The sequence below is a fragment of the Peromyscus eremicus genome, chromosome 11 (genome assembly GCF_949786415.1).
Source record: "Peromyscus eremicus chromosome 11, PerEre_H2_v1, whole genome shotgun sequence".
NCBI lineage: Eukaryota > Metazoa > Chordata > Mammalia > Rodentia > Cricetidae > Peromyscus > Peromyscus eremicus.
The window spans coordinates 56,053,779-56,125,867 of NC_081427.1; positions in this window are offsets into that span (position 1 = coordinate 56,053,779).

Consider the following 72,089-nt stretch of genomic DNA (forward strand, 5'->3'; position numbering starts at 1 on the left):
CTTTCTTTCTTTTTCTTGAGACAGAGTTTCTTTGTGTAGGCCTGGCTGTCCTGGAACTCACTCTGTAGACCAGTTAGCCTTGAACTTACAGAGATCTGCCTGCCTCTGTCTCTTGAGCACTGGGATTAAAGGCGTGCACCACTACTGCCCGGCAATTCAAAGTATCTTATATATGATATTTTCCCTAATGTGCTTTTACAGATGAAAATAAAAGAAAAAAAACCAGTAAACTTAGATGTAGCAAAAGAACCAAAGACTGTTAAGCTACAATGTTGCATCTGAATCAGAAATTGGGAGGGAGAAAAGCAATGTAATAATTTAAGGCATGCTTCTGTAATGTAACTTATATATGAATAATTGCAGGTTATAAGAATGACAAAGAGAGAACTTGTGTCCAGTTGATGCCCTTGGTTGATGGACCACATTGTTTAGAGAGGTACTGAGGTCTTTAAAAGAAAAAAGGAGAAAGAGGGAGAAAAGTAGAGATCAGTGGCGGTTTGAGTAACCAGTCACATTTACTTGTATAAGTACTCAAAGTTGAGTCTCATCTAAAGCCTCAACTCATAAGCGACATTTAACAAATGTGTTCCTCTCCTTAATGCTGAAGTTAGTCTTGTTTTGGTCCACAGTTTCAGAATGCTTCTTACACCTACTTGACAATTAAGAACAGAGCCATATGCAGATCTGAAAACACTGCTCTAATTTGATATCTAAATCACTGAAAAATAAGCAATTTTCCTCTCCCAGATATTTTCTGGCATTCAAAAGCCTCTGTTCAACTCTTACTATAATCAAAGGCCCATTTCAAACTCTGACTCTTTCCTGAAGACTCCCATGATGTAGGCACCGCATCTGCTCATGAGCATGAGAGTGGGGGTCAGTCATGTTACTAACATTTATGCTGATAAATGGGGCGTATTCTGATTTACTTATAACATTAACAATACTTGGTAAGTACTATTGGTAATATAGTGTTAATAAATAACTGTATAGAGAAAAGGTACTCAAGGAACTCACCACATGTATATGATATATCTTTACATATCATGTATCTTACTATTCCCACTTCTGTTACTGACCAAATAAAAGAAATCAGTTCTATTTCTTACTCGTTATAGATTTTTCTGCTCTGACCTTTTCTTTGAATTTTGTTTTTGCTGTTATCCAAATGTATCTTTTATTTTGTCCTTGCTTCTGGGTTCTGTGTCATGCTGGGGAAGGTTTTTTAAAACTTCAGTTTTAACTAATAAAACTGTTCAGTCTAATTTTTAATAGTACTTCTTTGGTTTAACCTTTTATTTATACCTACTATTAGATTATGAAGTTGCAACTTAGATTATCATCAAGTTAACCTATTTTAAAATGTAGTATTCAGAAGCGTTTAGCAGATGTAGTCTTATGTAGTCATCAGCACAACCTTGTTTGAGAACGTTTCCATTACCTCTCAAACATTTTGTATCATTTACAATTATTATATGATTATGAATTTGGATCTATATGAAATTTGGTTAGAAGAAGTGGGGTAAAAATGTCAAAAGTATAGAGGCAAAAATAAATATATTAAATTAGAAATCTATTTTTTTTCCAAATTGACTTTCCCAGTGCCCTTATATCTCCAGTTCTTACCATAAGCAAAATCCCTGTGTCTATAAACAATAGACAGCCAAAGTTATGGTTACAATATGCAAGGTAGAATATTCTGTCCTGTAGTCGGCATTCTATTTTGTTCTGTTGACTGACTTCCCTTAATGTGTGATAATCATATTTTTATGGTCACCAAATCATTCTGATGGTCTAATCATGGAGGTACTAACCTTTGGTTATTATGCCCCTCCCTTTTCAGGCTTCTTCAGATACCTTATGCTGTGATTTGATTATAAAATGCCCCCTATCCAAGAGGTTCATAGGCTGAATTATTGGTCCTCAGCTAGTGATGTTATTTTGGAAGATTCTGGAGACTTTAGACATTGGGACATAACTGGAAGAGGTAGATCCTTGGGGGCATGCCCCCAGAGGCTATCCTTGGTCCTCAACCCCTTCCTTTCTCTTTGCTTCTTGCCTGCCTTGAGGTAGAAAGCCTCCTTCTCCATAACCTCTTGCTACCACGATATTCTGCTTGACCACAGAGCCACAAAATCATGGGCTAACTCCTCCGAAACTGTGGGCCAAAATAAGGCCTTCTCCCTTAGTTGTTTCTGCCAGGCATTTAATCACAACCACAAGAAAAATTAGCTAAAATAATACAACTTATATATCATTTTTAGATCATTTTGGTAAGCTTTCCTATTCCTCACAAAATAAAAATTTTTCAAGCACTTTCATATTGTATTGAATTGATAAATTCAATAGAGAAAATTGACTTCTTTATAAATGCAGTTTCCTACCCAGTACCAAGTATGTTTTTCTATTAAAACAATCTTCTGTTGTCTCTCACATGAATTTAAAGTTGTTTTCATTCAGGACCTGAATAGTTTTTGTGAAATTTATTTCAAGCCTTTTCTTTGTTCATTATCAAAATTACTATTTGTAAAGTGCTTGTAATTGTTAAAAATAAGTATGGTCTTTTGTGTTCAGCCACATATCGACTTTGTAATTGTTATTAATATGTACTTTTTCCAGTTGATGCTTTCAGGTTTTCAAACCACATAACAACATAATCTTTAGGTAATAGTATTAATATCTTCACTAGGCATCTTTGGCAATTCTTCACTTTTCTGGGGAGGTTTCTATTCTTTTGCCATAAACTATGAAGCTGGATTTTGATGATTATAGTAATATGTATTCCACTAAGGTTTGTTTCATTCCCCAACTCCCTGACTTTAAGTCAGAAGGAAGTATTTGGTTTCAAGCAATACCTCTTTTCTTCTCTATTTTTCAGGACTATGATTCTGTTCTGACTTTGAGGATTCATCAGTTAGTTTTTGGGGGAGAATGTGATTTCCTTCATTTTGTCCTCTGATTCACACTGTCTCTTTCTTTGTCTTTCATCTTTCCCATTTCTGAGTTTTTTTCCAAGGCTGCATCACAGATCACTGACTTGGGTTTCTGCCATTTTGCTCATGGTCCTCTCTATATTTAGCCCATGGCTTGATTCTTAATGCTGTTGTTTTAACTCCTGATTTTTTTCTTTAATTTTGCAATGTCATTTAAAAACGGAAGCCTATTGCCGTTGCTCACCCTTCAAAACACAGATTTAACATTTTCTTCAGTTTTCACCTGTGGAGAATTCAAGGACAGGGAAGATCAGTCTGGAAATGTGTTCTGCTTCTCGGGATGTGTTTCCTCTTGGACTTCATTCTGTATCTAATTTTTCACACTCTGTTCAGTTCCATTTTTTTCCCACTGCACTTGTTGTTTTGTGAATTGATTCATTGTTGTGTTCCTTTTGGCCTGGTCAAGCTGTTGAGAGTAGTTCTCATTAGGTCTTTAAAGTGCCCAGCTATCATATGGTTTTCCCTATGTATAATATATTCACCGTACATGGTCTTGTGTTTTAGGAACACAGCAGACATATTGTACCCTGAGCATACCCCCTCTTACAGGGTCATAGAAAAATATTGTTTGTAAGGTATGCTGTCTAATTTTATATCAACTTGACACAGGCTAGAGTCATCTGAGAGAAGGGAACATTAGTTGAGACAATGCCTCCATAAGACTATGCTGTAGGCAACCCTGTAGAACATTTTCTTCATCTTTGATTGATGTTGGAGGGCCAGCTCATTGTAGGTGGGACAGCCTCTGGGAAGGTGGGCCTAAGTTCTATAAAAAAGCAGGCTGATTAAGCCACGGGGAGCTAGCCAGTAATCAACACTCCTCCAGGACCACTGCATCAGCTTCTGCCTCCAGGTTCCTGCCCTGCTTGAGTTCCTGTCCTGACTTCCTTCAATGATGAACAGTGATATGGAAGTGTAAGTCGAATAAACCCTTTCCTCTCCCAGTTGCTTTGGTCATGGTGTTTTGGTACAGCAATGGTTGTCCTAAATAGGACAAGAGGGTTGACAGGGTATTCTAGAGAGGTCTATCCAGCAACCAGTACCTGTCCCACATCAAGAAAGGCTGATAAATGCAGTTTATTGGGGCACATTGTCAGCCCATTCAAAATCCTGATGATGCTGAGGGGAAGGAAAATGAATATGGACAGACAAGATGCCATAGCCCCATTCTAGGTATTTCCCTCTTGTAGCGATGGGGCAGGAAATGTATTATGGGTTGTCTTGTTGACTGTAATATTTGTGCACTTTTATTTTGGTAGGAACCAGTTTGTGAGCATGTGTGCAGGCTGCAACATATAATTCCTCCTGATGAGAACTACTATATTCATTATCTTTACCTTGTCCAGTGAGCAATTTGTGGAGAATGCCAAACTCCCCAGACCATGTTTCACCCAGTAATTTTGTGATGTGTTCTTGCTTGTCTACCTGGTGCACACATATTGGAGGTTACTAATGTGACAGAAGCAATACAGAGGCAAAGGAAATGGGACCAAGAGGGGAGTGTTGGGTCCAGTTAGGTGACTCAGCAAGTAAAGGTGCTTTGCCACCAAACCGGATGACTTGGTTTTGATCCCTGGGCCTACATGACGGAAGGAGAGAACTGATTCCCATAAATCGTCCTCTGATCTCCCCACACATGCTACGGCACACCCCACACACTGTGCACACACACAAAATAAATAAGTAAATGCAAAACATTAAAAGAAGGGAAGTCTATCAAGGAAGACAGCAGCACTTCACTGCCCAAGAACACTGGCTAGAACTTCACCAGAGTTTGGTCCTTGAGGTATAGCAGAAAGAACAGAACAAACATATGGATGCTATAAGTGAAGAAATCTCAATGGCTTCTACTGATCATTATGTCGTGACTGTAGTACTCACCTTAATATTTGAGAGAATGTATTATTTTCTCATAGTCACCCTGGGAACATAAGATGTTCTCGCTGTGAGTGTTTCCACCTTGAAAGATGCATTAGCCATTAAGGTATCTAATGCACTGATAATAAGATCTGACCTATTTTTATTTTTCAAAATGTGCCTCTCATGGATGGGTCTAGATTGTGTATGGCCCGAAAATCAATGAAAAATTTTAGATACTCTTTGAGGAAAATGGCACTCAATTAGGTACATATGCAGAAATTTATTTAGAGTAAGAAGATATCAAAACAAGTTAAAAATGACAAATTCTGACAAAGTAGTAGGCATCCAGACTTCCAGAAAGCATGACATAATATTTTAATTCATTAACTGGAATTCTTATTTTCTTTCCTACTTTTTTTCTTTTTCCTTTTTTTGCCTTTGTAATCTTTAACCACATTCTTCAGGTGACAAATGATTTTGTAATATGAGTGTTCTATAGATAAAACAGAAAGATAATTAAATCTTTCCTCTATCAAGTTTCATCAGAATTATTATGGCTTAGAAAAGTTTCTTTTTAGTGTTACTAGTCGGTAAAGTCATGTAGTATTTAGGATTTCTCTCAAAATTTGAAAAAATTCTGTCAGGTTTATATATATATGAACAATACGACTTTAGGACACTCTAAGTGTTCTTGGGCAGTGACTAATTTTAAATGTCCTGAACTGGCTAATTCACCGTCAATTGTCCCCACTGTCCTGGTGAACCCCGAGTTCTGTGTTATCTGACATTGGAGATTCCATTTTGAGAAGGCATGACGACAAGCAAATCTTTGACTAGCTCTTCTCCAAGTCTGAGGTTGAAGTGGTTTCCTCCAGACTAGCTTTCCCTCCTTACTCAGTCTTCATTCACTATCCACAAAATGCCTGGCTGAGTACCACGGAATGATATTCACTTCTGAATGTGACAATCTTGTCAGGGCACGAGATTGACACCTGGGCGTCAGGAACATTCCAGGAAACAATCTCCAAAATAAGATAATACCTTGTCTTCATAGGAAGTGACAGAATTTAGGTAAACGTAGCCTTCTAATCCAGATGAGCATAGTCCCAACTCACCTTAAGCTTGATTGAATCCGTCAGTGTCGATCCTTGCTGTAAAACCGCGTGATGTGCCGAGAAGCGCGGAACAGCAGATGCTGGGACGGAAGGAGACGGCACTCTTAACTAATTGCAGGTATGTGTCTTATTTTGCAAATTTCACAAAGTTACTGCAAGGGTAGGCTAATGTGTTAGGCTAAACTCCCGGGAAGCACACTCTGAGACAGAGCATGAGGGATGCTCATTAGGACGGTTGAACATCCTTTCCTGGCCCCCTGGGGGAACTCTGGAGTGAGAATAGCTCTTCCATGTTGTCCGTCTTTTCATGTCATTAATCTTTTGAATAGGTAAAGTGTAGATATGGTAGGAAATCCGGAATTCCATTAATATCCCGAGGAAAGCTCACTTTCTGATTCTGAACTCCCGCCGCCATGCCCCCTTCTCCTGAGATAGCCAGAGTTATCTGTTCCTTTTTATATTTCTGGAGAGAAGTGGAGACATACGATCTCATTCAGATTGCTGCTTCCATTTTTATACAAATTGTGGCGTGCTGCACACAAGGTCTGAATGTTGCCCTTTGTCTTTTAAAAAACCTTTTTAAAAGCTAATTTTATATTACAGAAATGACAGTTACACCAAAAGTAGTATAGGGACTTCCCATATACCTTTTTCTCACCTTCTCCTTCTGCTGGCACCTTACAGATTAGAATAGCTACCATATCAGATAAACTAACCAGACCTATCATCATCAAATGAAAAGAGCAGGACCTGTGGAAAGCAAAGACCTAATTAAGCAAGGCCTCCAGAAAAGGATGTTTATTTCCAATTCCATTCAGTCTATTAAAAAAATGAAACCAAAACCACCATGTTAACCTCCTCAAAAAGACATTTTCTTCTCAGTTTTAGCTGCACAAAGCAACTCCTGGTAGCAAACTACTGTGGAAAATGTTCTGAGGCCCTAGTTACATAAACAGCTCTTTTCCAGTAGCGTCTGGAACATATACAACTATGGCCATGTACTACATCATGCTTCAGTCCATGATTGAGTGCATGTACAATGGTGTTCCCATAAGATTGCAGTAGAGCTGAAAGGTCCTCACAGCCTCGTGGTAAGATAGTAATGCCATATAGCACAACACTCCACTTACATGGTAACATGGTAACCATGCCAACAAATCTACTGTGTTGCCTTAGCACAATTACAAGGATACCTCAGAAATATTGTGAGATCATACAAAGGTTTTGCCTTCTTGGTACATAAAGCTATACTATGCTATTTAGTATGCATTAGCATTGTCTAAAGTGCACATAGTTTAAAATACTTTAGTTACTAAAAATGCTAATAAATACCTGAGCATTTAGCAACCCTAGGGGGTTTATGGCTACTGACTAAGGCGTGGTTATTGAAGACTGGGGCATCTGGGGAAATTTCTTAAAATAAAACAGCAATGCAGTTGTTTTTATTTCTCTTTGTTTTTTTTTGCTTTTTAAAAAACTTGTTTCAGGAGCATTCACATTATTTTCATAGTGTTATTCACTTTCCTATATTTTTCTTATTCAATATCACATGATTTCTGTTCTGAAAGGCTATATAATATTTTTTCCCAAACCACAGATTTCCCTAAAGGATTTTTTTGCAGGCCTCAAATTGAGCTGTCATCTAGTTCACTGATCCAGCAAGAGTGATAATACACTTATATAAATAATACAGGAGGATTTCTCCTGACAAAATAAAAAGTGCCTTTAAACAGAGCATGTGATGAAAGCCAATTACCAAACAGGCAGACTTATTATTATATATTTCTTGGCCAGAATCCTGTCAAGTGGCTGTATTTTGGGTTGCCATGGAGTCTGGGAAATTTATAGATGTTTAATAGTCTCTATAAAATGGCAGTTGTCTTAGTCAACTGTACTAAATGCTCAGCTTCTTTTCAATTTCATTTTCTCCTAAGCTCCCCAAGGTCCAGTATAGCTTGTCATTCTTTATTTATTAATGGTTTATGGGTAAGAACTTGTAAAAATAGAAGAAATTTTCTTTGTAATCTTTACTCGGCATCCTCAGATGAAAATATCTTGCATGTGCATTGCAAATTGTAATGACATAAAAATTGATGCTAACTTAAAACGCCGCCAATCAGATATAGACTGTATTTAAATTTCATCACTTTTCTGTGCAACTGTCTTCTTTTTTTGACATAGGATATTTTGCCGCAGTTCTAGATTGGATTAACCATGGCCACAATTGGGACATAAGACCATTCTGTCACTACAAATGAAAGTCCACACAGTGCCTCTTCCTGTACACCTTTCCACAGTAAGGCACAGTGACACACTTTGAAGAGTAGCCAAGGTTAAAACAGAATAATCACACCAAACATTGACGAAGGATGGAGAAGTTGAAACTCTCATGCACCACCACAGGGAGTGTAAAGTGGAGCAAACACTTCAGAGAACAGTTTAGAAGGTTCTTAAGATGGTAAGTGAGTGTGCACCATGTGATCTAGCCTGTCTCATTCAGGTATTTACTCAGGTGAATTCAGCATGTCTCTGTAATGACTCCAAGAAAAATGTTCATAGCTAATATATATGTAATGTCTGAAACCTAAAAACAACCTAAATTGCTATCAACAATTGTGAAGAACCCGTGTGCTGAAATAGTACTCAGCAATGAAAAAGGAGTGTGTGTGTGTGTGTGTGTGTGTGTGTGTGTGTGTGTGTGTGTGTGTGTGTGTATCTGACTATATGGATCCAACTAGACAAAAATGAGTATACACTATATCATTGCATTTATATGACACTTTTGTAGAAATACAAACTAATTCAAATGATAGAAAACAGAATAGTTGCTCTCAGGACTAGTGGAGGAAGAGTATAGTAGGGCCATTTGAATAGGGGACACATGGAATATTTGGAGATATTGACCATGTTCACTATCCTAACTGTGCTGGTAGGTTTGGGGTGTGATCCATGTTAAAAATTCTTAGATTGTACACTTTAAATATAGCCAGTGTTGCTATTATTTGGCTTTTGTGGTCCCGGGGACTGAACCTAGGGCCTCACATATACTAGGTTAGTGTTCTATCAGTGAGCTATATCTCTCTCCCTCTTTAATTTTGAGACAAGGTCTTACCAATTTGCCTAGATTGAGCTTGAACTCAACATGTAGTCCAGGTGGTCTTGAACTTGTTATCCTCCTATCTTAGCCTCCTGAGTGCAGTCAGGCTCCTCTTCAAGATTCCTTTGTTCTTCCCAGTGAAGGAGGTCTACTGAATGTCCTTTGGCTCTGAAATTTCATCAGCTTCTAGGCTTCTGTTAGATTGGCTGGTTTCAGTGTTTTTGGTGCCAGATTCTGGGGCATAAATTTGGTGTCACAAAAATACTCTAGGGAGCTATGGTTTGCTACTAGCAGGAAATATTTTTTTGTACTTCACACAAGACTACATTCTACCTTAGAGGAAATGGGATCAAATTACATTTTGCCAATTACATAGGGGATTGATTCTGGAAGTCTGGGATAACGACATTATATTTCTGATGGACTCCAGAATGTTTTAAATGGCTATTACAGCTGGCTGTTGCTTGGTAGCCTAGCTCTTAATCCAGTTTTGGGATAGCTAACTCCTAACAATGTGACTAGACTTGCATTCAGAGAACTAGAGTAGAATGAGAAGGTATGATTATGAAATCATACCTTGCACTGAGTGTGTATGCTTGGGCTCTCTACCTTTTTGGTATCTTCATTTTCTCACAGCACAGATAATGAATGAATGCGGGGTGAGGAAGAGCATGATGCTCTCAGATCGCATCAAAGGTTTCATTGTCCAGCTCAGTAGCCCCTCTCCACTCTTGTCAGTCTGCTTTAACCTGAAGGGCAATAGCACCTTGCTACTGATTTGTTGACTTGTACTAAGTTTTATTTGTGGGTGAGAGTCAGGTGGACTAACATGTAGTTCAGCATTTATATCTACTATATACATTTTTCTTTACCCATTAGGAATATGCTCAACAACAACAACAACAACAACAACCACAAACTAATAGCATTGGGTTTATCTTCCCATCCCCACCCCCTTCTTTGGGTGTTTGACAGGCAAACTAATAGTTCACTTTTGCATTCCATTGTGATTTATAGTAGCAGCACAACTTCTGATTTGGGAAAGGCAGATACCGATTTATGACCTGGATAAAATTGGTCAAAACTTTGATATGCCCTCAACAGTTATAGCAAATGAATCATTGTGATCCTGACTAGGAATTCAGATGTGTTTAGTTAGATGTTGAATACCGAGAAATTAATGATAATTGAAAGAGGGAGGAGGCTGATGCCTCAGTTTACTCTTGGCTCTCATGAATACTACATGAAACATTACCAGCTTTTTATCTCCATCTTTTAGTCAAGAAAACACAACTGTGAAGGCTGACACTCTAAGTAGGTGTTTCCTGGCAGAGCAGAACTAGAAATGTTCCAAGGACTTAAAGAAAAATGACCTAGAGTGAAGACACAGGTCTCTAATCTCAGCATTCAGAGGCTGAAGCAGGAGGATTGCACTTTCAAGGCCAACCTGGACACAGCAAGAACCCATATTGAGATAAATAAATTCAGGCTCAGAGAGGTAGAGCATGTATCAAATTATTAACAGTGCCAAATAACATAGACAATTCATATTTTCTATAGTTCCCCAAATTTCTTCTGTGAGTAGGTTTGATATCATAATTAGCAAAAATAATAAATGTAATTTAGGAAAGAAAATGGATCCGAGCTATGGATGGAAGGACACGGGTGTGCTCTGTACCACAGAGGATAACCAGAAGCAGAGTCCACCATTATCTGCTTTCCTAGATCAACAGGCTCAGTTTCACACTGACTACCTGGCTTGATCCCCTTCCTATTCTTCCCCGTATTATTCTCATTCCCAGATGCCCATTGCTTTTCTGGTATGGGGATTCATGGCTTATGGCTGAGATAGGTTGAATAACAGCCTCTGAAGATATCCCAACACCACCTCCTGAGGCCTGTGCATGTGACTGGGATCTTGCATATATGGTTAAGATCTTGAAGTGGGGATGGTAATCTTTGATTTTCAAGGTCAGGCCTAGACATAATCACAAGCATTATCATGAGAAGGAAGCAGAAGGTGAGGGTATAGTCAGTGGTAGAGCACCCAGCTAGCATGCATAGATGCCTAGTTTTGCTCCCCGGTCCCACAAAATGAATGAGTGAATGAGAAAGAGACAGAGAGAGATTTGACTGCGGAAGAACATAGTGCAAAGACAAAAGCAAGAGGATACCATGCTTCCCTTGATGATGGACCCAAGAAGCCACAAACTAAGGAGCAATAGCTCCAGAAGCTGGAAAAGGCAAGGGAATCTTTTCATCCATGAACCTCTGCAGGGACTACAGCCCTCCCAGTGAATTGATTTCTGTTCAATGGAATTGATTTTGGGTTTCTAGTCACCAGTACCATAAACTCTAAGAAAATTAATGCATGTTGCTTTAAGGTGTGAAGTGCTACAGCAGGTGTTCAGAACTAGTATTATCAATACCCAGGTCCCACATCCACGCAAATTAAAAAGAGTCAAGGAAAAATTGTGTAGGGTATGCCCAGACATTTTTCTTGTCACCATCCTATAAGCAGTATGTTTTTTTTTTAAACAATGTTTACACTGCATTATGTGCTATCGATAATCTAGAGCTGCTTGGAATATTCAGGAGGATGTATGTAGGTCAGACGTAAGTACTATATATACCATTTTAGATAAAGACACTGGAACACTCCTGAATTTTGGTGTCTGGGAAAAGGTGCTGGAATGAACACACCAAGGATACCAAGAGACAGCTCTACAGTGATCATATCCTGAATATATCACTGGGGATTATTTTTTCTGTTGCTTCCTGCAGGTGATAGCACCCAGGGCTTTACAAATTCTAGGCAAGTGCTATGCCACCAAGTTACATGCCCAGCCCAACAGCAGGCTCCTGGGGCCAACAACTTTGCCAGCCTCTCCAGTGCGGTAGGAGCAGCTGTAACCCAAGTAGCCTTTCCTTTGCTAGCAAGGATCAGATTTCACAGAAGGATCAGCATTTCTAACTGCTTGGGAAGGAATAAGAGAGCTGGATGACACTGAGAACTTCACCCTGCCCAGGGGGCTGGACCCCTAGCACCTCATGCCTCTTCTCTGTGTGTTGAAGTTGGTCTGGCCACAGTGTCTTCCAGCAAGGTTTAGGGAACATGTGATGGTCCGTTATGCTAAGGAGGCTAAGTTTGCATCATAGAGTAGCTATAGGCTCCCGGGCAGCCTTCTCTAGAACTCCTTAGGTCTAGTTTCTTGTCAAACTTGTCATACTTCTCTGTCTTTGTGAGACATTGTAAACTTGAAGATAGCTTTCCCAAGGACCTGCTATTTGTACTCTTTGAATCTCTATTTAAGAAAATTATTATTATTACAATTATTATTTGCCATTTAAAAATTTGTTCTTTGAGAACCTATTGATTGCTGTGGGATGGTCCTTCTGTACACTGTGAATATGTATTTCTCTCATTGGTTGATAATAAAGCTGTTTTGGCCTATGGCAAGACAGAATAAGGTTAGGTGGAAGAATCAAACTGGAGACGCAGAGGAAGAGGGGTGGAGTCAAAGGAGACTCAAGTGAGCCACCCAAGAAGCAGGATGCTAGAAGACTGGTAAGCCATGGACCTCATGGCAATGAAAAGATTAATAGGAATGGGCTAACTTAAATGTAAGAGCTAGTTAATAATAAGCTTGAGCCATTGACCAAGCATTTATAAATAATACAAAACTCTGTGTGGTAATTTGGGAAGTGGTTTCTGGGTATTTGGGAGCAGGTGGGACAGAGACTCCTCCCTTGTTTACAATTGATTATATTCACCACATTCCCCCCACCCAACTCCTCTAGGACCTACCATTGAGTTCAGCTTGTGTTGTCTGTCTGTCTGTTGGAAATAATGGCCTTCACTGGAGCATGGTCAACTTACCGGGACTATATTATTAAGGGAAGCTGACTCTTTCCCAACAGCTATCAATTGCCAATAGCCCCTGCGCTGGGGTAGGACTTGGTGCCCACTCTCCATCTCCATGTTGAGATTGTTTTCTGGACTGAGCTTGCAAAGGTCTTGTGTATACTTTCACAAGTGCTGTGAGTTTGTGCAACTGCCTTTCTGGGTCTGAAAACCAGTTTCCTTGTAGTTGCCCATCATCTTGGCTCTTACAATCTTTCTACTCCATCTTCTACAGTAATCTCTAAATGGTGAGAGGTGATGTGTGATAGAGATGTCCCATAGGGCTGAACATTCCACAGTCTCAAATTCTCTACATCTTGACCAGCAGTGGGTCTTTATAGAATTGCCATCTGCTGCAAATAGAAGCATCTCTGATTCGGGATGAGGGGGAGAGATGCATTAATATATGAGCATAATGATAAGTCATGGGGAGTTAGTTTAACACTGTGGTCATTTAGAAGAGTAATAGCAGTAGGTTCTCCCCTAGGGCTTATCTGTAGCTGCAGGTCATTAGCCCCAGTGATGGTGTCAGGGATGGGGTTCATCTTGGGCAATAGACCTTAAGTCCAATCAGAAAGTGGTTGATTACATGCCATTCATGCTACTATTGTACAAATGGGCATGTCTTGCCATATTGGTTGTCACTGTAGCTCTCAGAGGTCAGATAGGTAAGACTGATGATACTCTAGTCATCAGCATTCTTCCCTAACAGGGTGGACCCCAGTCTCCAAATGCCCCTAAATTCAGAACCCCAGAGGCTATCACCAAGTGAGAGATTTGGCTCATAATTTTTTTTTTTTTTTGCCAGTCTGAACGTTTTCCTGGTACCGAGGGCACTCATGACAGCTTCAGGTGGACAGTATTTCCACTCTAAATTGTGGACGGAAATGACCTGAATAGATTCAGAAAGTTTTCTGTCCTTGAAAAATATCCCTTAGAGTCTCTTATATGAATCATGAATAGCATCCCTGGAAAGTCTTCTCCATTATGAGAAACTTCAAACTGTGAAGACTAATTAGGTGTGGGCGTTAATTGTTCCGAACTCATCAGAGAAAGAGGTGTTATAGAAATAAAGGTTTTAAGCTGTTTTTCTTTAAAGCTGAAAACAAGTCCTTTAATATTTATGATCTCTGTTGGTTGGCTTTTATATGTTGAGTGTAGAATATGATGTTATCACTCTGTCTTTATCACCTTCCCTCTGAATTTGGGTCACATCAAGTCAAATCAGAAGTCGGCTTCCACTTAAGGTACCCACTGTCCTGCTTGTGCCTGAGTAGTCTCCATCTCAGCACTGTTATCTCCTCCTTGGTCTGTCCTAATGACATTCAAGATAATAGGACATCGTTGCCTATTTTTGATCCCTAGAAGCTCAGCCAATGAACCCTGAATTCTCTTCGGCTGTGCTCTCTTTTTGTCTTTACAGAGAAAACTTGAACTTGGCAGAAATAGGTTTGGATCATTTGAAGGGAAGACACACTTTATGAGTAGGTTTTCAGTGCAGGGATTAGCTGAGAGGGGATATTTTTCTGTCTCTGAGAATTCAAGGGTCGCAGAGCTGGCTCAAATGAACCTTTCATTTGCTTTGTGCTTTCACGAATTTTTAATGTTTGGAAGTGATTTAAGTGTGTTATATAATGAGCTATGTGAAGGAAGTTTTCAATGAGAGGATGTTCTGGAGGTTGGGAAATTTGTTCCTTGCCAGTTTAGTTTTCTTGGTCTTTACTATTTGCACTCTCAAAGCCAACATTGCAGAAGACTATTTAAAACAACTGGGGAAACCATATTCTCAGGATAAAGGTAGATTGTTATAGCTGTTGTCTGTAGAAAAGAGAAGACAGTATTCAAGGTTTAAAACTAATGCATTCTTGACTGGTTGACTGTTGGTGATGAGGTCTCTTTTACTATTGTTCTTAAAGACCCAAGTTTAACCAAGGGTGGACTCACCCGGTTTGGGAGGAATGCCCTAAACAGGATGGCTGTGGGTATGCTTATTAGAAATATGTATTAGCACTTGTCTTTGCTTCTTTTACTGTTGCTGGGATAAAATATCCCGAAAAAGGCAACATAAGGGAAAGGTTCATTGTGACTCCCAGTCCAAGGTACAGTTCATCATGGCAGGGAAGCTGAGGCAACAGGAGCTTGAAGCAGTTGCTTACATTGCATCCACACCCAAGCAGGAAAAAAATAAGTGAAAGCCCAGCTCCCTTTCTTCACAGGTCTAGTCCAGGGACTAGTGCTGCTTACAGAGGGCAAGTCTTCCCATGTCAATTGCCGTAGTCAAAGTAACTCTTCAGAGGCATGTCCAGGGGACCATTTCCCAGGTGATTCTAGATTTAGACAATTAACATTAACCATTAGTGATTTTAAAGGAAACATGGCCCATTATATATATTTGTACACATAGAATATTTATGTATTGTGTAAATTGCTGGATGGAAGTATCTGGTGCACCTCCCAACCCCCACCTCAAAGTAAGGAGGTCAGCAAACTCTTAACAACACACACTTAAAAGCACAGGTTCCACTCTGTGTTGTCTGGTCAAGCCCAGTACCATTAGGTACTTTTCTTTCTTTTGGGGTATGTCTGATATTACTTATAGGTTTATTTGCATAACTTTGCCAGTAGCCTTTTATAGGTAGGAGCAGGTCAGGACATGCTACATGGCTGAGGTGTGCTCTCTGCATAGAACAGGACAAGAACCACACTGTCATGTTCTTTCAAACATAAATGCTATCTCCAAAAAGGTGCAGAAGTTCATTTTTCCTTCCCAAGAAGGCATGAGCCGTGGAAACGAAGTGTCGCTCTAATCCCCACAGCAGAGCTGCTGTGTAGCCCTGAGAGTCTATGTGCATGAAGGCTTGCTGCTCTAATAGTTCGAGAAAACATTACTGGGACTCCTACTCATGGCTTATAGGGAGACAAAAATGGAACAACTACTTTGGAAGGTGTTTAGGCAGTTTCTGCAAAGCTGAGCACAGTCTTACCATGGGACTCAGCAATAATATTCCTAGGTGGTGATAAAATAAAATGAAAATACATCCACACTCAAACCTTTATGTGACTACTTATGACAACTTTCTACTATCCAAAGACCTGGGCATAACTAAGTTACATTTCAACATAATGGACAAATAAAATAGTATATTTATACAATGGAATATTATTCTTGGTGAAATGAACTTTCAAGCCATAAGAAGGCGTGAAAGAAACTTAAAGCATATTCAAATGAAAGAAGTCAGCCTTAAAAGGTTGTTCTCTCCATGATTCCAACTCTGACAATCTAGAAAGCCAAAATTATACAAATAGTAAAAAAAAAAAAAAAAATCAGTGGTTTTGGAGAGGGCAGGGGAAGGGATGGAGAGGTACAGGAGATTTTAGGATGTGAAACTATTCCTCACAATTCTGTAATAGTGGAGGTCATGCATTTATTGAAACCACAGAATAAAGAACTTCACAGAATAAAGAGTTAAACTCAATATACATAAATTGAAAAAAAAAAGCTCAGATGTCAGAGGACCAGTATAGAGTGAGACCAAGAGATGCGACAAGAGAATCTAGATGGATTGTAAATGTTTGAAATTAGTTTACTTGAGGGTCAGGGAACAGTGCAGACCAGGTAACTCTGTAATGAGAGGCACCTGCCAGATTAAAAGCAAAAGATGCCATAAATACTGCACTTGGGTGGAAAGCCATGTCTTTGGAGTAGAGATTAGCTATCCAGATGTTGTTGCACACTTGTATTGGATTTGAACAATTAAGTGTATCTTCTGAAGAATAATTCAAAATACCATTTTATGTAGCTACTTGGCCCTAAAAGAGGGAGCCCTCCAGCATACACCTTCAGTGTTGTCTGGACATAGTAGCACCCTTCCAAAGTGTACCCTACAGAGATGGGTGGGAGAAGTAATGGCGGCAGGGAGCTCCCTGGCAAACGCTACCTCGTCTGCTGATGAAGGTCAGCATCAACGGTTATAAATCATGCTGGCGGCAAGCATCCTTGACACATCGTGAGAAGAGTCAGACCTCACCTCTGCCATATTTCTCCCCCAGGGCACAGCCATGAGGAAAACATCAGACAAATAAGGCAGAAGCCTATGATTGCCTGGTCAATCCCAGGACCCCTGAATGGGATCCTAGGACAGAGAGAGGGCCTGAGTGAAAAATCAAGGAAACAGACTGAATGAATGACAGACTTCAGCTAAACATAATGTATCAGTATTTGTCCCATGATCTTGGTAAACAGGCACATTTAATAATGTTAATAACAGAGAAAGAAGGCCAAGTGTATGGCGGCACTCACTGCCTTCTCAATCTTCCTGGAAATCTAAAACAGTTCTAAGGGATGGTTTCCTTTTTGAAAAAAATTTTTTTTGTTACCCAACAAAATATATTTCTAATTTAATTAAATTTGGAGCATTTAGAATGAACCAGCAGGGCTAATTTACTCTCATGAATATTAATAATTTAGTTATTTGTATTTTGAGACACGGACTCATTAGGAAGTCAAAGCTGGGCTTGAACTCATGGTCTCCTGCTTCAGGCTCCTGAGTGTGGAGATTACAGGCATCTGCCATCTGGCCAAGGACAGTGAATGTATCAGTCACTGTTGTTGTCACTGTGACAAAGGAACAGCTAAAGGGACTAAGGTTTATTTTGTCTCACACTCTCAGAGGATCCAGTCCGTCATGGCAGGGAGGGCGTAGGAACGTAGCTGAGTTCACATTACTGAGGGCCAGGGAACGGAGAAAGCAGAGGAGCAGCAGCAAGTGGCTTTCTCCATTTCCTTCTGTTGCCCTATCCGGACCCTTAGCCGAGGAGACAGTGCTGCTTGCATGCAGAGTGTTATTCCCCCATCACTCCATCCCTGCTGGAAATGCCTTCACAGGCAGAACCCATCTCCTAGGTGACTCTATCCAGGTGACAATGAGGATTAGCCATCTCAATAGGTGACTTAATAGCACTTTCCCACCTGCAAATGATACTGCACGGACGTCAGATGGTATTCTAGGCAGCAAGTTAAAGCGTCTAGAGTCTGCCTTTGTGTGCGGTTTATACATTTAGTTTATTTTGAAGCAATCACAATAGAGACCTGCTCCTGGGATTCTGTGAAATCAAAGCTTAAGCCTTAGGAAGATGCCAGGTGTGTGGGCTTTCTTTCGCACTGGGACTTCACTTTATCCCATTTTCATTTCACAACTAGAATCTAAAGTGGTGTGGGCTTAATAATTGCCTCAGAAAGTTCTGTTGCAGGGTCTTTATTTTGTGTTGAAAGAACAAGGTCTTTATTTTGTGTTGAAAGAATACAGACTGATTTTTTGAAGCTTTGCAAACACTGTGCAGAACATTTGCAGTAACTGCCACCAAGATGATGCACTGAACCTACTCTAAACACGTCAGCCTCTCCATTCTTCTCTACGCCTTGGTGTCAGCATCTCTTGAATGAGACTGTGCTGCTGTTCACAAATTGGTTCTTCGTGAACAGTACAATGACGGTGTTGTCCGCAGAGGCAGTCCTAGCTTACTCTCCATTCAGACCTGACTATCATTGGATGAACAAAAAAGATTCATAATGCCGAAATCATCAGATTCAAGATATGTGGGTTTCTTTGGGATTGAATAAAACAGGACACTTAGGATGTCATATTAAATGGCAGAGAATACCAGATTTCTACCAGAAAATATGAAAATACTACAGAAGAGATAGCAAGCCATTCCTATGATTTCTTAAATGATAGCCCACGACAAAATTGTGAATGTCGGAGTCACATGCAAGTTTTAAAGAGCATATTTTGTTATTTTACAAAATTTATATTTATAATGGCTCAAAACAAAACAAACAAACAAACAAACAAACAAAGCCAAGGTTAGTCAGATGGCTATGACAGGTACAGTGGAGCAAATTAAACTCATCCACCATAGTTAAGGCTGAAAACATTCATTTGAGAGAATTTGGGGTATTGCAAATTTTATGGTCCCTCCCTGTATGATGGTTTTGCCCTTGAAACTTACAGGACACATCTAGTAGTCTTGGCATAATGAGGTCATTGCATTCATTTGTGTAAAATAAAACCAGAGCCCTGTATCTTACTGATTAACACATGGTATGAAGCTAAGGATTAATACTTGTAGTTATAAAATATGTTTAATAATTTAGTTATTTTAATAGAGTGAACTAGAGCCCAGTGCTGGAACTGTTTTCTGTTCCTCAGTGCACCCCCACTCAGGTCAGAATCGACAGAACCCATCCTTGGCCCAAGCAAAGGGAAAAAAACAGAAGCAATAGGAAAGCAGGAAATCCAAGGAGAGAGACAGGAAAGAGAAAGGTGGAGTGAGGCAGACGCCAGACTGCCATCCTGGGAGCAACATGTAATGGAATGCAGGTAAAGCCATGGAATATGTGGCGATACATAGATTAATAGTTATGGGTTGAGTTAAACTATAAGAGCTAGCTAGCAAGAGGCCTGCCATAGGCCATAAAGTTGATAATTAATATTAAGCCTCTGAATGATTATTTTATAAGCTGCTGGGGGACTGCCAGGCTGGGCGGGACCTGAGAAAACTTACCCTGGAGAAAATTTATGGCTACACTCCAGGATTTACCATTCTTCACCCTGCCAGTGATGGGATTACAGATGGGAGCTGCCATACTCAGTGCTTACATGGGTGCTGGGAATCCCAGCCAGGCCTGTGCTTGTGGGGCAAGCACTTTACCACTGAGCCATCTCTCCAGCCATGTTTTGTTTTTCAAATGGATGTAGTTACTGGCTAGTTTTGGGCCATATCATTTCTAGATGAAATCAGAAATCAATTGGAGATCTTTTACAACAGAGTAAGGATAAGTGATGTGCCAGGCTCTGCCCAACCTTCAGACGGTCCTTGGTATAGGGAAGTGTGGATTGAGAAATAATAGATATGAAAAATGTAGATGTAGATGAAGAAAAAGACAGAGACACAGGATAGCTTCAGGAGGGGTCTGGGTCAATACCACAGTAGCCTCAAGTTTATTCCTAATGGACTTTTTATACACCAGCAAGAGGAGAGGCAAAAGACCTCCCCCTCTCAAGGTCAAGGTACAAAGTACAAACAAGAGTAGACGCCTCCTTAATTCTCAAAACACCTGGTATCCATGCCTTATGGCAAAACATCTTGTAATTAGGCCTTGAAGTGTAAGACACCTAGTAACCACACCTTTGGCCAAAACATCCTATTATGCAGCCTTGTGGGGGCAAAGCAAGCTTGGACTCTCTGACCCTGAGTCAAGATGGAATAAGGTCTCTATATGGAGTTTCTTTGGGCTCCACAGTGGTGCTTCCAACTTTACTTGGTCCTGGATGGCAGAGCATGTATTGTGTGGATACTAGAAAAACATTTCCACTGCCCCATTTCTTCACACCCCCAGTTTCTATATCTGATGACTCTCCCTTATGTTAAACGTTCTAGGACAGTGGTTCTCAATCTGTGGGTCGTGACCTCCTTTGGAGGCCAAATGACCCTTTCACAGGGGTCACCTAAGGCCTTTGGAAAACACAGATATTTATATTATGATTCGTAACAGTAGCAAAATTACAGTTATGAAGTAGCAACAAAATTAATTTTATGGTTGGGGGTCGCCACAACATGAGGCACTGTATTAAAGGTCACAGTATTAAGAAGATTGAGAAGCACTGTTCTAGGATTAGAGCTGCCCACACGTTAGGAATGGGGCCAGGGAACAGCAGGGAACCAAAAATACTGACACATCACCCTGTAGTCTATTGGCTGCCCAACTGCAAAGCACACCTTACTTCACACTCTTCTGAAAAAAGTAGAGACAATACAAAAGCTATTTCTTGTCCTTTCCCAATTGTAGATGGGTTAGGTTCTAGCACATTCTTTTCCAAATCCACCTCCAGCCAGGTGGTACAACTCACATCGGTGCTCTGAATTCACTCACCATGGTGTGACGTCACCCACATCATATGTGTGTTACATAAATGGTGTTATATAAAATATGGAGGTCTATTGTCTCCTCCTCCTATGTGGATCTCATATGCCAGAAGCCATATGCTAGGGGGCACTGGGATGGTGAAGACATTTCCTGGCCCCCAAAGTGGCTCTGTTGGTGGCACCGTAGCAGCTGGGGCCTGTAGATTTAGTCCAGAAAGGTCAACCACAGTGATTTTAAATGTCTGCCTCTCTCAGGAAGGAGATCCAGTGTGGTCACTCAGCCATCACAGAGCCATTTGCAAGAGCCTTCTCCCTGTGGGCTCTTTGGAGACAGGGGCATCACTTGCCGACTTTATACTCTTGCAGCTTTGAGTTCGGGTTCTCTGGGTGAAGTCGAGTCTTCATCCAGTTCTTCTGTGATTCTACCCTAATAACCTTGACACCTGAAACTTGATCTTCTTTTCAAAATTCAAAATCCAAAATTCTCCTATGTGTAGGAGAGCCATTGCTATTAATACATATCATTCAAATCAATCATTTTTGCTATGATATGAATATTCTTTGATTAATATTACTTGCTCTTTCATTTTTTGACATATACATCTTAATTTTGATCTTTGGCTATCAAAAAAAGGCCAGTAATAAAGACATTTATGTGTGTTTCTGTTCACATAGGTAATGTGTATATGTACATGTGTGTGGATTTGCATGCATGTATGCACATGTGGAGGTCAGTTGTCAATATTGAGTGTCTTCCTCAGTGCTTCCCACTTTATCTTTAGAAACAATATCGCTCACTGAACTTGGAGCTCACTGATTGGCCCGGCTAGCCAGGGAGCTCTGGGTATCCACCTGTCTCTCCTTGACCTCAGCATTAGCTTCCAGAGGATCACTGCCACATTCGGCCTTTTTTCATGGATGCTGGAGATCTGAACTCAGGTTCTCATGCTTGTGTAGAAGGTCCTTAACTAGTGGAACCATCTCCCTAGACACCTACACAGGTTAGGTTTTCTTGGGACTAGCCCTAGTAGAGGCATAGGTGAATCAGGTGTGGACATTTCTAATTTCCTCTATTGTTATATTCTTTATGACATTTGGTTCCATCAACTGTGCTTGAGAATTTAATTCCTTGACTTTCTCAGGAATACTTACTGCTAGGTTCTAATATTTATGCTTATCTGATGGGTGTATGGTACCACATTACAGCTCCTATATCAAGATTATGTGGAGGTATCATTATTAACCCAGTTTTAGAGATAGGGAGTCTAAGGCTTAGGAAATGAGATGTTCAAGGCTTTATAGTTTGTAGCAGACTGGCAAACCAGAATAAGTCTGAAGCAATTTCATCCTCAAGCCCAGACCATTTATTACCTTGCTCCAACATACTAACTTATGCTTCACTGGAAGTCCAGATCCTTAATTAAAATGCAGAAGCAAGTAGGGAGTTGACTTTCTCCCTCATTCTGTATTCCAGTAATCTTCCCTCTGTAAGCATCATCTAAACATTCTACTCATCTTTATTTCCTGTTCCCTTTCCTCCATTTTTGCCATCTTCTCCCTTTCCTTTCTTCCATCCTTATATATTATATATCTTCCATCTTTATATATTTTATGAATGTGATTTCTAGCTCAGTAATCCTGCGTGGATATTCTTAGGATTGAGAAGATGAAATGCCTAGGTAGTTTGGAAATGACTGTTAGCAAAAATTCTCTCCAGAGCAGCTGCTTCTGATACACACCACTTGTCTCTTTTAATTAGAAGAAAATTTAAGCTTTCTTGGGAACTGAAATTATGTGGCAAATTTATAATTAACAATAAAATGTTGAGCTGAGAGTTGCCCCACTCACTCCTGCGTTAATTTTCCATTCAAATTCCCTGGCAAGTTCTATTCATCGCTCAAAGGGAATGACCACCTAAATGGATAACTTGAGAAATAGGTTTGGGAAACAAACCACAGGCTTGGGATTGCTCCTCACAGACCCTGCAGTGGAAGAGCGGCACCAGAGCTATGGAGAGCTGGTCGCCCACCACTAAGCTTTGCAAATCCTCAGGCATTGGGGTTTGTTAGGAAGAAGACAGAAGAAGTGACCTAGAAGATAGAGCTCTTTCCTTATGCCCAGGCAGCCTCTCTATGTCCTTAGGACATTTTGGTTTCCATGAGCATTTAGTTTACTTCGTTAACACCACCATAGAACAAGGAGGTATCCTTGACACTGAGGCACGAGACTCCATCTTTGATGCCTCACGGAGATTTTTGCCTTGGATGCCACACTGTAGATGTACAATATATGACTGGAGAATTAAGTCAAATGGAGTTTGTTAGGGTGGTGAACGCCCCACCTTCTAATCCTAACCGTGCCCTGGAGCAAACGATGCCTGCTATGCTGACAGAAAATCCCTTCATCTCCAATTCTTCAAGCAGAAAATTAAAGTTTCCTAGGTGCGATGTGGAAAGAGGTTATGGTAAAAACAGACCACCAATGAAAGCAACCCCATGTCCACACCTGGGGAAAGGACATGATGCCTTATCTTTGGAGAGAATGGTTTGATTTTGTACAAAATTTACTGTCTAAAAATTGCATAAGAAGTTATAGAGGGTAAAAGGCTTGAAAAAAATCCCCAGGTTAATTTTGAATAAAATTATGCCTGAGTTTACCAGAATAATTTTGAAAAAGTTTTAAGGAATGAAAATGTGTCAGACAAGACATTAGAACATATATGGTTTAGTTTCCAAAGCCTGGCAATACGGGAGGAAGAGTGGATACACTTATTGATCCATTCACATACCAGTAGGCACTGAATTGTTTCCAGGTTGGGGCTATTATGAATGGAGTCTATGAGTACTTAAACATTTTTTAAAAATAGAAAGTCTCTGTGTCCTGGCTTGGCCTAGACCTCACAATATAGTCCATCCTGGCTTCACACTTAATCCTCCTGCCACAGCTTCCTGAATGCTGAGATTTCAGATGTGAGCCACCAAAGCCGCAGTGTGGACATTATTACACAATTCCTTCTGTGGACAAAGAACCAAGCAAGTACCGGGTGATGGGATTACCGAGTCTTACAGTAAGAGCAGATGCAACTGTGTAAGGGAACACCTCAGTGTTGGTTAAAGTGACTACAGAATTGTCTTGCACCAACAGTGAGTAGAATTTTGGTTGTTTCACATTTTCTCCAATATTTGACATATTCAGTATTTTGAAATTCTAGCAGTTCTTATGGAAACAAAGCGAATCTCAATGTATTTTTAACTGGAACATGTCTGATGACTTACAGCGTTGGGCATATTTTCAAATGCTTATTGGTAATAACTGGTGAATGTTCTACTGTGAAGTGATTTTTTTTTTTAACCCAGTTGCCAGTATTCACTTTAGTTGGGATGTTTACTTCATTGTAACCAAATTTAAGATTCTTTATGTCTTCTGGATAGAAAGGCTTTGTCAGATATGTGCATGGCAAACTTTTCCTATCAGTTTGTGGGCTGCCATTTTGCTTTCTTACTGGTGGTGTCTTTAGAAAGGCAGGGATTAAAAACTTTGACCAATAAATAGGCTTTGTTGGATTTTTCCATTCATTGTTCCTGTCTTCTCTTTCCTAAGGACTTCTGTTTTTCACAAGGGTAGAGGGAAGTCTAAGAGACTCCTAAACAATATAGGTTATTGCTGTTGGCCTTGGTTGCCTTCTAGAGAAAGAAGGTAAGACCCCATTGCTGAAGACACTACACTTTGAACATAAATCTTTGAGGAATCGACCTGCATTTGAAGTAGTCAAATCTGTAATTGCAATCTAAAAACTTATTCTTATACCCACAGATAAGAGAAACTCTCATCCTCCCTTAAAGAAACCTCTTTCTGCAGTAGATGGAGATCACTACAGAAAGTCACAACTGATCAAACTGCAGAGAGGAACTGATTGCAGGTGCCCACCCCTAATAATACACTTACAACACAACCTTTATAACGAAGGCTCAGGGAACACTGCAGAAAAGTGGGTAGAGAACAGCCAGAGGACTAGCGCATCTGCCGTGAGACAGTCTCTTTAAAAAAAATGTGACGTGGAGGAGACGTTAGGGAGAGAGGGGTGGATCTGGATCTGGGAGGAGAGTTGGATGAATCTGATCAAACACACAAAATTATCAAAGAATTAATAAAATATTATTAAAATAATATTTTTTTTAAATTCAAAGGGTTACATTTCTATTTTCTTATAGGAAATGACATAGTTTTTTTCTGTATATAGTTTAGTTTTTCATAGTGCAAAGACTCAAAGCTAGAGAATTCCCTATAGGCTCTCCTTTAGTTTTATGGCACATGTTTTGATGTGCTATGCTATCATTAACATCCACTTTGAAGTCTCCTTAAATTTTCCTTGTGATTTCTTCTTGGACCAGTGTGCTGGTAAGTATGTCTGCTCTAATTATCCTTATTTGCAGATGGTGTGATCCTAAACTTAAGAGACCTAAAAGACTAACAGAAAGAGGTTTAGATCTTATAAATATGATTACCAAAGTAGCATAGTACAAAATTCAACATTCAAAAGTCAGCAGAGTTTTGATGTGAATGGCCTGTGCTACCACCTGGGGCCGTGGCGATGTCAAGGTCCATGCTGCTGCTCAGGGCCAGGTCTGAGTCTGTGGTGGTCCTACTGCAGCCAGGGTCTGTGTTGATGTCCATGGCCCATGTTACCACCAAAGGCCATGTGGATGTCCATGGTCTGGGATGCCTCCTGAGGACATATTGATGTCTATGAGCCAGGCTGCCTCTGCGGGCCATATCATCTGAGTGACCTGCACTGCCATTTGAGGTTATGGTGATGTCTAGGGCCTGTGTTGCTGCTGAGGGCTGTGGTGGTATCTGTGGCCTGTACCGCCACTGGAAGACCATGCTGAAGTCCTTGGCATGTGCTGACTCCTGAGACCATGTGAATGACCGTGATCTCTGCTGTTGGCAGAAATGATGCATAAGTACAAGATCCATGCTTGTGCTGACTGTAAAGGGCAAGGAAGCTATCTTTGTCGTGGCATTGATGACTGCAGACTCACAACTGAGAAAGAGGGGCATAGAAGGCTTCTGTGAAAACCCCTACCCACCCCCCAAAGTATCAGCCTAGACAGAAAGCCATTGAAGAGAACTCTTATAAATTGTGATAAGGATACTGAAGTGTAGCTCTCCGCAATTGATGGCTTCTGGCTTTGGTTGAGGTGGGGAAGGACTCAGTTTTTTTTTTTTTTAAGGGGCTAGCCACAGGGAGTTTGACCATGTTCCAGTGAGTATATGGGCAACACAAATTGAACTTGCTGTTGCTGTTATTGTTGTTGTTTTCTTTTTCATTTTTTTTTAACCGGGGATGGGGGTGGGGGGGTGGGGAGGTCCCAAGAGTGGGGGATGGATCTGGGAGGACTGGGAAGTGAGAGTGCTGGGGTTTCATGATGTAAAATTCCCGAATAAATAGTAAAATATTATGGAAAAAATAAAAATAACTAAAGCAAAAAAAAAAGTCAGCAGTTTTTCTATACAGCAATAACTTGCTGAGAAAGGAAGCGGTGTGTGTGTGTGTGGGGGAAGATTGCACTCACAATAGATTAAAAATACCTAGAAGCAAACTTAACCAAAAAGGTGAGAGAGTTTGACAAAGAAAACTTCAGAATAATTAGGAGTAAAATTGAAGGGGCTGCTAGAAGATGGATAGACCTCTCATACTCACATATTAGAAGAATCAATATTGTGGAAATGAGTATGTTATGAAAAAGAGGAATCAATGCAATCCCCATCAAAAATTCCAGGGACAGTTTTGTACATAATTAGGAGAAATTATCTTAAAATTTATATGGAAACAGAAGAGGCCCTGAATAGTCAAAGTAATTATGAGCATGAAGCAATGCCGGAGGAATCATAGTACTTTATTTCAAATTATACTATAGAGCCATGGTAACAAAACCAGCACAATACTGGCACAAAAACAAATACATCGACGAATGGAATAGCATACAGCATTTAGAAATAAATTTATGAAACTATAGCTACTTGATTTCTGACAAGGATGCCAAAAACATACACAGGAGAAAATAGCCTCTTTAACAAATGGTGTTGGGAGAACAGAGTGTCTGGATGTAGATGAATGAACTATATTCCTTTCACTTAGCCTGCACAAAATTCAATATAAAACATATCAAAGTCCTTAGTGTAAGACCTGAAATTCTGAGACTGCTAGAAGAAAACACAGAGAAAACCTAGAAAACAAATTCCCTGGGAACTCTGCAGATCCTCACAAAGAACCCAAACTCCCTCCTCCCCACCTGTCCCTTTGTGTCAGCTGCCAATACCTGGAGGCCCTCTCTATTTGGGAACCTACTGGTCACAGCAGCCTGAGAATCAGATAGGTGAAGACTCTCCTTCCTATCCGCCATTTTCAATTTGCCAGTCTCTTTACCAGGCCTGTAGCTGACAACTTGTAAGAGCCAGACTTTCATCTCTCACTTCACCCTGGGGACTCTGCTGAACCTCTAGCAGATGTAGCTTTCCTCCTCCCTGTGAACCCTTTCAACCCCCTTCTAGCCCATCTCCATTCCTTTGTGTTAACCCAAATACCTAGAAACACCTTCTACCCCAACCCCTGGTAGACACACCTGGCAGAGATTAAAAAACACTCCCTATCAAGTAACTCACAGCCACCACACTTCCTAAGATCCAGAGAGGACAACAGAAACCAAGGAGTGGGACACCTACCCAACAAAGATAAGACCAGGTATCAGCACCTACAAATCACCCCAAACCCAGATGTCTAGACACCAGTGCAAAAACACATTCATTAACATCCAAGACAATATGACTCCACCAGAACCCAGCAGCCCTACTACAGTTGACACTGAGAAATGTAATATAACTGAATCACAAATTCCAAATAGCTATTATGAATATGTCTAAGGACCTTAAAGAGGATATGAATAAATCCCTTAATGAAGTCTGTGAAAACACAAACAGAGGGATGAAGTGATGAACACAGTTCACGACATGAAAGTAAAATAGAAAAACTGAGGTAAAACTGGAAATGAAAAACTTAGGAAGTCAAACAAAAGCCTCAGAAGTTAGCCTCACCAGCAAAGTACAAGAGACAGAAGAGAGAATCCTAGACATTTAAGACGAGACAGAAGAAGTGGATACCTCAGTCGAAGAAAATGTTAAATCTAAAAGACAGTTCAGGCACAAAACAGCCAGGAAATTTGGGATACTATGAAAAGACCAAAGGATACTAGGAATAGAACCCAGGTCAAAGGCACAGAAAATATTTTCAACAAAACAAAATCATAGAAGAAAATTTCTCTAATCTAAAGAAGAAGGTGCCTATCAAGGAACAAGAAGCATACAGGACACCATAGAGATTAGATCAGCAAAGGAATTCCCTATGACTCATGTGAGCAAGTGTGTTGCAACTCTGAGGAAAAGGTATCCTGACTGGGAATCAGGCGACACCTTGAACTTCTAGGACAGCTCTGGCAACTGAAGCTGCAATGGAATAATAGCTCAGCTCTAGAGGGAAAGGTATCCCAGGTACCTCAAGCTGCTAGGACAGCTCTGTCAGCTGGAGCTGCAATGGGACAGCTCAGCCTGGAAGGAAAGGTATCCTGACTACTCCAGAGAGTCATGCAATAACTGGAGCTGCTAGGACAGTTCAGCTCTGGAGGGAAAGGATCTCGACTGCTCAGGAGATTCAGGCCTGGAACTGTTAGGACAGCTCAGCAGGGAAAGGCTATACCTGGTGCAGTGGGGGATGGTCTCCCCACAGGATATAGCAATCCTGCTCCTCTCCTGGAGAGCCACTACAGCTGAGCTTTGCTCAGCCCCCACTTAAGGGGGCTTCCCAGCAGAGCTTGGCTTCTTCTCCCATCCTGAGATATTGCTTCTTTTGCTTCACTCTGCTAAAGGGGAAACCCCTGCAGAAATGTAGTAATCTCCTCCAGCTCTGGCAAAAAGTTGTTATTTTTTTCTGCTCCACCTTGCTCAGCCCCCTTAGGGATGTCTCAGCAAGGTTCTTCTGTTCAGCTCCACCTTGCTTAGCCTCCCTAAGGGAACATCTCTGCAAGGTTTTTTTCTGCTCAGTCCTCTAAAAGACATTTTAGCAAGGTTCTTCTCTGCATCGGCAAATGAAGATCTTCATACCCAAAACTCTTTTGAGAAAGAGATTTATTTGGGAAGAAGGAGTCCAGAAGTGTGGCTGCCTCTACCAGGGTGGGAAAGAACAGCCCTCAACTGAACAGGCAGGGTGTTTATATAGGATCTCTTGGCGATGGAGTTTCTCCAGGAAGAAGATTTTCTGTCCAGGGATTGGTTAGGTGTTTTTTTTTTTTTTTTTTTTTTCTGCTCAGAGATTGGTTAGTTTTGTGGGTTAGGAGCAGAGATGGCCCTGATTTCAGAGCCAAACTATGTTTCTTTCACTGGCCTTTCTTAGCTTTTTGGCTCTAATTCTAAGGCCAGGGTATATTTCTATCACTGGCTCTGATTCTAGAGACAAAGCGTGTTTCTTTGGCACTGGTTTCAGAGTCAGGGTATATTTCTTTGGTTCTGAGTTTGGGGATAAAGTTTTTTTTTTTTCTTCTGGCCCAGGTCCCAGGTCCAGGGTGTGTTTCTTTCCCTGGTTCTGGGTTTGGGGATAAAGTGTTTCTTTCTCTGGCTCAGGTCCCAGATCTAGGCTGTGTTTCTTTCACTGGTTCTGAGCTCCAGGGTCAGGGTGGGTTTCTTTAGTCAGCCCTTTTTCCCTCCAACACATAGTAATCAAAACACTAAATGTACAGAACAAAGAAAGAATATTAAAAGCTGCCAGGGAAAAATACCAAGTGACACATAAAGGCAGACCTATTAGAATTACATCTGACTTCTCAATGGAAACTCTGAAAGCCAGAAAGGCCTGGATGGATGTTCTACATACTCTAAGAGACCACAGATGCCAGTCCAGACTATTAAACCCTGTGAAACTTTCAATCACAAGGGGTGGATAAAGAAAAACATTCCATGATAAAACCAACTTTAAAAGTATCTATTTTATATATATATATGTATGTATAGATCCATCTCTATTGAAGATGTAAAAAGGAAAACTTCAACCTGAGAAGATTAATCAACCCAAGAAAACACAAAGAATAAGTAATATCAGACCATTAAATAAAAATTATAAATAATATGAACTGACAAACACTGCTCATTAATAACTCACAACATCAAAGGCTTCAATTCCACAATAAAAAGACACAGACTAACAAATGAATGTGAAAACAGGATTCATCTTTCTGCTGCATCCATAAAACACACCTCATCATCAAGGATAGCTATCACCTCAGGTTAAAGGATGGAAAAAGATATTCCAAGCAAAAGGACCAAAGGAGCTTCTTTGGTGTAGCCATTTTAATATCTGACAAAATATAATTCAAACCAAAACTAATCAGAAGAGACAGGGTAGGACACTACATACTCATCAAAGAAAAAAAAATCCACCAAGAGGATATTGTAATTCTAAACATTTATATTAAACACAAGGGAACCTAAGTTTATAAAAGAAACACACTACAGCTAAAAAATCACATATTGATGCTCACAAGGTGATAGTAGGTTACTTCAAAACCCCGCTCTCACCAATAGACTGGTCATCTAGACCAAACTTAAAAGAAAAATGATGGTATTAAATGACATCAGAAATCAAATGGACCTAACAGATATTTACAGAATATTTCACCCAAACATAAAAGAATATATCTTCTTCTCAGAAGCTCATGGAACTTTCTCCAAAATTGATCACATACTTGGACACAAAGCAAGTCTTGTTTTTTTAAAAAACATAGTTAAGCAAATACTGTACTCTGAAACATTTCCCCCTTTTTGTGTAAATAAAAGAAAAGATATTAACTTTAATATAGTAAAACTATATACAATAGAACAATTACCAAGTAAAAATTACATTTACAATATCCAGTCCATTTTTATTTGGCAAATCCAGAGAAAATATTCCATTATTTATCCTAGCTTAGTGAGTCCAAAGTTTTATACCTAATTTATCTTCTATCATAACTAAGGAAAACTATAACTATAACTATCTAGTCTTCAACTCCATCAAAGACCCCAGAAGGATATAATATTACCTGAGTAAATAGGAAGTGCAGTGCAAGCCACTTCCAAAACTATAGAAATGACAGAAATATCTGGCTGCTTGGAGAGTCACCCACATTTCCTCTGCAACATTGGGGCACCCATCTTCAGCCTACAGGCCTGGATTAGCTGACAGACTTTTCTGTGAAGCAGGAATTTTGAAGGACTGTCTTACTTTGTCTTGGCAAAGTTCGGCTGTCACTTTCCTTTGTGTCCTGCTTGCCCAGTTTGGATGGTACACTGTCAGCAGTTGAGGAAAAAACAGTTTCTTGCCCAAAGGCTAGCTTCGCTACAATGAAAGCAAACTCCATATGGAGGTTCTTCAATGCCCACCATCCTCTTATGAAGTAGATTGGTGTTGTCAGGACCAAATGTGTCTCACTGTCATGAAAAGTCTTAGGTTACTAAACATATTAAATGCCATTTTTGTAGGTTTCTGAAGCATTTGGAGATTGTATATCTATCTAAACTACATTTGTTTCCACTAAAATCAGGAACAAGTCAAGGGTGTCCACTCCTGCCATACCTAATCAATATAATACTTAAAACCTTATCTAGAGCAAAGAGACAACTGAAGGAAATGAAGGGAATAAAAATTGGAAGGGAAGAAGTCAAAGTATCTTTTATTGCAGATGATATAATTTTATATAATAAGTGACCCTAATAACTCCACCAGGGAAATTTTACAGCTGATAAAGACTTTCAGCAAAGTAATCAGGATGCAAAAATCAACATACAAAAAAACATATACAAATGACAAATGGACTGAGAAAGACATCAGGGAAACAACACCTTTCACAATAGCCTCAAAAAAAATGTCTTGTGGATAACTGTAACCAAGCAAGTGAAAGACTTTTATAATAAAAACTTTAAGACATTGAAGAACAAATTGAAAAGGATATTAGAAGATAGAAAAATATCCCATGTTTATGTGCTGGTAGGATTAGTACAGTGAAATGGCCATCCTACCAAAAGTAATCTACAGATTCAATGCAATGCCTATCAAAAGTTCAACACAATTCTTCACAGAAATTGAAAGGACAATCTTCAGGTTCATGTGGAAACACAAAAACCCAGAATAGTTAAAACAATCCTGAATAATAAAAGAACTTCTGGAGTTCTCACTACCTCTCATCTCAAATTCTACTATAGAGCTATATTAATAAAAACAGCAGGTGTTGGCATAAAAACAGACATGTTGATCAGTGAAACTGAAAACCCAGACCTAGGTTCACACATTTGTGGACACCTGATTTATACAAAGAAGCCAGAAATACACACTGGAAAAAAATATAGCATCTTCAACAAATAGTGCTCTTCAAACTGAATGGTGCATGTTCAAGACACCAAATAGACCCATACTTATCACTCTGCACAAAACTCAATTCCAAATGGATCAAAGACCTCAAAATAAGTCCAGATACACTGAATCTGATGGAGGAGAAATTGGGGAACAGTCTTAAACTCATTGGGACAGGAAAAGACTTTTGTACAGAACACTAATGGCATAATCACTAAGATCAACAATTTAAAAAAATGGGACCCCATGAAACTGAAAACCTTTTGCACAGCAAAGAACACCATCATTACAAAGCAAAAGCCTACAGAATGAGAAAAGATTTTTTTTTAAAACCAACTACACATCTGATATGGGACTAAACATATATAATGAACTCTAAAAACTGGACATTAAGAAAACAAATAATCCAATTTAAAAATGGGCTACAGGTCTAAGCAAAGAATTCTCAAATGAGGAAATGTAAATGGCCGAGAAGCACTTAAAGAAATATTCAATATCCACAGCCATTAGGAAAATGCAAATCAAACCTACTTTGGGATTTTAACTTACAGCAGCCAGCATGGCCAAAATCAATAAAACAAATGACAGCTCATGCTGGCAAGAATGTGGAGTAAAGAGAACACTCATCCGTTGCTGGTGGGAATGCATACTTATACAGCCACTGTGGAAATCAGTGTGGCAGTTCCTCAGGAGAATGGAAATGTATCTACCTCAAGATCCAGCTATACCACTTTTGGGTGTATACCCAAAGGACTCTACATACTGCCACAGAAACACTTGTTCACCCATGTTCTTGCTGCTCTATTAATAACAATCAGCAAATGGAAACAGCCTAGATGGATGTTAGCAGAAGAATGGATAAATAAAATGTGGTACATTTACACAATGGAGTATTATTCAGTTTTTAAAAAAAGAAATAATAAAATTTTAAGACCAGGATGACCCAAAAAGTCAAATATGGTATGTATTGGCATATATGTGGATGTTAGCTGTTAAGTCTTCAATAAAGAAGCTACAATCCATATAACTACAGAGGTTAGATGTAGAGTAAGGAATTGGGGGAGTGAAGGATCCCCTGAGGAAGGGGAAATAGAATATATAGTTATGGATGGATAGGAGAAGGGGAGACTAGATCAGGAGGATAAAATGGAGTATAGAAAGGAAGAAAGGGGTAACGGAGGGAAGGGATAGTTAAAACAAAGGACCATTTGAGGACTGTGAGTTCATATGCACATTGCTCAGTTGATTTAGAAGGACTTGTTCTCCTCGAATTCTCCCTCCTCTCTGGACCTTACATTCTTCCCATCTCCTCTTCTGCAGGGTTCCCTGAGCTCTGAGGGGAAAGACTTGGTGGAGACATCCCATTTAGAGCTGTGTATTCCAAGGTCTCTCTCTCTCTGTAATATCTGGCTGTGGGTCTCTGTATTTGTTCCCATCTGCTGCAAAAGCAAGCTTCTTAAAATACATACATATTTGAAAGACATCTAAATCAAATCACCAAATAATAGGGGAGACAAAGCCCCAGCTAGACATCTCTTGCTATCAAATAAAATCTCTAGTTACCTAGAGATTGTTGTTGGTAAAAGACACACCATGGAAGCTCCCAGACAATGCAGGCTGTTGCCAAGGTTATTGGTTCCTCTCCACAAACTGATATCAGGGCCTTATTGATGAAGACAATACCTATACAACTCATTGGACGCAGAGAAGTCTAGCTGGTGCCTACCTAGAGCCTACACCTCTCCTGACTAGTGTTCATGGTACTGGAAGGTACTCTACATATTACCAGAGAAGAAAGGTAAACATCAACCCAGTTACAGACTCCGTGTTCTACCATGGCGGCATATCTGCCAAATACACCGGTGAAACAGCAGCACAAGAGTTGTAGGAGCAACCAACCGCTATCTGATTGGATGTAAGGCCCACCCCATGAGACGGGACCCATACCTGACATTGCTCAGATGACCAAGAACCTGAGACCAGACAGGCCAGGGACCGAGGTGAAAACTAAATACTACTGTTCTGCTAAAAAAAAAAAAAAAAAAAAAAAAAAAAGTGTAGCAATAAAATGACTCCTAACAGCATTCTGCTATACTCATAGATCAGTATCTTGCTCAGCCATCATCAGAAACTTCCTCCTGAAGTAGATGGGATCAAATACAGAGACCCACAACCAGAAAATGTGCAGAGAATGCGAGACCTTGGAACACTCAGTCCTACATGGGATGTCTTCATCAAATCCCTTCCCTCAGGGCTCAGAGAAGAGGAGATGTAAAGATTATAAGAGTCAGAGGGGGTGTAAGACACTAAAGAAACAAGCCTTCTAGACAAGACAGGACTTGCACGCACATGAACTCACAGAGACAGTTGCAGCATGCACAGGGCCTACACAGATCCAAGCCAGATGGTTTCCCAGCACTGAGAGGGGAAGTGAACCCGAGTCCCCATTTATAACCCAGAATATATCCTATTATCTATCTGATAAATGCTTGCAAAGGGAAAACTAGTTTTGTTCAGCAGAGTCTCACTGAGTATACAAACCCTACTTGAGGGCAGATCCCATGCCCAGCGGTAGATGGACAACACAAAACAAACACAATGACATTTTAGGAGGCTTTTTTGTCTCATAGTGCTCTGTCTGGGCATTTTTCTTACCTCTCAGGTCTTTTGTTTATATGTTATGGTTTCTAGCTTTTATGTTTTTATGGGATTTCTCTGTGTGTCAATGTATGTGTCTCTGTGTCTGTTTTCTTGTGCTTTTTTCCTGGCACCTTTTTTTCGTTTGTATATTTGTTTTGGTTTGTTTGTTGTTATTTTTATCTTATTTTATTTTTTAGATGCCTCTTTGTTTTGAGAGAGAGAGAGAGAGAGAGAGAGAGAGAGAGAGAGAGAGAGAGAGAGAGAGAGAGAGATAGGATTTGGGTGTGTGGGGAGGTGGGGAGGATCTGGGTGGAGTTGAGTGAGGAAAAACCCTGATAAAAATATATTGTATGGGTAAATTTTTTAATAATAATAATAATAATAATAATAATAATAACAAAAAGCAAAAAATAAAATACCTAACAGCCTTAGTCCCCCCTTATTTCTTTCATGGATCTTACAAACTCAATTTAACCTTTGTTTTTCTGAAATATATTAGAAAATGGTATGTTTGATATTAAATTGTTTTATTTTTTAAAAATCTGGAAAACATAGGCAGAGACTTTTTGGAATATACTGCAATAGCTTTGGAAACAATCCCAACAACTGACAAAAATGGATTGCAGGCAATTCAAAACTTCTTCACAGCAAAGGTGATGTCCAGGAGTGTAAGAAACAGCCTACTCTGTGTCTGACAAGAGATTAATAACTATAATCTACAAGGCCTCATAATCTATCTGTAAGTGGGCAAAAACAGTTCTTAAAAGAAGAAATACAAACTGCCTCGTCAGTACATGAAGACATGTTCAACATCACTGGTCACTAGGAAAATGCAAATGAAAACTACGTTGAGATTCTATCTCATTCCAGCCAGACTGGCCACACACAAGACGATGAATGGCAAGAACTGCTGGGGAGGATGTAGAGAAAATAAATCCTTATACACTGCCAGTGGGAATGTAATCTGCTGTGGCCAGTATGAAATTCAGTATGGCAGTACCTTAAAAAATTGAAAATAAGCCTATAGCATGACCCAGCTATACTACTCTTGAGTAGATGCCGGAAACAATCCAAGCAAGCATACCAAAAGAGACAGCTGCACATCCATGTTTACTGTTGCTCTATTCCTAACAGCCAGGAAATGTAATCAGCTACATATCCATCTACAGGGGAATAGACAAAGAAGATGTGGTATGTGTATGTACTCAATGGAAATTTATTCTTCCATAAAGAAAAATGAAATTGTTATTTGCAGTAAAAGGGATAGAATGGGAGAGCATCATGTTAAGCAAAATGAGCCAGATTCTGAAACGCAAATTTTGTATGTTTTCTCTCATATGCAGAAGCTAGAATATGTATAAATGACCTGAAAAGAGGAGGTTTATGTGGGGATAAGGAGTTCAGTGGGGGAAGGGAGCAAAGGAGTAAGAGAGAAAAATGGGGGAGTCAGAAAGAAAAACACCACATTTCTTCTCATTACAGAATCTAGATTTATAGGTAGATGGTAGATGGATGGGTGGAGAGACAGAGAGATGAAATGAAAGCAGAAGTGGACCACCCAGTGAAGGGAAGTGGATCAGAGGGAAAACAGGAACTTAGTGAAAGTGTGAACATCAGTAAAACACAATGACATCCATCTATGAAAATGTTACAATGAGCCAGGCGGTGGTGGCGCACGCCTTTAATCCCAGCACTCGGGAGGCAGAGCCAGGCGGATCTCTGTGAGTTCGAGGCCAGCCTGGTCTCCAAAGTGAGTTCCAGGAAAGGCGCAAAACTACACAGAGAAACCCTGTCTCGAAAAACCAAAAAAAAAAAAAAAAAAAAAAAAGAAAATGTTACAATGAAACCAATCATTTGGTATACTAACATTTTTAAAAGAATTATATTCACTTAATTTATACATATTTAACCATTTTCATATGTTCATATTATATTTTAATATAACTATAAGTGATATACTATGGTTTTTGTCCTTCTGTGTCTTGATTATTTCACTTAGAATAATATCAACTGAAGTTTACTAATGTTGTTGCAAATGACAGGACTTTCTTCCTCTGAGAGCCTGAATGATATTCTCTCCTCTCCTAGCTCTCTAGTTGGCACCTACAGAATACGCTATATTCATCTCTGCGGCTCTGGTTTATGTCACGTAACAGCTTGATCTCTCTTTCCATCCATTTCTTACAAACGATGTGATTTGTTCCGAGCGGCTGAAAATTTCTTCATTGTGTGTATCTGCCTCATGTTCAGTTCCCACATGGGCAGATGCAGAGGCGGACGCCAGGGCTGGGCTGTTGTGAACAGTGCCACAGCGAACATGGAGGCTTCCCTTATTTCTCCTTTTTGCTTGTTTCTGTCCTCCGAGTTCTTTCTCTTGGTGAGTCTTTTTTTCATGGCCTGGTTTGTGTTTGAGTGTGTGTGTGTGTGTGTGTGTGTGTGTGTGTGTGTAAGGATTTTTCTGACAGTTGGAATCAGTGGCACTGTTCATTTTTATGAATAAGGTCTTCAGATGTGGAGTAGAAGCTCTACACTGTGAGTGGAAATTCTAAGTGCTTATTGCATTGAATGCCCAAGTCGTGTGCTTTGATAAACAGTCTGTGCCTTCCTCTAACGGGATCTTTAAATGTCAATATTGTTAACCTTTCCGTCAGGCTCATTCTTCAAAGAGGAATTCTTGACTCTCCTGCCAGGATGACCGACTGAGATCACTGTCCAGGAGGCCTATCTGGGACTAGAGTTCTAGCTGTATATTGACCTCTCAATGTCACCATATCTCTGTGCTTACTGGTGCTGTCTCTGGTCTTCCATGCTTCATGTCCTAGCTGAGTAGATGGGTGAAATTCATCGGGATTTTAAGGACTTTGAGCCAAGGTTCTCACTTTAAAGTTCAAGTTAAATGGACTCAGTGATGTCTGGTTTATTCAACTCTTAAGAATTTCCAAGGTTCTGTAACTTATCAAATTTTTGACATATAATTAGCTTACTTCTTATTGGATTTCCCGTTATGGATTCAAGCCTCATTTTTCTCTGGTCTATTATACAATTCCTCATTTATCGCTTGTCAGCTTCTAGATTTTGTTGATATCTTCCATATGCTGTAATCATTTCTCTTTTTTTGTGGATTTATAGTTTTAAATTCTTTCCTTTTATTTTAGTGAGATTTCAGGAGGTCAAGGAGAAGCAATTATGTTCAATCCACTGATTTTACCCACAGATTTATGCTTTACATTTTAAATTAAGGGAAAAAACCCTTTCAGGGCATAATGGTTCATGTGTATAAATTCTAGTTACCCAAGAGGCTGAGGTGAAAGGACTTCTTGAACCTGGTATTTTGAGGCTAGCCTTGGCAACACAGTGAAACTTCATTTCAAAAGCAAAATATCTCTTGAAATTCAAGAATGCAAGTAGTACAGTTACATTAAGCAAATTTCCTTGTTGCTTACCTCAGCTTTAAGATAGAAAATGATTCAGATGACAGTGGAGATGATTTTGTGAAGTGAAATGGGTCAGGTACAGAAAGACAGACACTGTGTCATCTCATTCATATGAGAAATTGAACACAGTCAAGAGAAGAATGCTGGTGACCAGATCCAAGGAGAGTACGGGAGGAGTGATGGGAAGGCGTAGATTGGTGGATGATAAATTATCAGAACAAGAAGTTCTAGATATTGTACAATAGGGCGACTGTAGATGACAGCAATTGGTGTGCACCTCAAAAAGCTGGGAGGAAGGGTTTAGAAAGTCTTCACCATAAAGAAATGATGAATGAGGAGATAAAGGTGCTTTATTTAAGCCTTCTTTAAACATCATGACATGTATATGTGTATTAAACATTACATGGTATTCCAGTTTTAAATACCACTTTTATGATTTAAAATTATTGGTGTATATATTTTTACTCCATTTTAATTTTATTGAAAATAGATTTTTTTTCATAAAATATATTATGGTTCCCCTCCTCCAACACCTCAGGTATTCTCTCCATCTACCCTCTTATCTGAATCCACACCCTTTCTTTTATTAGGAAACAAACAGGAATTTAAAGAATAATAATGTAATAAAATAAGATAAAATAAGAACAAACCAGAATAGGACTAAACAAACAAACAAAGCATGGTGGTTTGAATAAGCATGGCCCTCACAGGCTCATATATATGACTGCTTAGTCACCAGTGAGTGGCACCATTTAAAAGGATTAGTATGATTAGGAGATATGGCCTTGTTGGTGTAGGTGTTTCACTGAGAGTGGGCTTTGAGGTTTAAAAAGCCCATGCCAGGCCTAGGCTTTCTCTTTCTGCTTGTTAATCAAGACGTAGCTCTCAGCTACTTCTCCAGTACCACACCTGCATGCCACCATGCTCTCTGCCGTGGTAATAATGGACTAAACCTCTGAAACTGTAAGCAAGCCACTAATTAAGTGCTTTCTTTTGTAAGAGTTGCTTTGGTCATGGGGTTTCTTTGAAGCAATAGAACAGTGACTAAGATAAGAAAAAGAAAAGAGGCAAAGAAAAAGCATAAGAAACACATGTAGACACAGAGACATACAGACACACAGAAATCCCATAAAACCACAAAAATGGAAGCTGTAATATAGATACAAAGGACAGTTAAGGTTTAAAAAATTTCTGACAAAACATTATGAGACAAAGAACCTTCAAAGATGTTGTTAAGAGTCATTTATGACTATGTTCCTTTAGCAGAAGAGTAGTGTTTGGTTTTCCCCTAGGCCCTGGTCTATCTGATTTCAGATTCATGGACACTTGAGTAGTGTCAGGTATGGGTTCCATCTCATGCAGTGGGCCTTAAAGCTAATTAGACAGTGGTTTGTTACTCCTACGAGCTTTGTACACTACTGCACTAATGCATCTTTCAGGCAGGTCACCATTGTGGATTGAAGGGTTTGTAGCTGGTTTTGTGTTTACCTTTCTCCTTTGATAGTATGTAGTGTATCTTCTGGTACCATAAATGGTAGCATGTATTAATTATACAAAACAATGGGTTGCATTATGACATTTTATTCATGTATATTACATATTTTAATGTGTTCATTCTTTCATTATCTATGAAATTTTTATCTAGAACATTAGATTTTTATCTAGAACATAAAAATTCTATTATTTTTATGTTAAGAAATAGTTTTAATTAAAACTAAAAAATCCATGTATTGAATCCTGAGATGATATTTTTATATAAATAAATAAGCAAGCAAATAAATAAATAACTGTTTTGTTATTAGTAATAGAAGATGGAGAAAATAGAAATAATCATAGTTATACCATAATTTTTTTCTTTATTTGACTGAAGTTTCTGTCATGGAGTATAGTAAGGAAAGCTGATTTAAGAGATTTTAATAACAACAAACATAATACCAGAAGAAATACATACCATGAATTTGTGTATAACATTGGATCACAAAGAAGTATTATTTTAGGATCACAGGACAATTCTTTTCTCTCTCTACTTAAGTAAAAGTGGTTATTATAAATACAGTTACTTTCTTACCCTTTCATTCAGGTTGCATTGGTATTTATCACTGGCCAGAAACTGGTAAAAAAAAAATAAGGTAAGAAATAACTGGGAATGAGGCATGTGGAGAATAGCCTACTGAAAAGGTGAGCCATCTCTGAGACTCTGGATTCTGAGATAGGAAAGTGGCTTTCCATGTTAACTCTTGTATTTTCCTGGATACTCTATTAGCAGGTTAACTTACTAGTCACAAAAAAAACATGTTGAAAGCAGGCATCTCAGGAACTTTATGTTTTTGCTCCTCTGTAGCTTTCTATGTTCTTTAAACTTTCTGGAAAGGATGTCTACAGACTGATGGCAAAGGGAAGTTCTATAGATGCTCAGTAGATGGGGTTAACTAGATGCAAAGGGATATAGAACATAAACAGTGGGAAGAACCCTGAGTGCTGGGTAGACAAATGATGCTGAGGGAGACTTCCCAGCCCCAAACCCTAACAGAAGAGAGGCCATATGTGACCAGTGATTACATAAACCAACCTTCTGCATAGCTCATGAGAATAGCAGCGGGCTTTGCCCCCCTGAAATGAAGTGCTGTGGGATAATCCTTCTGTACACTGTGTGAATATATGTCACTATGATTGGTTTAATAAACAAGTTGACTGGCCAATAGCTGAACAGGATAAAGTTAGATGGGAAAGCCAAACTGAGAATGATAGGATTAGGAGGGGCAGAATCAGAGGAGGTACTAGGCAGCTGCCGAGGAAGCAGGAGGTATAGAAATAAGGTAACAAGTCATGAACCACGTAGTGAAGCAAAGATAAGAAATATGAGTTTTTAAGTGTAAGAGTTAGCTAGTAATGAGCTCGAGCTATCAACCAAGCATTTATAAGTAATATTAAGCCTCTGAGTGGTTATTTGGGAATTGTTAGGTGAGCGAGAAATGTCCAACTACACATGGCACCCAACATGGGGCACAAATCCACATAAGACCTAAAAGTTTTTTTTTTAAAGGCTCTAAATGCACAAAACAGCTAGATGCAGCTTCCTAGTCTCATAGTCTTATGTCAGCTGCAGTGCAGAGATGCATCTCTCTACAGCTGCCTGTGAGATGGAGACAGCCAACAACTGCCATGAGCTAAGCATCATGGTGGGTTCCACAGTCTCTCACATGGGCTGCAATAAGAGAAGCTTCTTCTAGCTACTGCCTGTGGGCTTAACTGCTAGTGCAAACTCTGCCAGCACACTGCATGGCAGGTTTGGAGTTTTGCTCATGCAGACAGAAAAGAATCACAGGTACACAGTAAAGACAGATTCAGATGGGAAAAAGAACTCTAAATGGGTTATAGTGTGTTTAAAAATATATGTAGACTTAGGAGAGAAAAGAAAAAGGATAGAGAAAGTGTTTTAAAAAGGAATAGAGTAATAAAAAATATAAGCCACATAAAGATGGGAAATACACAGAGAGTCTGGATCCAGTATGTTATTGTATTGTCTTTGAATTTTTTGGCTTCTAAGAGACACTGGATTATAAAAACTGCTAGATTCAACCAACCTATATATTTTAAAGATACCTTGACTTCAAAATTTAAGTCAAAAGATGTGTTACTTTGGGGGAGAGGTTGTGCTTTTATTTCCACAGGAAATGAGAGGCTGTGGATTCATTTTAGGTTGAAGAAAATCAGGTTTGATTGAAGAAGACCCCCTGAAATCCTGCTACAGACATAAAAAAATAAACCTAGACCTACAAGACATATGATGTATATTTTACCTGTTCAAACACATAACAAAAAAACATCTTTGGCCGACTTATGGACAATGCACAGTCTATCGCTGTATTAATGCAAATATGTATGTTACCTTTAAAAGTTTATGTATTTTCAGAACAAGGGGACCAGGCATCAATAAAAATGCTCCAGGTGATCCAGCATCCAAAACAGTTTCAAGGCTGCTAACTGAGATGTTCCAACCTCACAGAATACTTCAGACAAGACTTAATGATTATCCTGACTATTTCAAAGTTTCCCCAAAGATGTCAGCACTCCCAAACAACAGGAAGTAGTCTATAAAATTATGCCCACATTGCCAAAAGATGGGTTATAAATATTTATTATTATTTAATGGGGGGTTGGTTACAAGTTATTGGCAATGGTCGAGAAAAAAGCTAAACAAGGAATATTAGTGTGGTGATATATTGTATACCCTAATAAACTTGCTTGAGGATCAGAGGACAGAGTCAGCCACCAGATTAGACTTAGAGGTCAGGCAGTGGTGGCACACACCTTTAATCCCAGCACTTAAGATATTATGCCTTTGCTTGGGAAGTACACACACCTTTAATCCTAGGAAGTAATATGGCAGGGCAAAGAAAGGTATATAAAGCATGAGGAAATAGAAACTCACTCTCTTTAGGCTGAAGATTTTGTAGAGTAAGAACTAGTGGCTGGCTGTTCTGCTTCTCTGATCTTTCAGCTTTCACCCTGATATCTGGCTCTGGGTTTTTTATTAAAAGACAATCTAAGATTTGAACAACATATTAGATTCAGGGATATCATTCTAAAAAGAAAAAGGGGGATATAGAAATGATAGGATAAAAGGGTAAATTATTGAATCTACTTTAATCCAAAAAACAACTATTAATCTTAAATATTTTATATTGGTATGGATTTTGGTTTATTGATATAAATTTAAAGTTAATTTTATTATATTGCATGTATATTTCTACTCTTGTTTAAGGTACTGTGTTTATGCAGATCATTTAAAAATGTAACGTATAATTAAGAAATATAGATTAATAGTCACCTATAATAGTTAAACTTATAATCATGTTAGCTATGTTTTCAAGGTCATACACAGATATATTTAGGTATATAGATGATCTTCAAACACTTCAAAGACTTATAGAACATAGCATTTAATATAGTTAATAACCCAAGGCTTTTCATGACAGTGAGACACATCTGCTCCTGGCAGCACCAATCTACTTCAGAGAAGATGATGGGTATTGAAGAAACCCCTATATGGAGTTTGTTTTCTTTATGGCAAAAGATAGTCATGTGGGCAAAGAAACTGCCCTTGTCTCAATTGCTGACAATATATTGTCCAAACTAGACCAGCAATATGCAAGAAAAGTGACTGCCAAACTTTGCCAAGGCAAGGTAAGACAGTCTTTCAGAATTCCCTTCTTCACTGGAAAGTCTGTCAGATATGCTAGGCCTATAGGCTAGAGTTGGATGCCACAATGTTATAGTGGAACTTTCAGTGACTGTTCAGGCAGCCTGATATCCCTGCCATTAGGTAACATTTCATCTTTCTAGGGTCTTTGATGGAGTTAAAGACTAAATAGTTAAACTTAGTTTTCCTTACTCACCAAGATAAGATAGATAATAGAATATTTTCTCTAATTTTGACAAATGCAATTAGAATGAATATTGTAACTGTAATTCTTACTTGATAACTATTTTGTGTATATAATTTTACTATGTTAAAGTTAAAACCTTCCTTTTTAATTAGGCAAAATGGGGAAATTCTGTGGAATAATCCTGTGTACACTGTGTGAATGTATATTGATACTATTGGTTTAATAAACAAGCTGACTGGCCAATACCTGAACAGGATAAAATTAGGCAGGAAAGCCAAATTGAGAATGATGGGATGAGGAAGGGCAGAGTCAGAGAAGGTGCCAGGCAGCTGCTGAAGAAGCAGGAGGTATAGAAATGAGGTAACAAGCCATGAGCCATGTAACAAAACATAGATAAGAAATATGGGTTAATTTAAGTGTAAGAGTTAGCTAGTAACAAGCCTGAGCTAGTGACCAATCATTTTAAGTACTCTTAAGCCTCTGAGTGGTTATTTGGAAATTGACAGGTGGGAGAGAAACATCTGACTACAGTAAAGTGGTTTTAAGAGATACTGATAACTTCTTTGACTGCCATTTCTGAAAAGAAGGCTCTGTGTACCTTGACTCCTTGAATCCAAACTGGGCTTAGTGAGCCATTGGCTAACAGAGTGTGGAGAAAGTGGCATCCATGACTTGCAAGGTAATGAGTTTTTCACATGAGTCTCTGTTATAGTTTGAGTGGCACTTTTAGCCACCATGAAAATAATTCTGCCTTCATTAGCTCACCATACTAAGGTAAAGCCCAGATTTTTCCATGTGGGGCAGCCACACAGAAAGCCCTTGAATTCTCAGAAGAGAATGATTCTTGATCTGCTGTGGGATTCCTCAGCAATAATGGTCTAGTTCTGGCTTAGGGCTGACTGAAGTTGAAGAGGAGACACTGGGCAGGAACTGAGTGCTTCTCACATTCTTGATTTGAGAAGTAGAAGAGACAATAAAATGCTTCAGATCACTGAAATATAGGTTTTGTAACAGAGTTGTGGAAATTTGACTTACTGTACCCAGATGTTTTCCAAATATGGATCACTGCCTAACAAATGCTCCTAGAACTCAGTGGTATCAAGTATACATTTGACTATCCTCATAGATGCTGTGAGTCAAGAATTCAAATTGCACAAGGATGGCTTGATGCTGTTTCATAATAGCTAATGTGTGAGCTGTAAACACCTAAAGTCTAGAAATTATTAACTGGCTAGGGACCAGTGTCATTAGGAGGTAGCTTTTCTCACACAGCTCAGGAGATTGATGCTGGTGGTTGTCCGGGACCTTCACCACATCTACCTGGCTTCTCTGTGTGGTTCTCACACCGGTGTGGCTGGATTTACACTAGTGTCTTCAAATCTGATCTCAGAATCCTATATAGTCACTTCTACTGCGTTCATGAAGTCCAGATTCAAAGGGAGGAGATGTAAATCCGATTCAAAAAATGTCAAATCACTTGAAAAACTGCCACATAACTCAGAGGTCAGGCACTGTGTTTGTAATGGTATGACTATCCTGCTAGGAGGAAAGATATTCTAAGAGATACTTACACCCATGCCTTTGGCTATTATATTAGTGAAATAGTCCTATCCCCAATAAGTTGGATTTCCCACAGGACTTGCATTCTGAAAGAAGGAATAGTTCCAGACAGACGAGGGATTTGTCTCCTGGAAAGAGATTTCACAGTTCTGACAAACTGTCAGACCACCTTGTAGCAGGGAGTAGAGTTAGAAGAATGATGACAAAGTCAGTCATGAGCAGGACCACACCCTGACATGGACTGTTTTGATTTGCATACCTCTTGCCTTCTATTTAAAATTGAACATCAGGTTAGGACCACAAAGATGGACGTGGGGGTGTCACTGGACCTCTTTGTTCCTCTTCCCAGCATGGCCACATCGGCTAAGTCTCCTCCTTTTCCTGCTTTTCACTACTGCTTGTTTAATTGATCTCTTGAGGATGGGTGACTGAGCTTTACTTGTCAGGGCTGCCTTGGCACTGGCCCTGACCCTACCCACTCAGGTTAAGGACAGAGTGTGGCTCAAGAAGAGAAACCGGGTTGTTTTTCCTTTTTCTAAAAATTTTGAACTGAGGAATATGAAGGCATGGTTCAGTTAGAAGTGGAAGGTAGAAGTAAAAAAAAAAAAATACTACAAATTATACACAGGCCCATGGTAAGCCAAAGCTGCAAAGAGTCTGAAGCCATGGGAAAGCAACATCGAGTAGAGATTTAGTAAAGGAAAGGAGAAGGAGAATCAAAGAAAGTTCATATAGCCACGGGAAGGGGCTAAAAGGCAAAGAGTTTCTCGCACAGCCCCTGCTTTCTGCCAGCTCCTGTTTACTTCAAAGTGCTGCTGGAACATTAATTTTTATCATTATTTCCTAGTTTTCTAGGTCACAATCAACAACAATGACCTGTCCGCTAATAACAGCCAAAATTTAATAGGACCAGTTAATAAATTTCTTCCTCCCTTAGGTTATTTTGCATGTAGAAGCTTGTGTGCATGTAGAAGCTCATGGAGGTCAGGAGAGGCATCGGATCCCCTGGAACTGGAGTTGTAGATGGTTGTGAGTTGTTATGTGGGTTCTGGGAACTGTCCTGGGATCCTCTGCAAGGGCAGTTAAGTGCTCTTAACTGTTGAGCCATCTCTCTAGACCTTCTATCTTATTTTTTTTTTTGGAGAGGGTCTCTCAATGAACTCAGAGCTCATCAATTTGACTATGATGGCTGGTCAGTGAGCTCTAGACCTTCCTATTTCTCCCTCATTGATAGGACCATAGATATGACACCATAACTGGCTTTTACACGAGGGAGGAGGACTGAACTCAGGTCCTTAACCTTGCTTGTCAGTTATTTTAACAACTGATCCATGTCCCCAGCACCTTCCTGACAATTTTGAAGGGCGTGTGGTGAAAGCTGTATTAAGAGAAGCCACTGTGGAATGGCCGTTGCTGTGTATGAAGAAGGAGCCATCAGTGCTCATTATTTCTATCTGACTATCTGAACTTGGCCACTATAGGCTGGGAAGATGTACGGGGGAAGAGGCAAGCAGAAACAAAAACCAAAACCAACCACTTCATTATTTTCTAATGATATGCTTGTTTTATAATGTGTAAAGTAATGGAAACAGACTCCTAAAGATATGATTTTACATCATCATAGGAATTATCTTCATAAATAGGGGAACGAAATGTCAACAACATTTGGTCAGAACAGTTCCCCTGAAGCCTGAGAGGATTAGCTCATACACATTGGTCATACCCCTTTCAAAGAAGTGTTTCATTGCCCTGTAAACTAGGTGTTTTCTGAGTATTCTTAAATAAAGGCATTTTGATTCTACCTATTGCTACACGCCAATCTTCTCATTTAAAGGAGTAGTAGGCAGACATTAAAACACCACTATCAAACACAGGTTGATGCCAAGAATATCATCATTTTATTAGAGAGAATAAAGAATTCCAAGTTATAAATTATTATACTTATATGTGTGTTTTTCTTGTAGGGAATTTCTACCAAACACTCAGTTAAGTGTTTCCAATAGGGTGTTTTGATCTGCTCTTGCTGTGAAGTCAGGTCATGGGGAGGGCTGTACCTGCTTACAAAGGTCATTCTTTGAAAACGCCTGAGCTTTTTACACATTGATACCACGGCACAGTCACATTGAGTACCTATTGTAGTTATTTTAACCTAATCACTGTACCAAAGATATAATTGATCTTTCTCCTGTAGGAGGAACATAGAATAACAATGCCCTAATTTTGTACATTTCTGTTCTCTACTGACAGGCTGTCATTTTCTATAATTTACCAGAGAGTATGAACAATGTGCGTAGGCTGAGAGCGGTTGCTTGGTAACCACCTTTTAAAACTTTCTTAAATGTAATTGCTTCTCTGCCAGGGAAACATTGATCCCACAGATTTGCATTGGACTGATCACTAAGCAGGCCAGCAAATCTCTCTGTGCTTTTGATGTCAAGTTATTTGCCTTTTAAATTCTGTTGAGGTGAATTACCTTTGTTGTGGTTGTTGTTTTTGAATGCAATGAGACTTCCAAATGACTATCTGCACTTTTCCATTCTTCTGCTGTCTTTCTGTATCTCTATTGATACTGTCCCCAGCCACATTTGGAGTTGAGGCCAGAAACTTGTGAAGAATCACAAGATCTCTCAGGTTCAGCATGACTGGAAATACCTCCAGACACCACCACTACAGACACGGGTAAGCTGATGTGTCAAAATTTGCACCCTACAAATATCACTCATGGCTACTGTTCCTGATTCTACCTCTTGCTGTTAATCAAACATCCACATTGCTATTTAAGAAAACATGGAATCTATGCTGACACACTGCACATACTTTGCTTAGTTTGGTGGTTGTCTGCTCAGGCGCTGGCTTGAAAGTTTAACGTCTATCGCAAATTATTATTCGCTGCATATTTTCAAGTTTCCCCTGGTTAGCTGCCCACTGGAGGCCATAAGCACAGTTTCCATCCAGAGTAAATCTCACACAGAAGGTGATGGTGAGGCCTTGGGGGTGAATAGGAAGGCATTGATGACAAAAGTTTCAGTGGGCAGGTTTTGAGCTGAGTTGGGAAAACACCACAACCACACACACTGTGCACTTCCAGTGTGCGGTTCTGGATGTGTGGAAAGTGCTCGGTTTACATTCAAAAATATGAGTGGACGGTTTTGATCTCTATCCTTCTTCTTTTTCTCTGTCATCATCTGTCACCAACCATATGCAAACTGAGTCTTCTCTATGAAGAATGTAAATAGTACTTAACTATATCACAAGGTTAGCATTGGTGGTTTATTAAGCTGTAAGAGTTGATCAGGATGGATAAAAAGTCAAAAGGGTTTTCATTTGACATTTCAAGACCACAGTTGGTCTTTAGGATGTAATCCACCATTAGATCCAGCTAGTGTATAAGATGGGCGAAAGAGCCGGGCGGTGGTGGCGCACGCCTTTAATCCCAGCACTCGGGAGGCAGAGCCAGGCGGATCTTTGTGAGTTCGAGGCCAGCCTGGGCTACCAAGTGAGTTCCAGGAAAGGCGCAAAGCTACACAGAGAAACCCTGTCTCGAAAAACCAAAAAAAAAAAAAAAAAAAAAAAAAAGATGGGCGAAAGACTTGGTTTGTGAATGGGAACTCTTAAAGGCTAATGTGACCAGGATATCAAATGCTGTCACAGTTTGGGTGTAAAATGTTTCTCACAGGCTCATGTGTTTGGACACTTGGTCACCATCAAGTGGACCTATATTCAAAGGTTGTGAAACCTTGAGGAGGTGAAGCCCCACTAGAGAAAACAGGCCCCTGGGGGTGGGCCTTGAAGTTCTAGAGCTGAGCCCCACTTCCTAATAGCTCTACTTCTTGGCTGCAGACACAATGTGACTGGCTGCCTGAAGTGCTTACTGGTATGCTGTGTCTACCCTGATAGCCTGTCCCCTCAACATGGAAGTCAAAACCCATCTCCCTCAGGTTGCTTCTTATCTTGTGATATTTGGTCACAGAAATAGGAAACATAACTAACACACCATTTTTATTTTCTCCTGTATTTTCAAAGTAAAACAGGAGCAAATATCAACCTTCCAGTGTTTAAGTTTTCATTATTTTAAATTGTAAATTTTGGGAGTGATGGCTAATGGTTCTTTGAAGAGAAAGCTAGTCATAAGTTTTTCTGAGATTTAACACCCTTGATGTGGTAAATGATGCTGCTCAATTCTGGTTTTCTTTAAAATTCTCATATTTAATCTTCAAACTTTTTGGCACAAAAAAGAATTCTCTATATACCTTAATATTTTGGCATTATTCATAAGATATAAAAATATGTATGCATTAATGATAAAAGAAAAAGGTTAACTCTTAAGTTCTTTTGAAAATAACTGATACATTGTCAGGCATGGTAGCTAAAGTTTGTGATCCCACCCTGGGAAGGCAGAGACAGGAGAATGGTGAGCCAGCCTGCATAGTGAGAGATTACCTCAAAAACCCTAGTAACAGGGGGCTAGAGAGGTGGCTCAGCAGCTAAAAGCACATACTACTTGTTCAGAGGATCCAAATTTAGTTCCCAGCACACATTTAGGGCACCTCACAACTGCATATAACTCTAGCTGCCTGGGATCTTTCTCTGACTTCTATGGACACACACACACACACACACACACACACACACACACACTAAATAATGAATCGGTACAAAACACAAAACAAAGAATTAAATAATACATAGATAATTATAAAAATAAATACATGCTCATTTCAAGATCATGTAAATGCTATCATTAGGTATTTCTGAAAAAGTGTTTCATGTTCCTGTAATGATCTTTCCCTAAGATTGGCAGCATGAAAGGGTTGAGCAGGAAAGCCAACAATAAAATCCACTGAACAGCAAAGGGCTTGTCTAGACAGATTTAAACTCTAAAATCATAGAAATTGCCAGATTTGGTCAGCCACAGATCTCTGGGTCATAAACCCAAGGACTTTGATTTAGTGGGCAGTACAGTATGGTGCGTCAAATGGTAGGCTCTAAAAAGATGTGTTTACATATCCATGGAACCTATGAATGTGAGCTTATTTGGAAAAATTGAATCTTTGTAGATATAATTGAAGGATGTCAAGATCAAATGATCCTGGGTTACATAGGAACCAGAAGAAACATATGTAAGACACAAAGACACATGGGAAAGACCATCAGTGCATGGAGTTTGTTTCATAGCCACATGGGAAGAAATGGTTGGAGTCATGATAGTCAGAAGAAACAGTGAAAGAGTCTACCCACAACACTCAAGACTTTGGGAAGGACACAGTTCTCCCAATACTCTGATGTAAGACTTCAGGACTCTATAATTGTAAGAGAATGAATTTATTTTGTCATAAACCACTCATAAAACCAATACAGGTTGGGAGTGAAAATTTGCATTTTCTATGAACATTGTTGCTGGTATGTGGACCATGTCTTGAGTGGCACTCATCATTCAGGCACTACAGGTTTTAATGGGAAAGAAATGAGACACAGGATAAGGTATGAGACAGCTGAGTTCAATAATTTTAGATCATTAAGAATTCAAGTGGCTGGATACAAGATTAACCCCCAAAACTCAGTAGCTCTTCTATATACAAATGACAAATGGGCTGAGAGAGAAATCAGGGAAATTATACTCTTCATAATAGCCACAAATGATATAAAATATCTTGGGGGTGACTCTAACCAAGCAAGTGAAAGACCTGTATGATTAAAAACTTTAAGTCTTTAAAGAAGGACATTGAAGGAGATATCAGAAAATGGAAAGATCTCCCATGCTCATGTATCAACAGGATTAACATAGTCAAACTGACCATCTTACCAAAAAAATCTGCAGTCAACCCAATCTCTATCAAAATTCCACAATAATTCTTTACATACCTTGAAAGAACAATACTCAACTTAAAAACAAAAAAAAAAAAAACAGGATAGCTAAAAACAATCCTATACAATAAAAGAACTTCCAGAAGTATCACAATTCCTGACTTCAAGCTGTACTACAGAGCTATAGTAATAAGATTGCATGGTATTGGCATAAAAACAGAAAGATGGATCAATGGAATTGATTTGAAGACCCAGACTTAAATCCACACACCTATGGACACTTGATTTTTGACAAAGAAGCCAAAATTATACAATGGGAAAAAATAGAAAGCATCTTCAACAAATGGTGCTGGCATAACCGGGCATTGGCACATAGAAGAATTCAAACAGATTCATATGTATCATCCCACACAGAACTCAAGTCCAAGTGGATCAAACACCTCAACATAAATCCAGTTACACTGGATCTGATAGAAGAGAAAGTGGAGAACAGCTTTGAATACATTGGTACAGGAGACAACTTCCTAAATAGAACACCAATAGCATGTGGCCCAAGAAAATGAAAAGCTTCTGTAAGGCAAAGAATACCATCAATAGGACAAAACAGCAGTCTACAGAATGAGAGGAGATCTTCACCAACCCCACATCTGACAGAGGGATGATATCCAAAATATGTAAAGAACTCAAGAAACTAGATATCAACAACCCAAATAATCCAATTAAAAATGGGGTACATCTCTAAACAGAGAATTCTCAACAGAGGAATCTAAAATGGATGAGAAACACTTAAAGAAATGCTCAACTTCCTTAGCCACCAGAGAAATGTAAATCAAAATGACTCTGAGATTCCATCTTTTATTTCCTTAAGAAATTTTTTATTTATTTTACATACCAATCATAGACCTCCCTTTTCCCTCCTCCCTCGCCCCTCCAGCCTTCCCCCCAATCCCACCCCCATTCCCTCCTACAAGAAGGTAAGGCCTCCCATGGGGAGTCAGCAGAGCCTGGTACATTCAATAGAGGCAGGTCCAGGCTCCTTCCCCTGCCTCAAGGCTGTGCGAGGTGTCCCACCATGGACAGTGGGCTCCAAAAAGCCAGCTCATGCACCAGGGATGGATCCTGATCCCACTGCCAGGGGGCCCCTTAAGCAGATCAAGCTACATAACTGTCTTGATATGCAGAGGGCCTAGTCCAGTCCCGTGGAGGCTCCACAGCTGTTGATCTAAAGTTCATGAGTTCCTACTATCTTGGTTTGGTTGTCTCTGTAGGTTTCCCCACCATGATCTTGATGTCCCTTGCTCATAGAATCCCTCTTCCCTCTCTTCGACTGGACTCCTGGGGCTCCGTCTGGTGTTTGGCTGTGGATCTCTGCATCTGCTTCCATCAGTTACTGGAGAAAGGATCTGTGATGACAGTTAGGTGTGATGACACCAATCTGATTACTGGGGTAGGCCAGTTCAGGCACCCTCTCCATTATTGCTAGTAGTCTAAACTGGGATCATCCTTGTGGATTCCTGGGAACTTCCCTAGCACCTGGTTTCTCCCTATCCCCATGATGTCTCCCTTCTATCATGGTACTGAGATTATACATGTCAGAATGGTTAAGATAAAAAACACAAGTGACAGTTCATTCTGGAGAAGATGTGGAGGGAGGGGACCACTCCTCATTGCTGGTGGGAGTGCAAACTTGTACAGCCACTTTGGAAATCAAAATGGTGGTTTCTCAGAAAATTGGGAATAGATCTACCTCAACACTCAGCTATACCACTTCTGGGAACATATCCAAAGGATGTTCTATCCTATCACAAGGATACTTGCTCAACTATGTCCAGAGCAGATTTACTCATAATAGCCAGACTCTGGAAACAATCTAGATGTCCCTCAACTAAGGAATGGATAAAGAAATTATACATTTACACAATGGAGTATTACTCAGCTGTTAAAAACAATGACATCATGAAATTTGTAGGCAAATGGATGGAAACTGAAAAACATCATCCTGAGTGAGGTAACCTAGACCCAGAAAGACAAACATGGTATGTACTCACTTTTAAGTGAATATTAGCTGTAAAGTAAAAGATAGTCATGCTACTATCCCCATACCCAGAGAGGCTCAGTAACAAGAAGGGATTATGGGAGCACACAGGATCTACCTGGAAAGGGAGTAATAAAATAGATTTTGGGGGTGTACTGGGGGGCAGGTGAAGTTGGGAACAGGAGGGATCATCTAGGGGGAATATTGGGAGAAACAACTGGAATTGGGGGCATTTCAGGGTGAGATGGAAACCTAGCACAATGGAAGCTCCATGGAATCCATAAGAGTAACCCTAGGAATGGGGGACACGGAACCTGAACTGGCCATCTTCTGTAACCAGGCAAGGCTTCAAGTGGAAGAATTGGAACACCAGCCCAGCCACAAAACCTTAGAACTACAGTTTGTCCTGCCTGCAGAGTGTTCGGGGACCAGAGCCTAGCGGAGTCCTCATCAAAGAGACCAGAGAGACTTCATCCAGCAACTGATGGGAGCAGATGCAGAGTCGCATAGCCAAACATTAGGCAGAGCTCAAGGAATCCGGAGAAGGATAGGGAGGAAGGATTGGAGGAACCAGAGGGGTCAGGGACACCAAGAGAACATGGCCTACAGAATCAACTGACCAGGACTTATGGGGATGCACAAAGATCAGGGAACCTGTAGGGGTCTGACCTAGATCCTCTACACATATGTTAAGGCTGAGTAGCTTGTTGTTTCTGTGGGACTCCTAACAGTGGGAGGGGGCTGTCTCTGACTCTTTTGCCTGTTTATGGGACCCTTTTCCTCCTGTTTGGTCCCTCATCTAGCCTTGATGTGATGATATGTGCCTGGTATTATTGTAGCGTATTGTGCCATGTTTGGTTGATGTCCCTAGGAGGCCTGCTCTTTTCTGAGGGGAGACAGAGAGTGGGGAGGGTAGATTTGGAAGAGAGGGGAGGTAGTGGGGAAAAGAAAGGGGACAGGAGGGAGGGGAAACTATGGTCAGGATGTCATATATGTGAGAGAATACAAAAGAGAATTCTAGACTTTCTGAAGAATAGAACTCTGATAGTTTGAATAAGAATGGTCTCCATAGACTCATATATTCAGATGCTTAGTCATCAGGGAGTGACTGAGCATTGGGAACTGTTTAGGAAGGATTAGGTATAGCTTTGCTGGAGCAGGTGTGTCACTTTGAGTGGGCTTTGAGCTTTCAAAAGCCCAGGCCAGTCTGAGTCTCTCCCTCTGCCTGCTGCCTGTGGATCGGGATGTAAATCTCTTAGCCACTGCTCCATGCCATGCCTGTCTGCTTCCTATCATGATGCTCACAGGCTAGCCCTCTAAATCTGTAGACAAGCTTCCAATTAAATGCTTCTCCAATAAGTTGCCTTGGTCATGGTGCTTCATCACAGCAATAGAGCAGTGACCAAGACAAGAACCAAGGGGGCAGTTCCATCCTTCTTATGTTTTCTATTGCATGAGGGTGGCCCTATGTGCTAACTTCCAGTTATCCTCAGACCTCAGATTAAAGTCCATTTCCTGGTCAGGATTCTCTAGATTAGGCCAGCCTAATATACCATAATATCACCTCTTAATTATTTGTAGTCTCCTTCCTTTTGTGATGATTGTTTCAGTGTAGATTATCTAAGACAGAAGCCATGAAAGAACATAACCCCAGTTCCTAATGGAATCTGACATGCAGTAGGTACTCAATAAACATGTCTTAATGAAATATCAATTCCTCCCTAAATGAAGTGGAATTAGAGGCCCAGAGATTATTCTTCAAAGTCTAATGTTGAGTGTTTCTTTTTGTAGAAACACTCTTTTTGATCTTCCATTGTAGATCTTATGAAGTAGATTTAGAAGATGAAATTGGATGTTAGAAACAAACCACAAATGGTTATCAATACTTGTTTCTGTGCAACATTAATTCTGGCTTAAAATACACCCTCACATGTCAGTCCAGTGACTGGGGGGGCTGAACTTTTCACTGCTGAGGCAAGTTGCCTTTTTCTGATAATCATGTTATAAAATTACAAAAAATGAAAAAAATCCTGACACTAAAAAGCACTCAATTTAATAATCACAAAATACTTATATTTTTAATTAGGTTTTTAAAGATAAGCTAAAAAAATTGCAGTTTCTTCTTTATATTTTCCTCCTAACCAGGAATATGAAATTAGTTGTTTGAGTGGGCCACCACTTTTCATTTCTGAGAACAACATGACCAATTTGTTGCTATGACAACCTAACACTGGTCAGAATTTAATTGTTGGATATGGGTAGTAGGAAGAGAAAGATAAGTGAAAGGCCTTGACTCATTCTCGGAGAAGCGTTGGTGAAGAAGTCAGAAAGGGAAGGTCATCCTACCCCGAGCGGAAAACACAGAGCAGCGCATTCAGAACATCAGAGTGAAAATGGCAAAAGCCACAGGAAGACGTCCTAGAGGCATGAGAAGGGGAAGAAAGATATGCAGACAAGGACTATGATTCATCTGATAGGAAACAATGCATGATACAAGGTAACAGAACCAACATATACCAAGTGCTAAAAGATCCCTTTAGTTAAAATATCCTCCAAATGTAAAGATAATAGGTTTTCAGAAGTATTAAAGGTGAACAAATTTGTTACTTATACAGTTGTGCTGCAATACATGAACATGTGGGCTATTTAGTTCAAGAAATGCGCATGTGGGCTGTTCAGTTGAAGAAATGCGCATGTGGGCTGTTCAGTTGAAGAAGTGCACATGGCTGGGCGGTGGTGTCAAACGCCCTTAATCCCAGCATTCATGAGGCAGAGGTAGGTGGATCTCTGAATTCCAGGCCAGCCTGGTCTACAGAGTGAGTTCCAGGACAGCCAAGGCTACACAGAGAAACCCTGTCTCAAAAAGCCAAAACAAACCAAAAATGAAAAAGAATGAAAAAAAAAAAAGAAAGAAAGAAATGCACACGGGGGCTGTTTAGTTGAAAAGGGATGGTACCCGCAGGAAACTTGGACCTCAGAGCGAGCAGAGGAGCATGGGAAGTAAATTGGGTGATAAATACACAGAAATCAAAACTTTCCTTATTTCTTTGACAGACATTTGACCATTTAAAATAAAACCAGAGGAAATATTATAATAAACACAGCACAAGAAAAGGTCAAAAGTGTTTGCTTCTCTAACTTTTGTGTGGCTGTGACTAGAAGACCTGAGGGAGGGTTTTAAAGGATGGAGCACTTGCTGTAGCTCACAGTTTCAATCCGCCATGGGGAGAGAGAGAGCAGGCAGAGCAGAGAGCCTCACCTTAGGCCAGCAGAGGCAAGGGAACCCAGCGACAGCTAAGCAAGGCGGCACCCTGAGGGATGTGCCTGCACCGCCCTGATTTCTCACCAGGGTCCCACCCTTTCTACTTTCATTATCTTTAATAATGTCAACATTTTATGAATCCATTTAGAGGTTAATCCAAACAATAGGTCAGGGCCTTTGTGATGTAATTGTTTCTAGAAATACCCTCACAGACACACCCAGAGCTGTACTTCACTGAACTCCTGGGTAATTCTTTTTCTTTTTAAATTAATTATTATCTTTTACATCCAGACTGCAGTTTCCCCTTCCTCTCCTCCTTCTAGCACCCTACCCACCTTCTACCTGCCCCCATCCACTTGTCTCCTGTTCCTCTTCGGGGCAGGGGCTCCCATGGATATCAATCAAACATGATATGTCAAGTTGCAGTAAGACTAGGCACCTCCTTTCATGTTAAAGATGGATTAGGCTACCCAGTAGAAGGAAAAGGGTCCCCAAAGCAGGCAAGAGTCAGAGACAGTATCTGCTCCCACTGTTAGGAGTCCCACAAGAAGACTCAGCTACTCAACTATAATACATGCAGAGGGCTTAGGTCAGTCCCATGCAGGCTCTCCGGGTTAATTCCTAATCCTAAAAAGTTGACAATCAAGATTACTGTCACCCTTTTGTAGCTCTTTAGACTATGTAGGAAGAGGCATATCACTTTAAAATAGCTTGAAGTAAGTTAGAGAAATATAAATCAACTAGAGACAAAATGTTAGGAAAAGACACAATAATGAACAACAAGGTTATGGAAAGATGAGTAAAGTGCCCATTTATATAATCAGAAATAGAAAACAACCAACTCTGCTGAAGGAAATGTGGAATATTAGTTAAAGAAGTGTTACATTCTTTTATGCTGTGGAATATTTGTTCAATGATGCAAAGATTTGTTGTATTCTTTTATGTTGCATTTGTTTAACTCTGTGAAGCTGTGTTACTTTGCCTGTCTAAAACACCTGATTGGTCTAATAAAGAACTGAATGGCCAATAGCTAGGCAGAAGAGGGATAGGTGAGGCTGCCAGGTAGAAAGAATAAATAGAAGAGAAAAGAGAGAGGAATGAGAAAAGGAGGAGAGGAGGATGCCAGGGGCCAGCCACCCAGCCACACAACCAGCCATGGAGTAAGAAGTAAATAAAGATATATAGACTAGAGAAAGGTAAAAGCCCAGAGGCAAAAGGTAGATGGAATAATTTAAGTTAAGAAAGCTGGCTAGAAACAAGCCAGGCTAAAGCCAGGCATTCATAAGTAAGAATAAGTCTCTGTGTATTTATTTGAGAGCTGGGTGGTGGGCCTCCAAAGAGCAAAGAGTGAAAACAAAAACAAAAACAAAACCCTGCAAGAAACATGGTCCTTGCCTGTTTTCCCTGATTCCTGCCTGTGTTTATGTGAACAAGCTACTATCCCATAGTCCCATCACCATGGAGCCGCTCAGCCATGCCTTCTGCACTATGATGGACTGGGATCCTTTGAGACCATGAGCCAAAACAAAGCTTTCCTTCCTCAAGTCATTTCTGCCAGGTGTTTTGGTCACAGCAACATAAAAGAAACCACTACAAAGCTGCTGGGAACATTCATGTGTAAATCATTTTTTTTAAAACAAGTGTTTTCATTTCTTTCAAGTGGACACCTAAGGAATGAAATGGTTGGGTTATATGGTAAGTGCTTTTGTATTTTTTCATATACTTATATAGAAACTATTTCCTAATTATTTTACTGTGTTTTATAAAAATATACATTTCCTTGATCATATCCTTTCACATGTGTGCTGATCATTCATGTCTTCGTGATGGACCTGCTTAACTCTTCTGCCTTCCTTAGGTGGCTTACATCATGCCTTCCTTTGATGTAAGAGTTTGTGTACATTCTGCTCATAAGCCCTTTGTCAGATACGTATTCTTTCAGTCTGGGTCTGGCCTTTTACTTTCATACTAGTATCTTTTGAAGATCAGATTGCCCTTCTAACTTCTACAAATCTTTTTGTTGGTGTTGTCTTCCCTATGCTTTCTTCTCAGTGCTTTATAGTTTTAGATTTTGGTTTTAAGTGAGTTAATTTTTTAATATGATGTAGGGTAAAGACTAAGATTCTAACCCCTCTGATATCCAGCTGTTCCTGCACCACTCACTAGCCAGCTGTTCTGCACCATACATTAGAAGACCATCCTTCCCTTTGTTTAATAAAGTCAGTTGACTGTGTATGCATGAGTCTTTGTGATTTCTCTAGGTTGTTGTGTTGGTCGAAATGTTTATACTTACAATAATTTTACTCTGTCTTTATTACTACAGATTTATAGTAAGTTGGAAGTCAAGTACTCTTCAGCCTCTAACTTGAATTTTCAAAAATATTTTGTCTATTTTCTGATTTACATTTTAAAATAATTATAGACTCAATCTGTTAATCTTTGTAAGAAAATCTTGTTTGAATTTTGAATTTAATTTATATTGGCTCTACAGGTAAATTTAATCAAATCTGTTTCTAAATATCCAATGATGTTTTCTATTTTAAGAAACATTAGATTTAAAATTTTAATTCCAAGTTTTATTTACTTGGAGACAGATATACAATTATTTATTAGATACTGATTGCTATTCTATGATCTTGTGAGATGAATAAGCTAGTTCCACTAATTCTTGTGTATCCCCAAGGGTCATATCATCTGTAACTAAGGGCAGTTTGGTTCTTACTTTTCTAATATGTATGCATATTAGACTTATTACTTAATTATTTAAAATATTTTTATACAGGCTGGGACATTTAGCACAGTACTGACTAGGAGTAGTAAAGAAGAGTGTCCCTTTCTTCCTTTTAATTTTAAAATGAACATTTTTACTTTTCACTATTACATGTGAGTGGATCCGTACTTTAAATAACAGGTTTGTTTTTATGAATAAAGTCATCTTGCTACTTAGTGAGCATAAAATAGCAAGTGGTGTGAGTTCTAAGATCCATTTAGGTTCCGTTCTGTAATCTGTACTATGTGGTCAAACGTCAAGTGTAGTGCTTCCTTTTCATATTTAAAAAAGTTTGATATTTGATGAATTTTTATTAGTACAAAATTGTACATGTTGATTAAAGAAGGGATTCTGACTTCTCAGCCAAATACATTGGACTAAAGACATAAGATCCACTTTTGATGTATCACTAGAGTTGTTTATCTCTTGAGTGACACCCAGAGCAAAGAATTAGAACCCTGATCTATCACCCTGTGTGTCTTATCTCTTCACACTCAAGGGCGCTTAAGTTTTGGAGTTTGTCTAAGGTCTGCAGGAGGAAACTCAACTCTCCAGAAACATCTTTATACAGCTGAGCATCTAATAAAACACATGGGCACTGTGTTTATAATTCATTGTAAGCAAACTCCTATTGGAGCAACACAGTCACTCTTCTGTTCATGCTACATGAAAGAATCTAATTAATACATATAAAATTAGAATAAAGAAGGAATTAGTAATTGCAGACTCTCTCCTCAACCATTGCTGGTGTATCCACTTCCTGTCCTTCCTCTGTCCTTTCTCAGAAGATGAAGTGCCCCAAGATGAAAGGCATTTTTATCTGCCCTTCTGCTTCCTGTGTTGTGATGATATTACACTGTCTGAGTAAAAACACGAAGAGAAACAAACAAACAACAAACACACAAACAAGTATTAGCACAGGAAGCATGTGAAACAAAACTGGTCCTTGTCAATCAGAACAGAACTTCTATGAAGATAAGAATGCAGTGTTGGCCTTCAAACTTACTATAAATCTGGAAGAGCAGACACATACTGCTGTCATGTATTCGACCATTGTTCTAGTTTTATTTCTGTGGCTATCATGAAATACTCCGAAAAAAAGCAACATAGGGGAGAAAGGGTTTATTTCCGCTCATGATTCCAGTCTACAGTTCATCATTATGCAAAAGCCAAACAGAACTTCAGCTAGCTGCAAGACATCCATGGTCAAGAGAAAGAGGAATAAATACATACATGGATACTTGCTTACTTGCTTGTTTGTGCTGGTTTCTTTCCACTATTACACAGTTCAGGATACCCTACCTAAGAATTGGTGCCACCCACAGTGGGCTTGATCTTTCCACATTCATTAACCTAACACAACACACCCATAGGCCAACACAATGTAGACAATTCCTCATTGAGAGTCTTTTCCCAGGATTCTGGGCTGTAAGGAGTTGATGATGAAAGCCAGCCACCACACTGTCACATCCTGTGGCACCACAACCTGTCACATCCTGTGACTTCCAAAAGATTTAGTATGTTGGTTCTTTATCAGAGAGAATGGAGACCCTTCTCACATTTTTACCTTCGGGAATAGTTTTGCCAAACTGTGCTGGTAAATGTTTAACCACAGATCCCCAAACAAAGAGAAAGCCATGATGAATGTACAATGCTGGCAATTTCTGTAATGAGGGTACTTTTATCATAGATGATGTAAGTAAGCTACCAGTGTGATGTCACTGAACAGATGAGAAGACAGACAGGATAATCAGCATTACACAGCATTTCTACCATACAGAGACAACAGCACATGGAGATAATAGCAAGTTGAGATAAAATTAAAAATGATGATTTTTGCACGTTTATTACCTTTTAAAATATTGGAAGTATCATGGTAATGATCTTATTGTTTGCAAAGACTGATTATTCATGTAGAATATTTAATTGGTTTTGTGTTGATGGCTTCTGCTTCTCATTTTCACGAGTCAGCTGCTCTGGTTCAACAGGGTTTTTATGCAGTATCTTGCTTGCCTTCAAATTTTGTGGTTTCATTCATCTATTTGGTTCTGATTTATTTCTGACATTAATGCCTGAGTTATTTTTAAAGCTAATATTCTTATAGTGAAACATTTACAAAACAAGATTTTTATATCCAAACATCATTCTAAGCAGATTAAATGCCACTTGGTCACATTATTTTTTATAATCCTAAACCATATTTTCTATGGATTGATTTTTCTGAATCAGTTTATTTACTAAGATAACTTTAAAGTATATCAAGATTTTATTTCATAATACATGACAATTTTCTACCCATTATATAAAGAAACGGCTTATTACTAGCCCTGATCGATGTAGCTTTGAGTTTCCTCATTATTTTATGCAAGAGAACTTTGGTGCAATATTCTATACACCACATTAAAAATGTCTTTTAAAATATTTTATTTTCTGTGTATGCATGTTTTGCCTGCATCTATATCTCTGCATCATGTGCACACAGTGCCCAAGGAGGCCAGGAGAGGGCATGGGAACCTCTGGAACAGGAGTTGTTGCTGGTTGTAGGCCATCGCATGCCTGCAGAAGATGGAACTGGGGTGCTTGGCAAGAGCAGCCGGGGCTCTTAATCATTGTGCCATTTCTTCAGCCTCTACAATGCCTTATTTTATGAGAGACATGAACAACAATATAAAAAAAAAAGTTTTGTTGAATTTGTCATATGGCGTGTGATTCTTTCATACCTTCCCATCTTCACTCTATCCCATAGTTACAAATAATACAGAAATATGGTTTTCTAGCAGTGTTTATACTTTTCTAAACCATTCACCAAGGGCATGAAGAATGTTATAGTAAAGGGATCCATTTCCAGCAAACGGACAGGCGATTTGATATTGGCGTTAGTTTCAAGGGATTTCAGTATATCAAGCACATAAATGCTCACAATAAACCTATGAACAAGGTGAAATTCCTTTATTTTATTAGTGAGGAAATTGATGCTTAGAAGAAATTGTGCGAGTTTTTAAAATTGGAGTTGGAATGTGAGAGAAATGGAATTTCATGCTTACTCTGTTGACTGCCCAGCATCACTAATGGCCAAGGCTAAAACTTTTTGACTAGGGAAGAGAAAGATAAAAGAAGCAGCAGGAAGTGAAAGCACTTATAGGAAACCTGATGGGAGGTAAGTGACTTTGAGAGGGCAAAAGGTTTCTGGTATAAGATATGAAACAAATCCAGAGCCCAGAATTTATAACATGAGCAGTAGAGAGGGGAAGAGTTCTTGACTTCCCAAGACAGAAAAGTTAAGACAGTTTTTGAATTGAAGGAAGAGTTATAGAGAGCTTGGGCAGATAATTAAGACATAGGATCATTAGGGAAGCTTGCTGACAAGGGGCCTCCCACATATTCCATTTTAGATTGGAGTAGAAGGGATAACAGAGATTCTGGTAGATTTGAGGACCCAAGAGCGAGAAGTTATATTTCCTTCTTCCTTATTAGAATTCTAGGAGGTGAAAGTCTTGTAAACTGCTCTATGTCAATGCCAGGCAGCTACTTGAAGGAAATACAGTAGCAGTAGCTGTAGGCAGAGAGCCAGACTAAGCTAGCTTCCAATGCCTCCACACTCCAAGGTTCCTGAGGACTCAAGACTACTTTGGGAAAGGCTCCTGTTTCCATATTTTCTATGGGAGGAGGCTAATGGCTGATTAGAAGTAAAGAGCTACTTTCTGTTGGCAAAGCACTGATAATTTTATAGAGAGTTTAGGCACATGGACCCAGAAGGAAGAGACATGATGAGATATAGCTTCTTCAGATTCAACATAGAGTAGTGTCAATACCAAAGACCAGGGGGGTCATGTCTCCCTGGAAAAGACCACTGGGCTGGAGGGAGAACAAGAGGAAGAGGGAGAGGGAGAGGGAGAGGGAGAGGGAGAGGGAGAGGGAGAGGGAGAGGGAGAGGGAGAGGGAGAGGGAGAGAGAGAGAGAGAGAGAGAGAGAGAGAGAGAGAGAGAGAGAGAGAGAGAGAGAAACAAACAAAACCCTCAAAAGGTGGAGAACCATGAAAACACTTTAAATTCTTGGTCTGGGTAGACAAATTCTACAGAATTGCTAATTCAATCATTGACCTTAGGTTAGCAATCAAAATGGATGGTTAAAATCATGCTGTATGTTTTCTGAGTTTTGCAATTATGAAATATATATCTGCTCTGTTTTCTTGGCTTCTGCATGTTTCTTAAACATGAGAAATAGATCATACATATTTGGAATGTCTCCTTCCTGTTTATGGAAAAGGTATCTTGTTTTTTCTTGGTTTTCTCCTCTTGCAAAAAAATTTATTCTTGAGAAATCTTCCCTCTCTCTGGCTCCCATTTTACCTGTCCTAGGAACACTTGTATGTTCAGAGTAGGGCCAGGGGTTCATTTATTCTGAATACTTCAATGGAGTATGCACTATGTGCCAGACACCATGCTAATGGATGACGGTGGCCACAAACGCCATAGTCCCTGCTCTGAAGGGATAGACAATGAGGGTTAAGGAAACATCATTACAATTCAGAGGGATAAGAGTGAGGGTACAAAGAAATAGAACGTCCATGAGAGATAGCCACAAAGGGCCAGGAAGCAAGGCGGGCTCTCAAGAGCTAACACTTGTGCTAAATTAAGAAGGGTAACTGGAAATTCTTAAAATGACTAAAGGAAGAAATATGGACATTTGTAAAGACTTAGGAGGGTGTCAAGGTAGGAGAGAAAGGCTAAGGTGGAGTCATGAAGATTTGTCTACAGGACTCTTAAGAAACTGCATTCCTACACCCCCTTTGGAGAGTATTTAACAACAACACAAAAGAGAATAACATGAACAGATTATCTAAAACGAGCTCTTGGGCTACTGTGTGGAAGACAGTTTAGAGAATAGGACTGAAGGGAAATGGTCCCTGTGTTTAAATAATAATGGACCAGACTGAAAGTTAGCTGCTTACCGAAGAGAAAGTACTTGCTACAGAAAGAGAAGACACTAAAACAATTAGTTTATCTATCAGGATTTACATGAATAGCTTTTCTTGATTGCATTCACTGATCCAGAGCTGTGAAGTTGTAATGTGAAGGCTGAAGAACACAGTGATGCGAGAAGAAAAGAGAACCTGAAGTAAGGATGCACAGTCTTAGGGAAGGACACCGGCAGACTCAGGGAAGGTACCTGGGGGCCACTGTCCTGCTCCAGGGGCCTATGCCCACCATGTCCTTCCCAGCAAGTCTCAGTACCACACCCTCTGTCCAGCAGTCTCCTGGCATGAATCACAAAACACAGGCTTTGCCTGAGAGACTCAGCTCATAAGAAAGAATTTTTCTTCTTTATCAGATATATATTTATTTATATAGCTATATATAAATGTATTTTTAAATGATTGTTATTAGTTCTATGAGAGTTTAATATATGTTTTGATCATTTTTACTCCCTCAACTCTTTCTAGATCCACCCTTTCCTACCAACATGATCCACTTATACCATTCTCGAACGTATCCTCAAAAGCTCCATATCATACTAGAGAGAGACACCTACTCATCCATGTTGAAAGGGGTGGAAACAGTGAAAATATACTGTGCAAACATGAAATTCTCAAAAAATTAAAAAATGTGAATTAAAATATGTTAAAAATGGATCATTAAGTTCTGGCAAAACCAAGTAAGCGTGACCAGAAACTAGATGTATGTTAGAAAATATTTTAACTTCCAAATATTTTAGACACATACATATGTTTATTATTTTAAAAGAAAAACGTAGCTGCTAAGTGAAGAAAAGCAGCAGGTCTCCTCTAACACCAAACTCCTCAGAAAAAAAAGAGTAACCATTAATCTGAGGAGGGAATATTGAGACACACTAATCAATGTCCGTATGTGCTGCTGGCTATTTCTATTAAACATCTGGAGAACGGGCAATGTTATGATATTTATCCCGGAATTGAGGAAAGACAAGATGGAAATCTTTCCGTGTGTTCACACAAGGTTAGCATAAACCTAATGTTAAAATCTGGTGGAAATAATGAAACAGGCAACAGGGTAACTTCAAATACATGGAGACTGAAAATCCAAGTGGAATAGGAAGTAAACGGACTCAGAAGCAGAAGGCAGGAATGGCGTGCTAAGATTATAAGGTCTGTTTCAGCACTGCAAGGAGAGTTAAGCTTTGGAAATTTACTCATGCAATATGCTAATAAACATCAAAGGAAAAACAATAAAGCATCAGTCACATAGATACCAAAAAAGGGGGGGAGGGGGCATTTCCCATAATGCAGTGCCCATGTCTGCATTTTGAGTTTGGCTTTAGACTGTGTGTGGTGGTTCCATTTTTGTTGAGCTGCATTTATGACTCTCTCCCTCCCTCTCTTAAACACAACCCATTCCGTCTGTACAATGTTACACGTATGTATGTTTTCAGGGCTGACCATTTGGCACTGGGCAATCCACTGGTATGCTCTTCCCCAGAGACCACCTCCCTTGCTCCCAGCTTCCCTCAGTTGCTTATGGTTCTTTGTGTAGGGTTGAACTATTATTTTATTAGCATATTTATGAAATCCTTAAAGCCCATTATCTACTTTAGAAAGATTTTTTCAGAGAACCGATTTCTTTCAGATGCATGCAGGTTTTATACTGCACGGATTTGACTGGAGCGAAAAACCTGAGCACTCTATTCAAAAGAGTTTTCACAATGGTGTCATTTACTAGTCAGTCTGGAAATTGAGAGATATGAAAGAAATGGCAAAACTTGAATCAAGTCTAGGGACTTTCCATGTGGGCGATTCTCTGCTGAAAGCACATCCTTAAAGAACCAGGCTTCCCGAGTCCAGATTTGGCTCTGGATTTCTCCCTGGGAAGATAAAGGTCAACCTTCAGAAGATTTCTGGGAGAGGAGATACTAAAAGCAAGAGCAAATTAAGCATGCTCCCCAGGAACAAACAGCAGCTTCTCAGACACACAGAAGGGGACCAGATAGACGGAGTGTTGGCTGGCCTTCTGGTAGTACTAGGAAATTCTCAGCCTCTGCCAGCATGGTAATTTAGTGAGAATAAGTGGAAACTGCAAGCCGTGCTGTTTTGCTTGATTGCACCATGATTGCTTTTATGCCATTGATATCAAACTGAGCATAATTAGAGACTATTCTAACTCATAACAAATAATGTGCTTTGTTTTTACGTGACTGAATAGCATCCTACAGAAGCAACAGGGGTTCCTCCTGTCCATCAAAGGAATGCCCGTTCTTTCTCATATGATCTATAGATAGTGTTGGTGAACTTGTTTATTCCACAGTGCAAAACTGGGTTGATGTATGCACATTGACTGCATCGCAAACTTACCTAACTGATGGACTTAAAATATATTGCAGAAGCTGGGTGGTGGAAGCACACGCCTTTCTTCTCAGCACCCAGGAATCAGAGGCAGGCGGATCCCTATGAGTTTGAGGTCAGCCTGGTCTACAAAGTGAGCTCCAAGACAGCCAGGGATGTACACAGAGAAACCCTTTCTCCAAAAACCAAAGCCAAGCCAAACCAAACCAAACCAAACCAAACAAACAAAAAAAAAAAAAAAAAGAAAGAAAGAAAAAGAAGAGAGAGAGAGAGAGAGAGAGAGAGAGAGAGAGAGAGAGAGAGAGAGAGAATAGACGCACATAAAAAATCCATTGCAGAGAACTAAACAGCAATGAAGTCTATTCTATTCTACGGCACAGACAATATGGAATCTTCCCAGTATAACTAATTTTTAAAAAGAAACCTTTGTAACCAGAAGAGACTAAATAATGCATGGAATTCAAGGCAGCAAAATCAAGCTAACAATAGGATAAAAGATATTTTGAATGTGTTTAATGCAGTCATGATTGGACATGTGAGATATTTTTCATTTATTTACCCTAATCAGTGATATAGGGAATTGAGAGCTTATTGTTCCGAGGTGTGGCTATGACAAACCAGTTCCAGAGCTTCCCAAATACATACTTCCTCCACAGTCTTCCCCTAAATCCTTAATAGAACTCAAGCCTGCCTAAGATTCTGTACTGCTAAGATTTTTCTCAATCTCCCTGTGACAGTTTACACATCTACAAAATGATATTCATCCTGGCATTTATAGGTTTCACAATGTAGCAGACATTATTTGTATGCTATATGTTTGTGGACTCAGTCCTAGAAACATCCCTGTAAAGCAGGCAGATGATTGCTCTTATTGAAGATGAGGAATGGATTCGGAGAGTGGGTATATGTCTTGCTAAGGTCAAAACTGTAATAGGTGTGCTGGGAAAAAGACTCAGTTGGTCAAGTGTTTGTGCAATCATTAAGAATTGAGTTTGAATTCCCAACATCCATGTAAAAGTGGGACATGGGGTGTGCAACTGTAATCCTTACACTCTAATCCTAGGCGAAGGTGGACCCTAGAGCTCCTTGGCCTGCTAACCTAACCAAATTGATGGGCTCTAGGTTCAGTGAGAGACTCTATATCCAAAAACAAGGTGGAGAACAGTAGTTGAGGAAGATATCTTATGTCAACCTCTGGCCTCCACACGTGTGTATACTTGGGCATGTGCACACACATACATACATACATGCATACATATATACATACAAACAGAAACACACCCCCCGCCCCGTAATACGTAACAGAGCAGGGTTGAAATCGCAAAATCTGGCTCTCTAAAATGGTATTAAGAGTGCTTTCCTCAAAGACCTGCTGAGAGAGTTAAATAGGATCCCAATGGGAAGGTCCTAGACTCAACAGAGAGTCCTACCAACTGGGTTTTACAGAAATATCCCGCCTAGATTTCTGCTTGGTGATTTTTCTGTGCTTTGTGTACACACCCGCTTCTGATCACTGGCTCTTTTGGTTCCCTTGCCCATGTCACATCACTGGCTATGGGCCTTTGACGTAAAGCAGAGACACCCAGGAGCCATCTCTTACACACATCACTCCTGGGTGTCTCTTTGGATAGCAAACATCACCCTTTTAGATTCTCAGTCAGTGTCCTGTTTTCCAACTGTCCTTTTTAAGTCAGTCCAAAAGTCCTTCCAGAAATAAGATGAGTGAAAATAAACATACATTGTCAGTTTCTTTTTGTATCAGCAGCTACCACTCTCATTATGTAGACAGTGGAAGGGAGCTTTGGTGTGGTGAGGTAGCACTGTTCATGGAGGGAGGTAGTCCATGTCAGGACAAGGATTCAGCCTCTGGCAGCTCTGCAGGTGAGCTTTATGAGTTCCTGTATCATAGGTATGTGTCCTTCAGAGGCATTGTGGAACTTAACCCCACCCCTCTGCCTCTGCTTCCTGTCTTGTGATGTTGGCACTTCCTCTGATAGTCTGTCAATCATTTAGGTGGCTGTCAGGGATCTCTTGGACCTTCCTACTTGCTGTCATGCTTTCCAGAAGCCCAAACCAGGGGAGGGCTCCCTGGTCCTCCACTCAGACCTCTAGACCCCTGAGTCAACCCTCTCTTCATTTCCCATGCAGCTGCGTCAGACACTTTTGTTGTAGTATTTGAGAACGAAAACCACAGTCCATGTCAGCTCTTCTCTCTGAATTACATTGCTTGGGGACAAGGTCTTAGGAAAGGGGAGGGGGATCTGGCAAGACTCTCTTGTGTTCTCTAACCAGCTGAGGAGGAGAAGGGCACTGAGCGATGGAGCAGGTAGTCAGAGAGAATAGGCAGATACCTCAGGCCACAGGGCACAGGAGCAGGAAGCAGGCTTAGTCAATAGCTCTGGGACTTGAGCATCAATTAGAAAGGTCTCCTCCAGCCATCTGTTTGTAGCAAAGGTTTTCCAAAGAAGACATGGGATGCACAATAAATGATAATTTGGGATGGGGTGTTGTTGGTTTTTTTTTTTCTCTTTTGGGCCCACCACCCAGCTCCCAAATAAAATCACATACGGAGGCTTATTCTTATTTATGAATGTTGAGCTTTAGCTTGCCTTATTTCTTGCCATCTTTCCTTAATTTATCCCATCTATCTTTTGCCTCTGGGCTTTTCACATTCTCTTACTTCTGTAAATCTTACTCTGTGGCTGGCTGTGTAGCTGGGTGGCTGGCCCCTGAGTCCTCCTCCTTCTCTGGCTGGTTCTTCTCCTCATTCCTCCATCTCTTTTTTTTCCCCAGATTTCTCCTTCTATATATTCTCTCTGCCTACCAGCCCCACCTATCCTTTCTCCTGCCTTGCTATTGGCCATTCAGATCTTTATCAGACCATCAGGTGTTTTAGACAGGCACAGTAACACAGCTTCACAGAGTTAAACAAATGCAACATAAACAAAAGTAACACATCTTAAAATAATAGTCCCCAACAGTGGGGGTATATTTAGGGTGTGATCCTCAATAGAAATAGAACTTCCCACTTCTGAGGGCACTTGGGAGAATAGTCACAGAACGACTGGGTGACACTTTCACTGAATTTAATAGACAGAAGCCAGAGATGATAGATGCCTAACACATGAAGGGGACTCATATGGTCAAAAACTGAGCTGTATCTTTCGGTTATAAATGTCTTTGATGTTTTGATGGATTTTCATGTAGGTAATAATCCTGTTTATACATAGGTAGAATCAAGAGATTCTGGTGTGCTATTGTACAATAGGGTGACTATGGGGAGCAATAATGTACTGTAAATTTCAAGAAGCTAGGAGAAATGATGCGGAAAGATTTTTCCATAGATAAATGACAAATATTTAAGGAGATAAACATATTTAATTTGCATTAGTCATTTTGCAATATGCACTTGCACCAAAATATCACACAGGAGCCTATTAATATGTATAATTTTTATGTTTACATATATTGTTTAAAAAATATGCTATTTGAAAACAAAACAATCTGCTTATAATGATCTCAACCTGAAATTGAATTTCTTTAAGCAAATCAGCATGAAGTCTTTTTTTGGTATTAGATGCTGTGCATGAGTCAGATTTTAAAGTTTAAGTTAAAATGTTTTCCATAACAAAGCTCTTCATATATAAATAAGTATAGAATAATACATAGGCTTGTATCATCACCCAGGTTTGACTTATGTTGACATTTTTCCCATGCTTTGTTTAGATATCTCTCTCTTTACAAAATAAAACTCTACAAGCTGGGTGAGGCAGGCCAAATGCCCACCATGCATGCTGTGCCTGCATGCCCATCACTACATGTCTACTGCTTAGAACAATCTAGTGAACTTGGGTGGGTCCTCTCTGCCCATTTCCCTTTTTTCTTTTGAGATGAAATCTGTTTCTCAAAACATCCTCATGGACTTCTGTCTTAGTTAGGGTTACTATTGATGTGGAAACACCATGACCAACAACAAACCTGGTGAGAAAAAGGATTATTTGGCTTACATGTCCATATCATATTCCACCATTGAAGTACATTTTATTTTTCCTGATTACAGATACTAAGGGAAGGACAGAAGCTAAATGGTCTGGACAGCAGATGAGATATCCTCATTCTGTAAGCAGGGAGGAGAAAGTATCAGTAGGTTCTTACTTTGAGACTTTAAGCTTAAGGAACAGGTTGGAAAATCAGAATTCATTTCAGGATCTGTGATGAGTAGACTGTCACTCCCCTAATGTGCCAACCAGTCCCACAAACAATCCCTTATGTCACAAGGAAACAGACACTGATTTTAAAGCCTTTATCTAATATTTGAATTTATGTTAACTGGTAAGCTCTTTTGGGAAAACATTCATACACACACACACACACACACACACACACACACACACACACACACAGGCTTCTGAGCACAACATGGCCATTACTGTCTTTATCAGAGAATCTGTGATTACCTATGAGAGACTCTCTACAATGTCTGGTCTGGTCCTTGACATTCCCTCAAAGAAGGAATATAGGGATTTGGGAGGATCTTTAGTCTCTTAGCTGACATTGTAGCTGCTTTCTTTCTCCTGAGTCCCACCTTGAGCTATCTGTAATTCTGCTGCACACGGTTTCAAAAGGTGCTGGATGAGAGTGTACAGGAGACGGAAGGCTAACAGAAAGGGGGTGGTCTCCTTGTATGCAGTCTTCAGGAGGTCAATACCCATGCCCGGGTAGAACTTCTTGGTGATGCAGCTTTCTTGGAATCATCCAGGGCCCTGTAAGTAATCCATTCCCTGTGCCCCTGGAAGTAAGCCCAATAAACCTGTTTCGTTCATCAAGTTGATTTGGTATCCTCTCTGGGATAAATAGACATTTGTTCTTGTCTTCCCAGAAAAAAATTAGGTGATACATCCTGAATGCCATCAGTCATTCTCTATAATACTCTGCTACCTCAAAAGTAGTTCTTACAGCGATTACAAGGACATCGCCATAGTAATAACTGTAAGTGGCAGTGCTAAGAGAGCTTTGTCCTCCCTGCCAAACCACTTCAAATAACTGCATAGCCACATGTGATCCTTAATGCACATGTGCACCTTCAAGAATTCCTTTCTTTGCAGCTAAATCACTCCATGTCTTCATATATATTATATATATGTTATTATATGATATATATATTATATATATGCTATTATTACTAATGTTAGTGCTGCTGGTTCTGTTAGAGCTGACCGTATTTGGCTTTGCTGAGAGAGTTGTCACCTTGCTAAGTATTTTCCTTATAGTACTTCATTTTACCCTTACAATAGTCCCAGGAGACAGGTACCACATTTCCTACTTTCAATGCTCATCTTCTTCCCACTTCCTATGAAGTCACAAAGCTACTAAATTGTAAAATCAGAGTTGAGGCAAGGATCTGCCAGACAACAGGCAGGACTGGCTTTCAGGTTCGGTTCACCCTGCAGCCATAGCACATGCCTCAGCATAGTGCCATGTGGGTACCTGCTCATAGTGAGCATCCTTTGACCTACTCTGCATATAGTGAGCATCCTTTGAATTATTAC